The sequence below is a fragment of the Podarcis gaigeae genome (assembly GCF_964106915.1).
Source record: "Podarcis gaigeae genome assembly, chromosome: 8".
In the NCBI taxonomy this organism is placed as follows: Eukaryota; Metazoa; Chordata; class Lepidosauria; order Squamata; family Lacertidae; genus Podarcis; species Podarcis gaigeae.
Window position 1 is genome coordinate 33,007,542 of NC_139684.1, and position 72,089 is coordinate 33,079,630.

At 43.0% G+C, this 72,089-nt stretch overlaps 2 protein-coding genes and 1 long non-coding RNA gene across 7 annotated transcripts in view; 1 reads left to right on the top strand and 2 right to left on the bottom strand.

The window, feature by feature from the left end:
• Window positions 1-1,420: 1,420 nt before the first annotated feature.
• Window positions 1,421-23,684, bottom strand: SIAH1 (siah E3 ubiquitin protein ligase 1). 5 transcript variants are annotated; one of them, XM_083750539.1, is made up of 2 exons: window positions 23,277-23,684; window positions 1,421-3,484 (listed from the first exon to the last, which is right to left on the bottom strand). In XM_083750539.1, the coding sequence occupies exon 2, from the start codon at window positions 3,480-3,482 to the stop codon at window positions 2,634-2,636; it is 849 nt and encodes a 282-aa protein (XP_083606665.1). In that variant the 5' UTR covers window positions 3,483-3,484; window positions 23,277-23,684; the 3' UTR covers window positions 1,421-2,633. The 5 variants fall into 5 exon arrangements, with proteins under 5 accessions (XP_083606665.1, XP_083606663.1, XP_083606662.1 ...); XM_083750537.1 differs by lacking the exon at window positions 23,277-23,684 and adding an exon at window positions 10,205-12,342; XM_083750536.1 differs by lacking the exon at window positions 23,277-23,684 and adding an exon at window positions 10,537-12,315.
• Window positions 23,685-46,644: 22,960 nt separating this feature from the next.
• LOC310849842 lies at window positions 46,645-49,627 on the top strand. Its single transcript, XR_014567125.1, has 2 exons — window positions 46,645-46,741; window positions 49,346-49,627. It is a non-coding gene; the product is annotated as an uncharacterized lncRNA (long non-coding RNA).
• A 1,522-nt stretch (window positions 49,628-51,149) lies between these two features.
• Window positions 51,150-72,089, bottom strand: part of N4BP1 (NEDD4 binding protein 1) — a 27,379-nt gene continuing 6,439 nt past the window's right edge. Inside the window, exons 2-7 of the mRNA XM_083750486.1 lie at window positions 65,063-66,753; window positions 56,833-56,963; window positions 55,841-55,937; window positions 54,693-54,800; window positions 53,324-53,431; window positions 51,150-52,244 (exon numbers count right to left, since the gene is read on the bottom strand). Of these exons, the coding sequence (XP_083606612.1) occupies window positions 51,911-52,244; window positions 53,324-53,431; window positions 54,693-54,800; window positions 55,841-55,937; window positions 56,833-56,963; window positions 65,063-66,753 (2,469 nt within the window). The 3' untranslated portion in view covers window positions 51,150-51,910. The remainder of the gene's footprint in view (window positions 52,245-53,323; window positions 53,432-54,692; window positions 54,801-55,840; window positions 55,938-56,832; window positions 56,964-65,062; window positions 66,754-72,089) is intronic.

Genomic DNA, 72,089 nt, shown 5'->3' on the forward strand with positions numbered 1-72,089 from the left:
TCATTTCATACCTGCTTTGAAGTCAAAACTAATTAGTAGCAGTCAATATCCTGTTAAAGCAAATTGCAATCTATTTAATTCTAGATTACAACTAAATATTTACATATAACATAGCAGCTTTTTTTGGGGGGGGAAATGGGCAGGATCAGCCTTGTATTTACCGTATTTTTTGCACCATAACACTCACTTTTTCCCTTCTAGAAAGTAGGGGGAAATGTCTGTGTGTGTTATGGAGCGAATGCCTGCGGGTGGCGGGGGGGGGGGGTCTGCTGCAGTCATGAGCAGAGGATCCATGGTTCCCCTTCCTTCCCTCCTCCGTGATTACAAAGCATGGATCCACATGGATCCTCAGGATTTTTGCATTGGGCTACTCCAAACTCACTGTCAGATCACATGTCTGTGGCCACAGCATGAACCACAAAAATCATATATCCACTATTTCGTTTAGAATATTTTTTTTTTCTTATTTTCCTCCTCTAAAAACTATGTGTGTGTTATGGTTTGGTGCGTGCTATAGAGCGAAAAATACGGTAAGTACTTTGATAACCAAGGAATTGCATGTGGGAGAGTGACTGGGCTGATTACCAAGGAGAGTGCTTCATTCTTCCTCTACACAAAGTATAGAAATCATTGGGGCTGCCAGAGAAAGGAAATCCCACTGCCACCTCACCTAGCACAGAAAGCTCTACAGCCGTCCTCTGCTAGCCTATGACAGATTAGTAACTCTCCTGAGCTTAGTTACAAGACTGATTCAGCCACAGCAGACATGGAGAAGTACCCTTCATACAGTGTATTCAAACCCTCTCTGCTCCCAGTTCCATATCTGCATTGTGCTGAAGCGTGCCTTGTGGGTCTTGGTGAAATGAGGTTCTTTTTGTGCCTCACTTATCTGCATCCAGCAGCCTTCTAGACCCCCTTCCCACCACAGTGCTATTCCAGCTGTTGAATAGATAGAATATTTCCCATTCTTGCATTGATTCCTGCCTAACCCTTCTATTAAAGGAATTCTTATAGATTACTTTTAATCTTTCACAAGCACTTCCCTCAGGATAACTTTTAAGACATGCAGAGTCTTCAACTGTGTAATCCGCACAAAAATTAAGAGAGCCTTGGCACGGATCCCATTGGCAAAACAAAAGTAAACACAAAAGAAATATCACATTGGTTGACATTTCTGAAAAGTAGATGCAGCACTAAGCCCTGCATGTTGAATCCCAGAAATCCCAATCATTAATGTTCCAGAAAAAAGGTCAGGTCAAAGAATGGCTGCTACTACTACCACCACCACCACCACCACTGAGAACTCCTCTAGGAGCTAGAACAGGCAGCATATCCTTGGACAAAGGAACAAGGAATTCTGAGCAATGGTGCATTCAAGTGAGCTTCTATTCCGTTAAGGCAAAAAATTCACTTTAAAGAGTTTTCAGTTTGCCAGGAATTCTTTTAATGACAGAATTTAAAAAAGACCAAAAACAGCTTATTTCAACTGCCTCATTTAAACAAATGGTCTGTAATTTATAGTTACAAATACTGTATAGACAATGCCTTCTTGTACTGCACAACCAATAAATACAAGAATGACTTCAAAATGTCTAAAGGTCTCTAAAGTCATTTGAAAATGTGCCTGACCTTCCACTTTTTTAAATTAGAACATTCTCAAACAAATCTGCAGTTATGCTTGAACTCAAAATACAATGGCATCTACAATTTAAAAGAAGCCGTTTTAGGAATCAGTTCAATGTTGCCCCTTTTTAGACACTGTTATGTTCACAAAAATAGCTGAATGAACAACAGTATCATTGAATGAACTACTGGAAAGAGACTAAGGACTTCAATCCTTTGCAGAGTTACTCAGGTTTAAGTTCCATATAGGTCCACAGGACTTATCTGTACTATATAACCAGTGGCAGGATTGCACCCCCCTAAAAATTATACCAAACATACAGAAGTATACACTTTACCATAAGTAATTATAAGTATCAGGAAATGGACACCTGTAATTAATCTCAAAGGGTCAAAAAAAAAAAAAGGAAAAAGGAAAAACCTGAATTACATAAAAGAAAAAAAATCATTTATTTAATGAAAAACTAGAAGTTAATAAAAATTAGCAAATACACAGAAAATTTACACAAGAACAGCAGCAATACTATGTAGTGACTTACGCAGTGGGAGGGGAGGAAGAATAGGGGGAAGTAGCGGCCAGAGACTGGACCGCCTTGCATGGCTTGTCAGTCAAAGGAAAAGAATACAAATTAAACACAAAACAGTATCTGTTCCAAACGTACAATCAATCTACAAACAAGTTTAGAATTATTTTACAACACATTTCATTCAATCAGTTCTTAATACAAAAAGATGCCCATTTTGGGTAGAATATATATATATATACACATACACGCATATATATATATTTTCAGTGGTTTACTGCTGACTTATTTTAAATATATTAGTGTTATTACATGCAACTGTTTCCTGTACTTTAACAGCCTTCCTATTAATTTACCTTCATATATGCTAACCTCTCCCTACCAAATTGTTCACATCTGGCAGTCAAAGATGTTTACCTTTGTTCTATGAAACTGAATGCTGTGGGTTGTTTTTAGACACTGGCCTGAAAACGTCAGATCGCGGTTTCAACACATCGAAATCGTCACATTAATGCCTAAATTGCCGTTCTCTGCAAAAAGCTGTGCAATGCTGGTGTCAAAGACTAGACAGTCACTGTTCATGATGGCAGTTGCAATCCCTTCGTGAATTGATCGAGGAGTTGCTTCCCAAGTCAATCGTCGCCTATGACCATTTAGCTCAAGTCGATAAGCAAAATTTTCAGCTTGTTTCCGTGTTCCTATCAGCTGTACAATTGCAAAGAACTGCTGGTGACCATCATATTTCTCCTGTTTCTCCAATACAAGCATGAAGTGAAAGCCAAAACAAGACTGCATCATAACCCAGTCAACGGCACCAGGAAGATTAATGTCTGTAGCAAGGAAAACTATATCTTCTCCCTGTAGCGTCGTTATTGACTTATGCTGGTGCATGAGATGAGGCATGACAGCATCTAGAGAGCCTTGCCACTTACAAGAAGCACCAGGACATGGGCACGAATAAGGCCTGAATTCACAAAGCTCTTCGTGGTCTGCTTTTTCAGTGTGGGGCAAAGTGATTTCGCAGCCAGAGGAGGCATATTTACAAGGAAACAGTACAGAGTTGGCAACCTTTTCCATAGCCAAGTTACGAATTGAACCCAGTGGGCCTCGGCAGGTCGGACAGCATGTGAGCTTGGGACGACAGTTGCTACAAACAAGATGGCCACTTTGGCACTGCAGAATAGGTGGCAGTACATAGTCAAAACAGACAGGACACTCAAAGAGACTAGCCAAGTCATTGTTGGAAGCGGTGGTGCCAGTCAATGCAGGCACCCTCTGTGATGGTGTGCACTTGGAGGTACCCGTGGGAAGCGCTGTAGCAGTTTGACGACTCATTTCTGTAAGAAAGCAAAACAAAATGAGCACATTTGTAAAGCCCCTTCTTTCAAAAGAAAACAATCAAGCCTAATTTTTGTTGGGGGGGGAGGAAGAATCTGACACATTTACTAAATGTAAAAATGGTCTAATCCAGGGTTTCCCAAATTTAGGTCTCCAGTGGTTTCTGAACCATCATCCCTGACCACCGGTCCTGCTAGCTGGGGATGATGGAAGTTGTAGTCCAACAACTGCTGGACATCCAAGTTTAGGAAAGCTTGGTCTAATTCAACAGGGCTTGTAGGTCCATCTAGTCCAGCATTTATTTCTCACAGCTTCCAGAAGGGTAACAAGCACAGCATGAAGACAGCAACCCATCCTATATGCCAACTTCCCCAGAAGCTTAGTATTTACAGTGATACTGCCTCTGATCATAAAAGCTCCACTTAGCTAGACCAATTCTCCATTAAATTTTCCAATCCTTTTTCAAAGCCATCTAAGAGGATGGATGTTGGGGAGGTTTTGCTAAGACTTCCGGGTATAGGGCAGTATATAAATTCAATAAATAATAATAATACAATCACATGTTACTTGAATTGCAATCAATATATAATATATTGGAATATGCATTTTAACCACAATTATTTATTAATAATTTGTAACTAAAGAAATGGATGAGATAGTTGTAAAGGAATACTGCTTAATTAGAGCATCTAATAAGGTGGTTTAGGGTAAATGAGTTTTAATCTATTTTTAACAGCCATCTAAGCCATGGTCAACACCACATCTTGTGGTTGGGAATGCCATACATTAATTTGTTGTGTGAAAAGTGTTTTCTTTTGTCTCCCCTGAAATTAATTTCACCAGGGGACCCAATAAATGCTAAATATTACCACATTTCACAATGTCTGAAAACAGAACCTGATGTGATCTGCATTAAAACAAAAGCCACCATCAAGTTCATGCTCATGTCTGCGTCTAGGTCTCAGTGGAAGCAGTGGAAGTTAAGTGTGTTTAACTGTGTCTGGACTACAGCCAAAGCACCAATGAAATTTAAACAGGGTATTAAAAAGTCTTATGTAGCAACTAGTCATATGGCGTTAATAAGTAGTACAGACACTCAGGTGCTGGTTTTGTATGGAGTAACACAGTCTGTTTGAGTAAGTAGTATCTCGGAGTTAAAATGCTCCTGAAACTCAAATGCCAAGAGAGCTTCTCTACATGTAGGATACATCAAACCTGTGATTGTAGCCACACCCTGAACAATGTATAAAAACATAGAACTGCAGTCACAATCCTTCTGTCATAACAACTGCAAGCAAAACCTGTAAGTGACCAGTAAGCTGGTTTGTTTTACTGCATATATTTACCCCACAAAGAAAAATCCCTGAGGCATGCAACAGTGGGCAACTGCTAATGATCTCAGAGATGAGGTGATTCATTCCACCATCTCAAAAATCAGACTAATTAGTGTCTACTTAAAAACATAAAAGCTTCTCTAGTTAAGTTTTGTGCTATTCAGGAAACCTTATCCTTGATACATTCAAAGTTCTTACTCAATATACTCTGGGCAGCAATTAGCAATTTTGCTTAGCCATTTGCAGCACAGAAATCTCTACCTCACTTAAAGACAAGCAGTAACGTTACAAGGAAAAAGAATGACAAAATTCCTGGTGTATGTATCGACACATACTTTGCATATAGTGTTGTTTTAAAGATAGGAGAGCAACATCTTTTTTAAAAAAAAATAAGCAGACTAAAATAGAAACGTTTTGTACTATTCACACTTCAAGCATGGTAATAGCTTACAATTGGTTTTTCACATTAGTCAAAATATTTTCACAAAGTCTCTAACCATCTGGCTACATTTTTTGTGTGTGGTTGCAATGCTATTACATACCTTAGAGACTATAGCTAACCTTAATAGCCTGCTAAAAGGTTCAATGGGAACTGAGAAGCTTATGGTGCATTTTTAGTGAACAGAGAACTGCAAGTATTTAAATCAATTAATGGTATGGATCAAGCAATTAAAATATTTTGAATAAAAATATGCCACCAATTAATTGATAGGCAGATTCTTTCAAGAATCTAATCACACTTTGTAGGGAGTAATTCCCATTAACACAGTGGGCCTTACTTCTGTGTACACATGCATATAGGCACACTGAGCTAATTATTTTTGCTTACAAAAACATATTGGAACAGACATTTCTTCTATCTCAGACAGTAAGGAATGTCTCTTTGCATATGCTGCCCCCTGTGACACATGTACGCAGCTAAAAACAAAATACCATTTCCTTCGGAATAATTTATTTGTACAGATTACAATTTATGACCAAACCATTTTAAACCTTTTAATCACCTGACAGCGCACACATGTAGATAATCCAATGTGGGAAGAGTCAAATGTTCATTTCGGCATCCCCATCTTCCCATCTTGTAAGCCTTGCAAGGTAATTACCACTACACATATGCTTGGAAGCTGGGCACCAGAACAGGCAAGCTCAGCTACCTCACACATTTGAATACACCACTGAACAATTCACATTCAACTCTGAATGACCATTTAGACATAAGCACATTGCTTCACTTTTTACCAAATTAATCTGCAATGCAATAAATATATCCACTGACAAATACCAGGTTGTCCCAACTATCTTACAGGCCCAATCAGAACCTTCAGTTATCTATGGAACTCATTCCTAGAAGACCGGAGAAATCAACTAGTTTTACTATGGGCCAACTCTCACAACATTTTAATATGAGTAAAATCACAATATCCAACAAGGACCCAGAACCTGCTAATGCTGACAGACTGTTCCCAGATTGCATGGGTGGGGCTTGGCCTGATCTGGGTAGGGATACACTCTCAGTGAAGGAGGCATGTAGCTCATGGGTATTTCTGGCTCCAGTAACATAGCTTGAGGCACAAGTGGCTTCAGTGGTGCGAAATATCTACGCCCCTCTCTTGCCAGATAGGCTAACTTGTTTTGCATATACTTTGGTAACTTCTAGGTTAGATTAGTGCATGAGTCAGCAAAACTAAGGCCCAGAGGCCGGATTTGGCCCAACTGTCTTCTGGATCTGGCCCATGGACGGTCCGGGAATTGCCAAGTGGATTGGGGTGGGGATTCTGGTCGTTCGGGCTGCGCCATTCCCTCCCCTCACAGACACCACGGAGGCGCCTCCTCCCTCCCTCCTCCTGGCTTCTCCCCGCCCTGCCTAGAGGAGGAAGGGGGCTGGGCTTTGTTGAGCCGCGGTTGGCTGAACACCATTTTAAGCAGCCCCTCTCCGGAGCCAGCCCTTTCGCGCCATTCATCGTCCTGCCGTCAGCCCCTGCCGCTTGCAAGGCATAGGTAAGCAGCCACTAGGGCTCATCCAGTGCTGTAGAGGAGGGAGGGCAGTCAGTGGGGAGGGGCTTCCCAAAATATAGTCCAGCCCCCCACAAGGTCTGAGGGACAGTGGACCGACTCCCTGCAGAAAAAAATTGCTGACCGCTGGATTAGTGCAATGTGTTGTGTGGTTGAGTTCCCTCAAATGATTTGGAAACCACAGCTAGTGCAAAATTCAGCTGCCAAATTGCAGGGCAGTTTGAGCATAACATCAATTTTGGCACAACTGCACTGGTGGCCAAGTTTAACTCTGGTTTTGACCTATAAAGGCTTAGGCAGTTCAGTACCCCAATACCTCAATGACCACCTCTCTCCACATGAACTAACCTGGACCCTGCATTCCATCACCTTTCACTGTGTCCCTCTAAGGGAGATGCAGAGTGAAGATACAAAGAATGGGTCTTTTCAGTAGAGACTCCACTTGTAAAATGCTCTCCCCAGGGGGTTATGCCTGGAACTACCACATTGTTTTTATTTGCCCAGGCATTTGACTCTTAAATTGGAAGGTGGTGGTTGTTTTTAGCCAACTTTTGTGCTCATTCTTTTAGTGGGGTAGGTTGGATATGTCCTTTTTATATATTTTTATGAATGAGCATTTAAGGTTCTTGTTTTAGTCTTATTCTTCTGTTTGGTTTTAATGTTTGTTCTTGTACTGCAAGCTGCGTTGCAAAAAGTGACAAGTATAATCATAATATATATATAATCATATATAATTATATAAATATATAATCATAATACTATTTTATGTACAGTTGACTTTTTCTTTTTTTTCATGGTTGATTGTTTTATGTATTCATTGTTGCAACTTATCCTGGGATTTAGGACAAAAGGTATGATATTTTGCTTGAAATTATTTGATATATAAAATCAATCAATAAGACAGGAGCCTATAATATTAACACGGACAACTCATTTTAATTTTTTTTTTAACCCACAACCTCAAAAGATAATCAAATTTACCCTATGCCAGTTCAGAATGTTGCATCTGGGTGGTCCCTCACAACAGAACACCAAAAACACCTGTAGTTTATACTGAATATATTAGTACAAAAGGTTTACGAGTTTTTGCTTACAGTTACTCAGAATGTCTCATCTCTCCTTTTGGCAGGGTTTGCTAGAAGAGAAGCGGCCTTGTTCTGTGAACACTGAAGTCAACACCATAATGCTCTGACTACTAGGCAAGATCTAACTGAAACTGCTGGTTTTACCAAGTGTACTGTGCAAACTTTACCTCCAATTTAAGTTAATATGAGAATTTGTTTTGACTTGTTATATGTTTCATAAGACATCTGTAAACCCCAAACAAAACTCAAATTGTATGAATTTTGTCACAAAAAAAAGCCTGAAAGATTCAAATTATCTCTTTGAGTAGTACCAAATGTACTGCAATTCAATCAATAGAGCCTGTCTCCTTTGTTCTCTAAGAACCAAAGAACTAACAGTTCGGTCATAAAGTATTAGACCTTGATGCACCTTTCTCAATTTCTACTGGGTATACCGTACCTATGTCTGAGTTGTCACTTGTTAAGATCTAAAAGCTTGATTTTAAGAAAACCCCCCTTAATGACCCGTTTTTTAAACTACAGCTGTGCTCACAAGAATACCTTATCACTGTTTGACAGCCAGAGTTAGCCCATCACAGTGTCCACACTTTACTACAGGTAATTTGGTGTTAAATCTGAATTAGTTGTAAGCATCCCTGTGAGACCAGAATTAAAGTGTTGAAGCTACTGACCAACAGTCATGTATTTTCTAAGTACATATGCCTCCTTTGCATTACAAGGGCTTGCATAGTAAACACAACATTTTTGCAGGGTGAAGTAGTGAGCAACCAGAAGAAAATGGAATAGAGGGAGGGAGGGAAAGAACAACATAAACAAAACTGCAACAGAACTGTGTGTACAGATGCTTCTGCAGTGAAATAGTCAATCCTGAAGTCACCAAAGGAACACAACCAGATGTTGGAGTTTGCTGTACTTTTTGATAGCCATCTGAGAGTTTTATTCACCTCTGCTACTCTACTACAATGCACAAGGCTGCTATTTTAAAAAAGAAAAGAAAAAGTAGTAGTGATAGCTATTTTCATCAGCACCAGCTTGGAACGATTGCCCTCGCTCTTGACAAAGTTCTGGCTGCAGGCTTGGACACTATATTGTGATTCAAGGAAGTAAATAAAACCTATTCTACTTTGTCACCATCTCCTTTATTAACACAGGGCAAATAGTGCAAGAGGAAAAAGACATTCAAGTTGACTCTCATTATGTCTATTTTTAAAGCCATGTTAATTGTTCTGCTACATTAATTCCATAGAATAAAAATTAAAGTGAGCAGTGTTCACACCAACTAATTACAGCTGAAGTTACAACCAAGGTCTTTTTCACCCACATAAACCATTACACAAATCTTCAGGAATAACACAGATAAATATGAAGTGGACATATATGCAACAGCCTGGGGTGCTTGGGGTAGAAAGTGGATCTCTACACAACAAAGGAAATCCAGGGTAGCCTGTGAGTCACTAAGTATGTTTTGCACACACCACACACACACACACACACACACACACACGTGTGGGTAAGTGCTGGATCCTGTCCCACCATCATGGAGCCTGCCAGATCCCGCCCAATTCTGCAACAATCTCTAACATCCATAAATTTTATGTGGCTCTTTGATTGCACTAAAGTTTCATATTGTGTCTTGATACCCGCAATACAAAAATCCATGTCAGAATCAGATTATCACATGAGGAGCCCAACTTCTCACTAGTACATCCCCAAATTCCACTGTGCAAAGTATTTCTACAATGTCTGCTCCAGCTGAAAGGAAAAACTCTATAAAAAAGTTCAGGTGCAGGCAAACAAACTAAAATTCCGTACCTTGTTTCCCCAAAATATTTTGATCATGCTGAGTAAACAGAAGCATTTGAATGTTGGATCAAAACTTGGTAGGGGTTCAAGAAGGAAAATGCATTCAAATCCAGCCTCCAAATCTGATTTCCTTAACAGGTGCCTTGGTAATGAAAAGAGGGCAAACACCTGCATGGATTATATGATGAGCATTCTTACAGTATGTTTCCCCCAGTAGTAGTTGGATTTTGAGGGGGAAGGGGAGCTACATTCCAAACGTGTAGTGAATGTAAAGAAAAATAAAACATGGGCAACAAACCTATTTCTGATAGCTCTTTAAGATTACAGGATAAGCTAGTGTACTCATCAAGTGAAAAACTAAATTTGTTTATGATACAGTGCCAAACAAGGAAAATTGACCATTTGCGATATCCCAAGCAACTGCTGGCTTTCACAAATCTCACTGAGGTCCAGCGCCTAACAATGCCAGTGTAAGAAATGCTACCTTTTCTTTTGCTGGTTTTATTTCCTGGCAGGCATGTATCAAGGACTCCTTTCCATGCGTATAAAAAACTGAAGGCGGATTTCCCCGTCATGAGGAGTAGAACAGCTCATTGCGTTTCTCCATAGAAACAAAAACAATCCACAACAGAGGCCCCTCCTGGAAACGCCAAGGCTTAGAGACAGCCGGCGCGAAAACAATACCCAGAAGGGGGCACAAATCCATGCGAGGCAGGCAGCTCCCTGAACAAGGGAAGGGCGTTCCTTTAATGAAAGTTTCCGAAGTAATCCAAAGTGAAAGACGTGCTAGTGTGAAGAAGCTGCAGAAAGTCTCACCAATTAGATCCACTTTGATTAGGAAGCCTCCTAAGATGGAGACCCGAATTTCGACCCCCACCCAACTCCTTTTCTTGCGCGATCTCCGGAGCCCCCGCGAATCTGAACTGGAAACAACTGCGCCCAAACCCAAGAGGGAGGCGCACGGTCGCATCCAAAAGCAGAAGCAGCAACTCCCGAGTTCAGTCCGAAGCCTCGTGTGGCAAAGCTATTGGTCGCCGAAGAAAGCCTGAGCTCACTCTCCGCCAGCTCCTCCTAAAGCCAGTGAGATCGAGGAGGCGGTCTCCTGCTTGGGCCCAGAGAGGGAAGGAGGCTGGGCGGGCAGATCTGCCTCACATGATCAGCCGGACTCCGTTTGCAGCCAGCTAAAGCAAGCATCCGCCAAGGGAGACTGCTTAGCGCAGCAAAGGTCGCGCCGGGAAAAGAAGGCTTGGTCCTTCCTTCGCTACGAAGGGACGATCCTGGTCACTGCTCGCCCGGAAGACGCTCTCGAGGCGGGAGGCAAACGAGCGCCGGCCCATCCACCCCCAGCCCCTCCCTCTCCAGCGATTAAGCTGTCTCCAAAAGCAGCTGACAGAGTTCAATTACTGTCCTTCCTGCACAGCAGGATTAATATGGAGCAAAATTCGAGTGAATGAGTCAAACTTGACAGGCTGGTAGGCAGAGTCAAAACAATGGACTTGAACCATCTAGTAAAACAGTTTACTAAGTATCTGATTTGGATCTGCCCCTTTAACTCTTAAGAATGTTGGTAATTTGCACAGCTGATGTTTTGAAACAAAGGAATCTTGACGTCTACCAAATCATACTATTAGTCTACCTAACTCAATATTGTCTACACACTGCTTGGCAGAACTCTCCGGTTTGATACAGGAATCTTTCCCAGCCCTACTAAGATTCCAGGAACTGAACCCTAGGCATTTTGCATGCAAAGCATATGCTATACCACTGAACTATGGACCTTCCCATAAAAGGTCTTTATATATACCCTGAGTATTTTTTAAAAACTGGGATAGCATGAGCAGGAAACTCCACGGAGATTTAACAGATACCAATAGAGGAATGAGCCTAAACTAAACTGAGGAACTTCTGCTGACAAAATTCCAGTGTCTAGCCTTAACCCAAATTCTATGCCAAGGAAAGGGAGGATAGTGCCTGCAGCCTGGAGACACAGACCATGCAGTCAACAGAGGACAATTACTATGCACAAAATGCCAGGGATAGTACTGACCACAATGCTGCACAGCAATGACACATGGAAGAAACCACTCCAAGCTCAACAGGTTCATCTTTAGGCCTATACTCCTGCCTAGTTAAACACTTTAAGGAATGTATATGATCAACTAATTAAGTCATAAGAAAATTGGCAAACAGCTAACAAATGTGTTAATTGTCTTGCAAGCTCAAGTGCAGCATGGTGAGAATTTGAGGGGCTAGAAGCACATTTCTGGCTAGCAAGCCACTTCAGGCCTTGTTACAAATTGCTAGAGAGCTCTCTACATAGTTTAAAAGGGGGCTGAGGGCTCCCAGCAACCAGCTAATGATCAGGATAGCCACACTCCCTCTCCTTTTAAGGCAATAAAGCTTTAAGTGCCATTTCCTCCTTCAGACCTCCATACTGCTCACTGTGTCTGTCTAGCTCCCAAATTGTGCTACCATTTACTGTTCTGATCACCTATTTCAAGAAGCTGGGCAAGATAATGAAGGACTTCTGCATGTGAAAATTGGCAACTAAAATGATCAGGGGACTGGAGCAACTCATTTACAGTACAAGGAAATGTTATGTTTTGAGATACTGAGCTTCAGAAAAAAAGTGGGGTGTATGTTGGAGGTGTATAAAACGATGCACGGTGTAGAGAAAGTGGGCAGAGATGCTTTTCTTCTTTGCTTCTAATGAGTAGGACTAGAGGATATCTGGTTTTCAAAATTGTGATATATCACTAGCTAAAAATTGTGATATACCAATATATTGTGATGTTGAAATAAGGATGGAACTATGCAAAGACGAACAGGGTAACGTCCAGGCAACTACTACTACTTGTTGCAGAGGTGGCCTGCAGGGCCTCAGGGAGCCAGTGGCAGAAGTGGCAGCAGCCTGTGAGGCCATATCATGGCAGTGGGAGGTGGCGACAGAAGTTGTGGTGGCATGCAAGGCCTTGCCATGGCAATGGGAAGTGGTGGTAGAAGCAGTGGCAGCCTGGCAGCAGTGGTACCAATAATCAGGAACTTGCGAGGCCTCGTGGCAGTGGGAGGCAGCAGCAGCAATGGAGGCGACTTGCGAGGCTATGTTGTGGCAGCATGATGTGGCAGAAGTTGGGGTTGGCCTGCAAGGCTTCATGATGGTGATGGGATGTGATGGCAGAAGCAGTCTGTGAGGCCATGTCACTGAGGTGGGAGGTGGCAGCAGAAGCGGCCTGCCTTGGTGAGGCTTTTAAGGACACTGCCGTTTCTCACCACTGAGAAGCTTTGCAAACCACCACTTTTGTGCCCCTGACACAAGGCCTCATAACCTGCCACCGCTACTACTGAATTGCCATGGCAGTGTTGATTCTGTCACCGCCTGACCACCGCCATCACCTCCCGTTGCTACCACAAGGTCTTGCAGGCTGCTGCTTCTGCTGCCACAGCAACATGACCTCACAGGCCTCCTCCTCCTCCTGCTGGGCAAGGCCTCACAGGCTGCTGGTTATTGTGCCACTAGTGCCAGGCTGGCACCACTTCTTCCGCGACATGACCTTGCAGGCCGCTGCTGCATCTGCCTCCCGCTGCGACATGGCCTTGCAGGCTGCCACCACAAGGCCTTACAGGCTGCTTGTGTTCAAGCAAATGTGAGCAAAAGTCTCCTGCAGGCTTTCCCCACACAAGACAAGGTTTGTTTTTGTTCTTTGTCTTTTTTATCTCGTATTTTTATGTTGTGAATTGCCTTGAGATCTATGGATGAAGGGCAGTAATACAAATTTTACTACTACTACTACTGCTAATAATAATAATAAATGTACGGTAAGTCCTTCTGAATTTAATGCAGCTTGCTCCCAGATAAGTGGTACAGTGGTGCCTCGCTAGACGAAAAGAATTCGTTCCACGATTTTCTTCGTCTAGCGGTTTTTTCGTCTTGCGAAGCAAGCCCATTGACAGCTTAGCGGATTAGCGCTACAGCTGTCAAGCGGCTTCCAGCGATCAGCTGTTAAGCGGCTTATCAGCGGAACAGCTGATAAGCGGCTTAGGGGCTTAGGAAAAGGGCGGAAAAGGCGGAAAAAACCCCACGGGGGGATGCAATATTTTTTCGTCTTGCGAAGCAACCCCATAGGGAAATTCGTTTTGCGAAGCGCCTCCAAAACGGAAAACCCTTTCGTCTAGCGGGTTTTCCGTCTTGCGAGGCGTTCGTCTTGCGGGGCACCACTGTATTGGGATTGCAGACACAATGTATAATTATATAAATAATTCAATTTAATCTTCTACATCAAAGAGGTCAATAGCTGTAGTCATAATGTTTCTATATTAGGAGTTTTGATTATCTTGTTCTTTTAGGATAATTTAAAATTGTGACTGTATGTTTTTTCACCTCTTAGGTATTTAAAAAGTGAACCAAGTATGAGGGACAATAAACTGGGCTTTAATCTTGACAAATTGGAAACATGGTTCCTGTGTCCAAGAAATTTGTCAACTGCTTGTTCTAGCCAGGATTGCACCCCCCCTGATGGAGGGTCTGGAGGGCTTCTTAATCCAGCTTTGTCACTGGAAGTCTGGCTGCCTCAAAGGCTAGAAGTGCCTTTGACTAGCTACACCTGGTATTACAGCTATGGTCATTCCTGGGCTGGGAGAGCTTGGCCATAGTAGTTCAGGCACTGGTGACTTCAAGATTGGATTACTGCAATGCATTCTTTATGTAGGGCTTCTTGGGCTTCTTATAACTGAAAAAAACAACAGTTACTTTAAAGCACTTAGAGGTTTCATAATATCCAAGTGGTAGATACATTTTGTTAAATAAATAAAATAAAAACAACTACATTTAACTACCTTAACTCTGTATCAAAACACAACCGAGGACGTTCAAGAAGATGGAACTAGGAAATGCAAGTATCCACTCACTAATACACACTGGCACACTCTCTCACAATTATTCATGTGCAGGCTTAAAAAAAGAAAAAAATATTTAACAAAATGAAAATAACACCATGGGTGCAGCCAGGATTGGGGGGGGGGGGCAGAACTAACATGATTGGACTATTAGTTAAGTATTTTTATTGTTTTATTTCTATTGATCGGGGGGGTGCCCCCAGGCTACATCCATCTATACCACTAGATAAAAACAATCTTAAGTGCTTCCCCCCACTCTTAAATAGAAGTTAAGCCAATATTTTTAAACCTAGTCCAAATGTATTTGACTTATATATCAACACACTGTAAGTGAAATGGAGAAAATAAGTAAGAAATATTTCCCAAAATAGTAATGATTTCTTTTTAATCCACCTACTATCCAGAAGTCTGTATAATAATAGACCAAGACAGATCTGACTACAATGGGTATGGATTGTTGCAACTCTTAAATTTTAATGCATGTCTTATTTAAGACTATATATCCTACCAATTTTCCTTTCAAAACACTAACCCAGTAATGAAATGTGTTAATGAACCACTGTAGTTTAGTTATTTTTGTATTACACAAACACAAAAGCCTCAGGAGAGATAATTATGGGTTTTCTTGAACTCCTATCAGTCAGGAAACTTCGCATCAAGTTCCAGTTTTCAGTACATGCATTAGATCAAAAAGGAAAGTTGTATCATAATATTCAAATACATAGGGCAATACTTAGCAGATGGGTTTCAAACTCTTGGTGAGTTAGGTACATCCCCTGCATGTGAGGACAAGCTCTGGGTGGAGGAGACAAGACAGGGTGGGAAAACAGAGCGATGTAGACACCATTATCCCACCCCAGGGGAAATGACACAACAGTGCCAGGGCAGGACATGCTATTCCTTCTGTGACTTATGTCACAGTAGTGTTGCTGCATTTTCTCTGGATGCAGCAATGCTCTTCCTGCATAGGCTTGGGCAAAGGCAACATTTTCAAGCCCTGCATATACAAAGTACAAAATAAGCTTGATGCTGTTAGTGAGAGTTACACCTGCATGGTGGCTATAGCAGTGCTTGCAGGACTACAGCCATTGCAAAGAACCTTCAAACTGCAACAGACTGCTAGTAATTTATAGCACAGAAGTGTCCAACCTTTTTGGAAAGCTTGCTATAAATCATGTTCAGAGTACAAGACAGACTTTTTCTAGTGTATACTGCAATGCCTATTTGGATCCCAAGAGCACTGTTTGATTGGTTATACCACTAGCCTATTGAGCCAAAGGTACATGTAGCTGTACAGATGCAGGCAGAAGTTTAGGCCTAGATACGGTATACAGTCAGGACTGTGTGCCTATCAGTGGCACACACCTTACAGTGGTACCTCGGGTTACAGACGCCAGGTTACAGACTCTGCTAACCCAGAAATAGTACCTCGGGTTAAGAACTTTGCTTCAGGATGAGAACAGAAATCGTGTGGCAGCAGGGCGATGGCAGCGGGAGGCTCCATTAGCTAAAGTGGTGTCTCAGGTTAAGAACAGTTTCAGGTTAAGAACAGACCTCCGGAATTAATTAAGTTCTTAACCCGAGGTACCACTGTATTTGCATCCATCTTGGATAGTATCTAATGGTGGCCATATGTCCTCTTTTTCCAGGACACGTCTTCTTTTTCATTTTAGTGATCCATAGTTAAAAGTAGAAGTCGGCAAATATGTCCTCTTTTTTGCTCTTCAAAATATTGCAACCCTAGACCTGGGAAACACATCTTCAAAGTGGAGCACCCAATTTTCACCAATCCGTCCTACCCACTTAAGCCCAACCACACCTAGAAAAACTACTGCACCTTTGAAAAAGTATGGAATACGACACAGATGACACCTATCGAAAAAGCCACGACTGGATATAACATATCTTTACAATATCAAGCATGATGCAGATTTGACACCAATCATGTTAATCTGCAGTCTCTTACCAACTTCTCCACTGAAGACTGTGGTTGGGTTATTAAAAAATTCTCAAAGGCACCTTAATTAAAAATGTAAAATAGTTATTTCAGTTCTTCATTTAAAGGTATGATGCCTTTCAGGAATCCCAAGATGAATCTTAAAAGTCTATTCTAGTTCACTTCAAAACTTAAGATGCAATAAGGGCCCCATATTGTTATACAAGTGCATTGGTATTCTAAGTGAACAAAAAAGAAGATTAAACTAGATTTATGAATAAGAGAACCCATTTAAATATTGCATGTATTTTCTGGAATGCGCCTTTCCTAAAATAAATACATTTTCTGTGAAAAGTTCTTGAAATGCAACATGAAATTCTCAGTACTTGTGCCAAGAGTGTTTACATTAATGCTATTAGTCTAATCTAGTGGCTTACATGATGCAAGAAGTATTTACTTCGCCTTGCATCACAGCTAGAATGACAAACAAACTGACTTAACAGATAATAGAGAGCACAGGGACCCAATTCAAAGAGCTAGTTAGGACTTCTGAAGTCCTAAACAGCTTGGGCCCAGCATGAACCACAACCTCTTAAGGTCAACAAGAAACTCTGAATTATGCAATCTATGTATCAAAACCAAAACCATAAGAGCTAGCAGAAAAGCATTCTCCAAGAGCTTAGAATTCTTCCCACACCGTTCATTCATTCATTCATTCATTCATTCATTTCTATACCACCCTTTCATAAGGTATCAGGACTGTGAATAGTAAAATAAAAGCAATTAAAAGCAATAAGGTAAAGGTAAAGGGACCCCTGACCATTAGGTCCAGTTGTGACCAACTCTGGGGTTGTGGCGCTCATCTTGCTTTATTGGCCGAAGGAGGTGGCGTACAGCTTCCGGGTCATGTGGACAGCATGACTAAGCCGCTTCTGGCGAACCAGAGCAGTGCACGGAAATGCCGTTTACCTTCCCGCCGGAGCAGTACCTATTTATCTACTTGCACTTTGCCGTGCTTTCGAACTGCTAGGTGGGCAGGAGCTGGGACCGGGCAACGGGAGCTCACCCCGTTGCGGGGATTCGAACCGCCGACCTTCTGATCGGCAAGTCCTAGGCTCTGTGGTTTAACCCACAGCGCCACCCGCGTCCCTTATATTAAAAGCAGTACAGATCATTAAAATGACTAGCTACTAATAATAATTTTAAAAAATGGATAGATTTCAAGAGATAAGTGAGCCCAAGTGGTTTCTGGTGTTAGACATATTATGTTCAGTTAAATGCACAGGATTCACAGATTCAACAACTGTAATTTCATTTTTACAGCAGCAAGAAATCATGAAAAACAGTGCTACAATGGTCTGAAAATAACCATCAGGCAGCTTTGCTGTTTTTAAAACTTCATTTAAAGGCCACCTTTTCTTCTCCAAGGAGCTCAAGGTGATTATGTTGTTGTCCCCCTCTTCATACAAACCCCACAACAACCCTGTGAGGTACATTAGTCTGAGAGGCAATAAGTGGCCTAAGGTCAGTGAGCCTCATGACTGAGTGGGGATTTGAACCCTGCTCTTCCAGCTCCTGGTCAGATACTCTATCCACTTCACTACAATGACTACAAGCAACAATTCCCAGGGCTCTTAAATAATTTGGAGGTGGGGTTGTTGGGTTTTTTGTGCTTAGAATGCCATTTTATAAGTGCTCACTTCAATAAAAGTTTTCATCCCAACTGCACTTGTTTCAAAGCAAGTTCCATTACTGTGTGCAACTTCCTCCCATTACGTTTGTTTAGCACTGTGGAATAAAAGCAGGCAATACACATTCTCATATTAGACCCCCAAGAGCACCAGATTACTTGCTTTTAAAGTTGTGCATACATTTTAACATGGGATAGCAAATATTTTCAACGACATTTTCAAGCGCTGAAAATTGTGCTCAAATTCAGTCACACAACTATCCCAATATGGCTCATGTATTTGAATTTCTGCGATCACCATCTATTACATGAATCTATTATTGAAACTATCTGTCCTTAGGTATGATGGTTAACATCAGAAATGAACTTAAGTCAGGACTAAAATCTCAGTGTTCTGAGTGCCTGGTTCCTCAGGTACCTAAAAATCAGAAACATTTTTTTCTTTACCCCTGTGTAAGTAATGCCATGAAACCAAATGATGCTCATGAAAAAATTGGCAGAGGCACTGGGAAATCTACTGCCTGCATGGTCCCTTGTCCATCTAACATAGTTTGATTGCTCCATTAGGATTTTTCAGGCTTTTCTCATTTTAAGCTATGTGAGCAGCAAATGCAACATACACCAAAGAAGCAGGGGAAAAAACAATTAGGAGAAAATATGTAACTTCATGCCATAATCTCCCCAAGAAAAAGCAGGGCTAGTGAGGCAAAATGAATCAAAAGAACTAAAAGGGACTTGCATAAAATATACTTTAAAGTATTTTAAAAGGCAACTATAAGCCTTGAATTGAAAAAGAGCTACTTTAGAAGTAGGGAACCTCTGGCCCATGGGCCAAATCTTTGTCTGTCAGGGATGCAATTTGGCCAGCAAGGCCACTTGCCTCAAACCACATCTGCCTATTATCAGATGAGCAGGGTTCAATCCTGTTGGGTGCTGCTTCACCAGTGTCTTTCCTGTGGTGGCAAAGCAGACTCTTCCCCTCCCAGCAGTGTTAGAAACTCAGATATGTAAGCTAAAAGTCAAATGGCGCATTAACCGTAGGTTATGGTCACCACAATGGAGTTTCTAGGCGCCCTTTTGCAATTAAATAAATATTGCTAAATCAGTGTTTTATAAATGTATAAACAAATAAGATATTTACAACCTATCTGACAGCACTTTGTTAAGAGCTGAAAGTATATTGGGGTGCAGGGGTGCTTCTCACTGGGGACTAATGGGATAGTGCATATTCTGCTTGTTGGAAGCATTTATGCCATCTGCACTCACCTAATCAAATTATTACAGAAAACACCAGAAATCTCCAGTGATCCCAGATAAGTCCTGCCACATAGGTTTTTTTTATCATCACTAGGGGATGTGGGAAACATGTACCACATATTTACTTCTCTCACCTAATATAGCAGTATTCATAGCATCTCTGCATATTGCTCTGAACTACATGAAAGTGTTGATTTGAGTGAAGGTTGTTCGTCACTTTGATGTCAGTTAAAGAAAGTTTTGTAACTAACCCTGTAATAAGACCCACATTAAATACAGTTTTTTTAGGTTACACTATCCTAACCACCTTATGCTAGGCTAGTTCAGTTCTTGATTAGTACAAACAACTAATTTATTGGACTACCAAAAGTTCAGTTTCTCTATAATTTTAGTACAAGAAAAACAGAGGACAGGACTGCTGTTATCTTGCCCTAGGCTTCTGAACTATTTTGTAATCAATGAAAATATTTTATAGCAAATGTGCCAATACTACCACCGGTAACTGCAGTATGGCATTTGGAAGACTTTTTTTTGTTTGTTTCTGGCACATTTCATATTTTTACTCACAGCACCGTTTCACACATGATGACAAATTCCTATTTTCTTAGATAATGATTATTTCAACACAGGAAAGGAACAATATGTCAGTCTTCTTTAAACCCAATTAAGAGATGGGGGGAAATTTAGACACATGAAAAGAAGCAATTAAAATTGTTGTAATGTATGCAGAGTCCATATTTGCTTAGTGATCATCCAATCTTATCTATCTCTAGAACCTTTCTTTTATACTAAATTTATGAAATCATCAACTCTTTCATCACAATGACCCTCACAAATCCAAGCTTTAATTATAGAGGACTAGTTTAGTTCAGTAACTAAGAGTCAGAGACCCAGGTTCAAATCTGACCTCTGCCATGGGATTAAAAAGTGGTCCTAGGCAAACAATTATCTTATAGCTTCAGACCCATATGCAGCATGGGGATAATAATATTGGGACTATACTATCCTGCAATGTTATATTAAGGATTATCAAATAATGTGCCAGGTGTTTTGAACAGGTGAATTAAACTACATGAATGTTTAATATTATTTAGCTATTTCACAAGAAGTCTGCTTATACACAGGTGGCCCAATGCTTTCTGTTTTTCCAACTGTTATTTAACTTCATGAACCAAGTCATCATGCAAGGTTGATGTCACAATACCAAATCAACTATTCCGTACTCAAAAAAGCAGTGATTTAAAAGTAAGCATACAGCATCTATAGGGAGAACATGAAGAACTAGGTCATGGCTCAAACATGTAAAAAACAAACCCACAAACAGCATAGAACCTTGCATTTTAAAGAGTGTTATTACACAATTTTCCACTTCTGTCATATATGATTAAAGCAAATAATGATTTTATTCTTTATTCTGGAAAATACCATATTTCTCTGTATACATCAGGGGTCAGCAAGCTTACCGAACGATGGGCCAGTGCACACTCTGTCTGTCAGATGGGCTGGAGCATGTGTGCACGCAAGCGTGCTCTTCCGGGTCGGAGGAGAGCCCGTGCGCACACGCTATTTCCGGCACTCCTTCGACCCGGATGTGCGCCAGAAATAGCGTGTGCGCACAGGCACCATCAATGCGGAAGTCGGTCCCCGCGCTGTGCCAGTAAGAGCAGGCAGCACCATGAGCCAGATAGACTAGCCCCGTGGGCCGCTACCAGTCCATGGGCCTTAGGTTGCCAACCCCTGGTATACAGCTAGGAAGCCTACACAGGCAATTTTCATGATACATGTATTAAAGATTTTTTTTAAAAAAGGAAACATGAAATTGAAAGTGGCAAGATGTGTTATATATTTCCATACTCCTATCTTTACCACTTGCACACAGTTTCTCTAAGGTCACATTGCGCCTAATTTATCAAGTTTCCACAGTTCAAAACCAGTCTTGAACTTCCCCACACTACACAAGAACAGGAACCACTTCTGCAGTAAAAAATGTACACTAAACAGCCCTTTCCGTATTTTATGTAATGCCTTCACTCTACACAGGTAAAGTAATAACATATCATTATGTACATATAACAATGCATGGTGATGCATTGTAGAACAAAAAAAGGGCGGAGACAAACAAGCAGAAACATATCACAAACTAGGAATTTAAACAGGGAAAATAAGTGTGCAATAAACAGATCAACTAAGATGTAGATACAAGATGAGGAATGTCCCTACCTCTTAAAATCTCTGGTGTAATAAATTGGTAAGGAGAGGTAGGGAGATTAGAAAGTTCAGCAGCAATTACAACTAGGGCTACAAACCTATGCATGCTTAGCTGGGACTAAGTCCTACTGAAAACAATGGGAGTTACTTTGAACACAGTGGATTATGATATTGGGCTGCATCCTAATCACACTTACTGGAGAGTAAGGCATACAGGATATAATGGCAGTTTTAAGTAAACACTTGTACAGCAGATCTTGCATTTTTGTTAGAAAGGAAAGGGGATCAGCATCCCTGCCAATTTTATTTGATGTCAGGAATTGTCCATATAAGGGATGTCAAACATCTGGGGATCAGGGAAGTGGGGGTGGAGAGATGTGATCAGCTCCCATTAAGTTTTGAAAACTAGAGAGAAAGGTAAGAGAGAAAGTGCAGCTTAACCCTCCAGTGTCACACTCATCATTTAACGTTCCAATCCACAATTAACCTGTTTCTCTTTCTTCTTGCTTTCTCCCCACACACCAAAGAACCAGTGTGCTCTACAGACAGAACCCAGTAAGTGAAATGTGTATTTCCAAACACCCAAAAATGGGGAACTATCTTCACTGCTTCTTTTGTCCCAAGTACACCCCTCCCCCGTGCATCATGCCATCTTGTACGGTGGCAAGTGTGGCTAATATCATTACATCTATCTAGCCACCACGTGCATTCCACCTGAAAGACCGTTACAAATTGCACACAAGTTTTGGGCAGCAAACATCATTGGGATCACCATTCCCCCTTTCTCACCCACTACCACTTGTTTCCTTTTAACATCTTGACTGAGGAAGAGCTCTGGGGAACCTGAAAACTCTGCACGTGGCTTTGCACGACCTTTTGGCGTCAGTCCTACTTAGTTACTAGTCCTTATTAGCAACATTAACAGCAGCAGCAACAACAGACTGTGGCTGCCGGCCTTCCTCGGGAGCAAGCGCTACATCTGAAGGCAGCGGGGCTTGCTCCCTAAGCAGCAACACGACTACACCGTGGCTGTCAGACTTCCTCAAGAGTAAGCGCCGCTTCTTGAAAGCTGCGGGGCTTTGCTCCCGAGGAAGCCGCGCCGCACGGGCCGCTCCCCCCCCCCCCCATTCGCACTTTCTCCTCCCCGCCACTGAAGCTGTGACTGTGGAAGACGAGGCTGAGGGCTGCGAGGAGGCCGCCGCCGAAGCCACGCTGTTGTTTCTGGTGCCACCGAGGCCTGCCTCCCCTCCGTACTCAGCACAAAAGGACACCCGAGGCCAAGCAGGCGACGCCGGCCGGCCGCCCAGCCAGCCCCTCTCTTCCACCACAAAGGGAAGAAGACGAGGGAGGCGGAGCGGGGCCTGCGCGCGGCGGGGCCTGGGAATCCGACCAAGCCAGTCAGCCCACCCACCCTCCTCCGGACTCCCCCCACCCGCTCGCACTCAGGCCCGCCGCCGCCGCCACTTCTCCTCAGACTCCCGTTAGGCCGCGGCGAGGCCTGCTCGGGCCCGGCATGAGGCGGCGGCGGCGGCGGCGACACCACACATTCCCTCTCACTCTTTGCCTCCTCACCTGTGGGCGCTGGGCTGGGCGGCGAGCCGCGGCCTGGCTCCCACCCCCGGACGGGCCGCGAGAGGACCGTGTGAGGAGGGCGCTATGAGCTGGCGAAGCGAGCACCGGGAGGGGGGGTGGAATGGAGGGGATTTTTTAAAAAGGGGGTTAAAAGAAGGAGTAAAAGAGGCGGGCGGGCTTATCTCGACGATGGCCGCCAAAACGACACTCACTCACACACACGAAAATAAAACGGAGGAAGAACCAGCCTTGGGAGAAAGCGGGGTGGGGGTGGGGGGAGTTAAATAGGCGGCCGGCCGAGCGACCCCGCGCTCGCTCGCTCGTTCCCTCTACCGCCACCACCAGCGCTAGGCCGGGAGGGGAGCGCGCTCGGCTCTCTTTCTCCAGCGGTTGCGCGCGCACGCGCGCTCGCACACACACCCTACCCTGCCCTCTCCCTCGCGCGTGCGCGCGCACCCCGGCTAAGGGCAGCAGCTGCAGCTCAGAAAGAGAGAGCTGGCTCGCTCTCCTTGCGCACGCGCACGAGACCTCGCCTGACGGAATGAGCGGCGTTAGGTGGAGGGAGGCTAGAATTAGATGGATTTGTGGCGCCGCCTCCTCAGCCTTTGGATGTACAGTACCTCATCCTTCACTGAGGTGAGACAAGATTTAGTCCTCTCACCTAGTTAATCTTGAAATATATGGTTGTTAACTTGGGATCTCCTTTAATAATGATAATAATAATGATAATGTCCTGTGATATTTAAATAACAGGAAATAATAGTAAAGTTTAACCATTTATGGCAAAAATGTTTACAAAATTAACTTCCAAGCTAATTTTAATAAACTTTCAAAATAAATTATTTATTAATTTATTTATTATTATTATTATTTGCTTCCCATGAGGCCTCTGGAAGCGATTTGCAATGTACAGTAATGACGTATGTAGAAGTTACGTATACAGAAACCGCATCTGCATATAAAAACAATTTTAGGGACAACAGCAGCAAATCTAGAAACAATTTATAAGAACGCATACTGACTGAGAAATATTTTTAAAGGCTTTTTGAAAGAGGACTGAAATGATTATTATGTTGGGTTATATTCCATTTTTGCTTGACTCAGAGTAGACCTATTGAAATCAATAAACATGGGTAACATTAAGTCCATTAAATTCAGTGAACCTACTCTGAGTAGTCCTGAGTCGGATTAACATTGGATATGATCCATAATTGTGTGTGTGTGTGTGTGTGTGTGCGCGCGTGTACATACAGTACTTTTTTGATTAAAAATAAAATGTGCTGGTACTTGTATCTTGGTACAAGATACAGCACAAAATGGATGACATGGGCAGTGGAAAAAGAGGTGGTTGCACCAGTGAATACATCCACACACACTGCTATTATATCAGGCTCCAGAACACATCGTATTTCAATGCCTGGACTTTGAAAGTCATCTAATCTTCCTTGCTGTATTATACTGTATTGTTTTAATTAGTGTTTTTATAGTTTTTTGATTTTGTGTGGAGTGCCCTACCTGGGTGGATGGAGCAGCCAAATAATTTCGTTGTCCCCGAGAGGGGCAATGACAATAAAGATATTATTATTATTATTATTATTATTATTATCATCATCATCATCATCATATTTTTGTTTGGGTCACATCTTGGTCTGGGTGTCTAACACTGAACAACAGACCACAACCAACCACGATTTGGCATAATGTGTTGGGTGCTTCATATTATCTTCTTGAGTTAGAATTCCACACCACTTTATTTCTCTTTCTTTCTTTCTTTCTTTCTCTCTCTCTCTCTCTCTCTCACACACACACACACCGACCCACTAATCAGGCAATAACAAAGAACCCACCCACATTATATGGCAGGGATAGAGAACTCGCCACTCTCATAATCACTGAGGGACTACTCCAACTCCCATAATCCATGACTGTTGGTCATACTGGCTGGAATTATAGTCAAACCCCATTGCTGTAATAACTGTGTTTTAAGGGCATGTGTTTGTGTGTGCTGGTCTGGCCTTGCCCAATGGAATATGCCTTCCCAGTGTGCTTCTTAGCCTAAAAATTTTCCCATTCCTGATTTAAATTATCATTTAACCAGAATGAAAATACTGTAATGAAAACATTCAAGTGAACTATCTGTTTTAAGTATTAGATTATCTATTAATTGTTGTAATAAATGACATTTGTTTTGAATTATGGAAATGTTTGATAAATTCTGCTCTTAAATTTAGTAATACTAAATAATGTAAATCAACTCTGATGATTTATAATTTCCTGAGATTGGAGGACAATTACTTTTGCATTCCAGTACATTAGGTGCAGTAAAGAAGATACAGTCATTAATTACCTTGGGTGCCAATTACCTTGTGTGCCATTTCATTAGATAAGGAACTGTTTGCTTATCTGCTAAATCAGTATTCGTGATAATGAATTTATTGTCATTAAATTCTACAATCTAAGCTATATAATTCATTTATTATGTTGATTTCCCATGTACTTAAATATTCTCTTACCTATTGACAGCATTTCTGGAGGTGAGCAATAGCCCCAAGGCTTCGTTTTGCTTCTCTGCCGCCACTTAACAGTTGTTAGATCACTTTCCCAATAGCAGGAATGGGGACATGTGGCCCTCCAAATGTTGTTGGGCTGCAACTCCCATCAGACCCAGCCAGCATGGCCAACGGCCAGAGATGTTGAGATTTATAGTCCAACAACATATGGAGGCACACATTCCCTACCCCTGACAAGTAACTCATGATCTGCAGCCATCTTGTCCAGGAGAGGCTAGTCCAATACATGCATTACATGCCTGCAGGAATGCATCCACACAACAATTTATTCCATTTCTCCTAAAAGGCCTGTTCTCATGTTGCCACCCTCCAGAGAGGGTCAGGACTAGCCTCTTCTGGACAAGATTACATGTATTGGACTAGCCTCTTCTGGACAAGATTACATGTATTGGACTAGCCTCTCCTGGACAAGATGTCAGCAGATCATGGGTTACTTGTCAGGGGTAGGGAATGTGTGCCTCCATATGTTGTTGGATTCAAATTTGAATTCAAATTGTAATAAAATAAAAGCTCAATGTAAGAAGCAATAAAAATATGAATTAAAAGTCAGTAGGAATATTTAATGTGATAAATGTGCCATCTTCAACCATAAATCCACAGATGCTCTGCGGACCACCTGAATGAAACTCACAGACCATTGAAGGTCTGCAAACCAGTTTGGGGACTCCTCTTTTAGACGGCAAAGTGAGATATAAATTATTGGCAGTAAACAATAGCTATAATTGACAATAATCACAACTCTTGTCTTTCCTTCCCTTCTTTTTCCACCCTCTTTCTTCTTCCAATCCAACCCATCATTCTTTCATCCCACCAGTTTATCCAAACTATTGTGTTAGAAATCTGGGTTTTATGCACAAAACCCTGCTCTCCTGTTGGCTATAATACAAATAGCCTGCTCATTTAGCCTATCTGATTTGCATATTCATAATTGGACTAACCTCTATGACTCCTCCAAAACCTCCTGCGAAGCTGTTGTCTTCTCCTTCCGCTATAGCTCACTAGTCACCCTAGTGTAATATGGCTTTGGGCAACAAGTGTAAAACGAGGGGAAATATTTACAAAATTAGGCAATGTTTTAAATGCCCCTGCTTGAGACCAATTGCAAAACCTTTTATCATGAGAGTACAACACTTCAGAAATTGGCAAGAAACAGAGGCCAAATGAATGAGCCTCCTTCCAACTGTGACTGAGATTTGGCAGACATGAGTGGAGGTTCCTCACTCATTCTGAGGTTGAGAATTGTTGGGAAACTAGACAGCAGTGCTCCCAATATTTGATGAAATGCAGCCTGCACTATGGAAAGTAATACCTTACCTTGGACTGCACAGCCATTAATACTCTTAATGCTCCCTGCCATTCATGCTAAGCATCTTTACAATGCTGTTGAATCACTGTGTCTGGGATTCCCAATCATTTATTTTCCCTGAGCTGCATATTCTGAAAGACCACATTCCCAGGACCCTGGAAGTGTTTTTGAGGTAGAGTGGGGTGGCCACTCAAGGCAGTCCACTTAAAATGGAAATGGGTTCTAACTGAAAATATAGTTTATGAATATTATTAGGATACCCTGGTTCCCCTCACAGAACTACAGTTCTCAGAGTCATTTAACAGTCAATCCGTATTCCCAAGGAACTCCGGGAATTATTGTTCTCTGAGAGGAATACAGACCTCCTAACAACCTTAACACCCATAACAAACTACAGTTCTCAGGATTCTTTGGGGAAGCTATGGCAGTTTAAAGTATTATGCTACTGATTTACATGTATAATGCAGATGCAGAGCAAGTCTTGCTGAAGAAAAATCTTGTGCAAAGTCTACTCATTTCTCATTAACCTTTTAGAGTTACTTTGAGAATGTAATAGTGATGGTCCATTATGCATTGGACTTCCAAGAAGCTTTTGACAAAGTCCCACTCTAAAGCTGTCTGAGTACACTTAGGAGTCAAAGGATAAGAGGAACAGTCCTCTGGTTAAGGAGCAGGAAGGAGAGGGGGGAAGGAGTCAGGTGTGTGTATTAACCTAATGCGGCTGATTTTACAGAGCAGTGAGGGGACTGTAAAAAAGACATTAATGGCTGCATCCAGACAGGATTATTGCATTAGTTTTCCTGGTTATAATGCTAGTGCTGTGCCATTTTCTAATGTTCCTTTTACACTTTGCTACCTGCTTCATTATGGAACTGTGGCTTTTTTATTGATGTATCACCATGTCCCCCAAATTTCATTCACATCCTTGACTATGGTGTGACACAGCAGCCAGCGTCATTGGACATGTTGCCGCTGTGTATGCAGATGTGCACTTCTGTTTTCCCTATGGTTCCTCCGTGAAAACTGTATGAAAGAACTGTATGCCAGAATACAACCCCAAATTTCGTCCCAGTGTGTGATCCATGAAAACCTCAGGGAACTAGCATCTTACAAACCTCCCACGATTTTGCGGGTTAATGGGGTTGCAAACAGATTTTGTTCTGGAAGCAATTAGCACAGAAATGAAGGCTAAACTTCCACCACATTCCTGTAGATTTCTAGAAGTAGTGTTTAAGTCACACGAAAGATCACATAAAACATGGAAATTATCAGATAAGGAAACATCAGGAAAATGGAATAAGGTGCTGTCTGAATGCAGGCTGTGTCATGTTGCACATCTGAGTGTCAAAGAAGCATAATGTTCATTGAGATGAATTCCTACAGTGACAATAGTTCATTCAAGGAAGATAATCTTGTTTTAAAAGCCTGCCACCTTACAGTGTCACTTCTGCTTTTAGGCTAAGGAACCTTTTTCAATATGAGGGTTGCATTTCCTTGTTGGCAACCTCCCAAGGGTCCCACGCTAGTGGTAGGCGGTGCCAGAGGCAAAAGTGAACTGAGTAAAATATATGATCTTGTATAGTAAGCTATGCTTCAGCCATGCAAAAATCAGCTTTCCATGCGTGTAGGCACTCACTCACACACATTTCTTCATCCAGGCAAACAAGAAGCATTATCACAGTTCAAAGACATATTCCAGCCAGGCAAAGTACTCAAGGTGGGGCGTGTCCTGGGAAAAGTCTCAAGGGCCTCATAAACATTCCATTCCTGGGCCTATGGTGAGTCATAAGGGCCAGATAACAAAGGCTTGAACACTGCATTCTAGCCCTGGGCTTGAGATTCCCTCCTCCTATTCTACTGTTACGTAACAAACCTTGGAGCCTACAAGCTTCTTTTTCATTGGTGAAGTCACCATAATCATATTATTCTGAGTCTCATGAGATGCATTTGGAAAGGGTTGTCTCCTCTGCGGCAGGATCATTCAAAGAAAGTTAATACAGTGGGATTATGTTAGCTATCCAATTTGGTATGGTAATATTGAGCTTTGCCAGCTGTGTCTCCTTAATTCTATTTATTAAAACCACTGCATTCATGATAGGCTGTGGTGTTCTATTACTTTGTCCTCAGAGAGTTGGTTCTGTGACCAGTGTCCTCCTTAGAAAATAGGAAATATGCTCTCTTGATTTTGAGCCAAAGTGCTCTAGATTTCATCCGTGCAAGGTTAAATATATGCCCCAAAGTAAACACAAAATTAAATACAAAAGTCCCTTAAGCTCTTCTGTTTGAAATAAATCTCAAGCCTCCTGCCCCACCACCACCTTCTTCTTGAAAAACAAAAACAAAAAAAAGTATTATGGAAGATGATCCATTCAGATCTCTGCCTGGAAGAAAATTTATCACTCATCAGCTCATAAAGATACCCTCCTTCCAAAGTATTTTGATCTGTATGTCTGCGTGTATACACATGAGGAAATGACATGACCACAGTGTGCAGTGAGGCAGTCAACTGAAATCCTTTTGTAAGCTCTGTCAGTGCTTTTGGTGGATACTGCTGAAAAGTGAATTTTCTCTATAAACGAGCTAAAGCTGGCGCATTGTCCGGACATCTGCACAGAGTAAAATAAACATCCATTTCAATAATGTATGGAATAAATCCTGCTCGAGCTGGCCTGGAGGGGATAAACAGAAGCATTACACAGCACATCCTCAAGCAAGGGGTGGGGCATGCACATTTCCTGCCAGCCAGATCTGGACACCACCGATTGCATCATGAAGAGAGAACATGCTTTCAATTTATGCCGTGCAGCCCGAGGCACTGTTGCTCCTGTACGAATGCGCCTTGCTGTGTCTGTGAACCAAAAGCCCCAGCTACATCTCAGATAGCCTGCTTTTTCCTATGCCAGTGAGGCTCATTAATAGCAGACTGTAGGACAGTTGGATGCAGTGCTGGCTCAAAGGTGTGCAGGGACTTAGGGTAACCATTTATGCGTTAGCTTCCCCCTACCCACCCAAAGGAAACATACCATAGAGAAAAGAGGGCATGCATTTGCATAAAATCAGCATATGGTAAGGTCTATGTGTAAATTTAGAAATAATGACTGCAGCTCAAATAGAAATGTAGCCTGTCTCACAACAGTGAGGAAGACTTTGACCAGGTAGCACACGTGCCTGCTCAGTCTGCTGTCCAGCTACTCACTGCTCCTGGTTGACAATAAGACTCCTGATCTCCCTTCTTAGGGGTCATTTTATCTTTAAAATGGACATGAACTGGGCAGCCCTTCAAATCAAGGACATCTTCAAACAGAGAACTGCCCTCCTACGCTTCTTCAAACAGTAGATTGTCCTCTATAAATTAGGACATGAGACTACTCTAGAAAATGCTCAATGGGGCCCCTATTGCTCACAAGTCACGACTGTCATCACTGCTCACTGAGTTCTCCATTCCTTCTGGGCATGATCTGCACCATTGCCCAGCAGAAGGCAAGACTGTGAGGCTCCAGTGGTTTAGCCTTAGTATGTTCCCAGTTATGCCAGCCCCTGGTGCTAGGGATGCAAGAAGGCATCGTTTCCCATTCTACCCCATAGTTGCCACATACAGAACAGTTTCTGTTCTGTTGCAGTTCATCTTTCGCCAAAAACTCTATTATTTGATTCACTCTCCACACTGGCAAAATGTAACTTATGATATTCCACCCTATTATTTTCAGTGCTAAGGAAATGCAATGCTATTGGGTGTGTAGAATCAATTAATAACATTTGTGGACTGAAAGCAACAACAGCATCAAATACCAATCTTATTCACTGGATTCATTTCTGTTCTGGGCATGGGATGAATAAGTGCAACATTTTCATTCCTGTTTCCATTTTTGTCTGGATTCTCCAACATCCTTACTTGACGCTGGACCTGATTATGTTTTTCTAGTATATCTTTGACCTATCAGTGCAGGCTAGTAACAGAGAGTAGAGCCCTCTGCAATATATCATGAGGCAGCCAGGGCAGTAACACTTCCAGTGAGATCAAGGATTTTACCAGTATGTACCTAGTTTCCTTTGTGAGTCATTGGGAGGTTTTGCACTTCCAAGATAGGAAGTCAATCTGTTTAAATGCCTGTCTGCTCAGATGTAATTCCTCAGCTGTCATTTTGACAAGCAGATCCTTCAGCTTGAGTCTGCAAATAGCTGATGTCCACCCACCATTCCTTTTATCACCTTTCTGATTATTACAGAAGCTCAGTTTGGAAACCCCTCAGAAGAGTAATGCCTGGAGATGATGGATGTCGAAATCTCCACATTTCTGCCTTGAGCTCTTTGAACCTAGTGGACAAATTTAATTAGTACCCAACTTTGAATTTCCCAACAAGAAAGAAAGAAAGAAAGAAAGAAAGAAAGAAAGAAAGAAAGAAAGAAAGTAAGTTTCTTAACTAGAATTGAATGTCTTCAATTTTATATGCAGGATCCCAAATTTTCTCTGGAATAGCTGTAGAACAACAAAGGGAATAAAGCCCAATGCTGAAGTGACTGTAAATTAAGTCTCACTGTTACTGCATGATTTGTCTTTTCTTTACTTCTAGCCTTTGTGTTAATGAGATGCTCCACAGGGGTAAAAGAAGTAGGGAAGGGAAGGGAAAAGGAAGCAGAGAGCACTTTTGATGAATTAGTAGGGGCGAGGAGTAAATGGATCTGGGAAATGAAAATGTCATCAGGCCACGGCCTTACCCTATTAACCATTGATACAGAGAACTTCTGCCGATTAATTCCCATTGCAAGAGGTATGAGAAGGAGTTTGTACTGGTTGGCAGGCAGGGGAACACGTAGTAAACTACTGAATAAAGTAACTTGCTCACCAGGGCCCAGAAGGGCTCACTTGGAGCCTTCATTACATATCTTAAGGTGTGGTTAACAATAACAATAACAATTATTTATATGCTACCCCTCTGACTGGGTTCCCTATGGTAAGGTTACCAGACGGTCCCCGGATTTACAAATCAGTCCCCATACAAAATCCATTAAAGTTGGAAAGTGTCCCTGGATTCATTGAAAAAAAAATATGGTGACCTTACCTATGGCTTTTAAATGTGTTTGTGGGAAGGGTTTTATTGGTTTGCTATTTTTTAAATGTGTTCCTATTCTATATTTTTATTTTGTGAACCGCCCTGTGATCTTTGGATTAAGGGCAGTATACAAATTTAATAAATAATAATAAATTTTCCAAACACATTCCCTCCAGATGTCTTGGACTACATCACCCCCATACATCAGTCTCTACAATTATATGGTTCTATGAGTTGTAGTCCAGCAACACCTGGAGACCACACATTGTCAATATATATGAGGGTATATGAGTGTATATGTGTGAGTGTCGTGGGCCAGGAGTCAGCTTCACCTGCTGAACAGTAACTTGAAGGCAGAATGACTCCACCTGCAGCTGATCAGCCTTCAAGGACACAAAGGAGAAGGTGCTGATGAGAACTAGGTGGCTTCAGCCTTCTTAAGCAGAGCTTCCAGCAGCAGTCAGATGCTGGTTGCAACACTTGTGGTTCCTGGTTCTATCTTGCTACTTCCTGCTCATTTTGACTCTTGACCCCAAGATCATCGGATTCCCTGACCCCTAGATCGACTGCCACGTGGATTACCCTAGGATTGGACCTGACTTTGGATGTGGATTCTGTCTCCAGGCAAGTTCACCTCAGAGTCTCTTCTGGTTGGCTGACCTCCCACTCCACTGAGCCCTGCACATTGCTCAGCAACAAGACTATGAGTGTGTGTGTGTGTGTGTGTGTGTGTGTGTGTGTGTGTGTGTAAAAACCAGCCCCTCTCCTTTTGGGGACCAGAGGCACATCTGGAAATCCTAAGAAACTGTCATGGACACCACAAAATACCCACTTCCAAAAAGATGCTCAAAAAAACCCACCCCAAAAAAGGAGGGGAACCAAAATTACACAAGGCAAGACATATGTGCCAAAACAAGGTACAGGCAAAAACAGCCCCTCTACCCCAAAAACAATAGGCAGCCCTCCCCAACCAAACCAAGACACAACTCTTAAAATGTGAGAGGAGCAGGGGGCCTTGGCAGCCACAAAGAAAGGCACCGTGGTGCCAAATTAGAGACCACAACTGTAGAGTAAAAGTTGTAATGCAGCAGTACATTTTAGAAGCAATTTTGAGGGTTTTTTGTAGGGGTGGATGAGTACAAACGATCTACCTGCAAAATTCTAGAGTATAGGAAAGTATGCTTATTTTGCCATCTCTAGTGTTCCAGAAAGAGAGACTACACACTGTAGATTAAGTGTTAGAACTAAGACAGTTGCTGCACAAAACTTTGCTATTATTTGCTACAGTGAAAAACTTACCTATACTACCAAGATAGCTGATTGCAGTGGAGGGTGGAGAGAGTGGCAAAAATCCACTATATCTTTATACTCCCAAATTTAAGAGACAAGCACCTGCTACATCTGAGATTGACTTACAAATGCCTGAAGCAAGACAGATGATAAACAATTGTATGTGGGTTTTTTGTTTGTTTTTTATTGACAGCATAAAATTCTAAATTTAAACTGCCAGGTAGGGAGATGTTGCATGGATTTTAAATGATGCTATATCTCACATTTATGAGCAGTCTTTTAATAGAAAAAGTGCCCGTCTGGTGTCTGTGGCTGATAGCAAGCAAGTTAATGCAGCACTTTGGGAGTGCAGAGAATAATGTGGACAAAATGACTCTGTACTTGAAGGCAGATGAGAAGTAATTGTCAGCGATGACTTTGGAAGATAGGAAGCTGCCTTTAAGTGAGTCAGACGGCTGGTCCATTTAGCTCAGTATTGTCTTGAGCAGTACTGGATTTAGGGTGGTGTGGGCACAGAGGACACTGAGCCAAGGGGGCACAAAATAATAATAATATTTTTTAAAGGAATTATTGTGAAAATGAGAAGTATTTTGGGGAAGGGTGCCAAACTTTGTCCTCGCTCAGGGTGCCATATTACCAAAGTCTGCTACTATCTTGAGACACTGGCAATAATTCTCCTGGGTTTCCTACAGAGTCTTTCCAATTCATACCTGGAGATGTCATTTGGGATTGAACCTTGGATTTTTTCTCTACAAAGCATTTGCTCTACTAATGAGGCATGGCTGTGCCTAGGGAAGCTGCCTGATACTGAGGCAGGCCATTCATCCATCTAAACCAGGGGTCAGCAACCTTTTTCAGCCATGGCATGGGCTGGTCCACTCTCCCTCAGACCATATGGTGGGCTGGACTATATTTTTTGTGGTGGGGGGGGGAATGAACAAACTCCTATGCCCCACAAATAACCCAGAAATGCATTTTAAATAAAAGCACACATTCTACTCATGTAAAAACATGATCATTCCCAGACTGTCCCTGGGCCGGACTGAGGCAGCGATTGGGCCGCATCCGGCCCACGGGCCTTAGGTTGCCTACCCCTGATCTAAACTGAGGAGAAGCACATCATCTAGGCCAGTGATAGGGTGCAGCCTGGAGAGAAAGGTTGTGGCCTGGAGAGTGGGCATTGCCTAATGAGATACCTGAGGGTCACATGAAGGGGCCTGGAGTCCCATATTTGGACCTAGCCTTCGGCTCACAACCTCTAGTGTACATATTTTAAAGGAAGGAAGGAAAATGAAATAAGGAACAAGTAAGTCCTATGTTGTCAGCTGTATGGCATCATCTCCTATTTTGAGCTTGGCCACATCTGATAACAAAAATATTACTTGACAAATGGATTAACAGAGAAATTGGTTGACAGAAGTTACATGGTAAGCAGGTGGAGAATCCATGACAGAGCTGCTGCCACTTCCCATGCCCTGCTGGGTCCCACTGCCTAGGGAAGGAGGTTGGGAGCAGTCTTTTCTCCTAAGCCTGATGAGTCATAACTCAATGGTAGAGCACAGACATGGCATATATAAGGTCCCAGGTTCAATCCCCACAATTTCTGGGTAGGGCTGGGAACGTCCTTTGCCCGGAGAGCCACTGCCAGTCAGTATGGACAATGCTGAGCTGGGTGGACAAGTGGTCTGACTCAGTGCAGTTTCCTGTGTCAATATTTAATTACACCCTTTATTCAGAACCGCAAGGACTAGAATAATTTTGAAGGAAGGGCCATCTGCCTTGCATGCAGAGGGTCCTAGGTTCGATCTTTGTCATCTCTAGGTAAGGCTGGTAAGGAATCGTGTCTGAATCCCTGGAAAGCTGCTTCTAGTAGACGGATCAGTGGTTTTACTCATTAGAACGCAGCTTCCTTTGCTCCTAAAGCAGAGGGGGGGGGGAGAAAAGAGTGGAGTCTGAAAGCCTGGACATCCAAGACAAACCTGGTGCAGACCCCGTTTACTCATAGATACTAGGGGAGCAGCTACCATCCTTGAAATGTATGAAGTGGGTGTTGGATAAAGAGAGTTTGGCAGATTAGTTCGCTGGCTTGTATAACCCTTTTGCTCATGCTTGGAATCCCATCTTAGAATAAAGGAAATAGCTACACTCTACTGACTTTCAGATAAGCATAATTGGGACTAATTGGCCTGCCCCAGACTCATTGAGCCCAGACTCTTGGCAGTCTCCATGAAAAGAAGATGAAGGAGGCTGTTGGAAAGCAACTCAACAGCTTTGGCTTCGACTCCTTTGGCTGGGCCTCAGATATAATCTGTAGCCTAAATTTACTTGCTTTTTGTGATCCTTCGTTCTTCCTTGTCCTGCTCTGAGCCTGCTAATTACCCAGAGTTCCTTCCCAATATCATAGAAATATTAGTCCATCTAGCTCAGGATCATCTGCTCTGACTGGTAGTGGCCCTCCATGAATTCAGATAGGGGACACCCCAGCCTTACCTGGATATGTTTCTGAGGATTGAATTTGGGACCTTCTACATGCAAAGCAGATACTCTACCACTGAGTTATAAGCATTCTCCATCCTCTTTGTTGGGTCATACTGGAAGTAGAACATTGACATCCCTACCCATGAACTTGCTAATCCTCTTCTAAAACCATCCAGGTTGGTGGCCATCGCTGCATACTGGGGAAGCAGATTCCATAGTTTAACTATGTCCTATGTGAAGAAGTACTATATTTTGTCTGTCCTAAATCTTCCAACCTTCAGATTCATTAGATGGCCTCAGATTCTAGTATTATGAGAGATAAACGTCTCTCTGTCAACTTTCTTCACACTGTGCATCTATCATGTCCCCACTTACTCACCTTTTTCTAAACTTAAAAGCCCCAAATATCATAACCATTTCTTATAGACAACTTGGTAGTATCCCATGAGTTTCAGAAGGGTACTCACTATGTGAGGATAACTTACAGTGGGTCTGCATTAATACCTGGAAACAGCAGGAGTCACAAGAACTTCAGTATCTGTATTTATGAATCAGTTAAAGGTCTGCATAGATCAGCTAGCGCTTGGTACATGGGTAAGACTAAGAGCTTATCCACACTTCTGCTTGTCCCATGCTTTCTAAGTGTGAGTTTGAGCAGTTTCTCATTTGTCCCACCATTCTCCTCAGGAAAACCCGCTGTTTACCACAGAAATGGGGGGAAAGTAAATCTGCAGAAAAACTGATTGACATTTGTTCCGATTTAGTGATAAACAGTGGGTTTCCCCAGCGGAAAGTGGCAGGACAAATGGAAGTGTGGCCAAGCCCTATGGTTCCAGCTAGTTCCCACTGAGCTACGGAGGGATGTGCAAAATCTCTCAATTTCAATTTTTTTTAGTTTCTCATTTCTTCATTCTTAAGTTCATTTTTCCTGCATTTCCACATCTGTTTGCTTAAAAAAAATAATTGTCATTAGCGTTTTAGTTCAAAGGGTGGTTTAACAACCAATCTCTTTTCCCAAGGAACTCTGAGAATTGCGGTTCTGCAAGAAGGACAGGTGTCTCCAAGCAATTCCTACCACAGCACCTATAATAGACTATGACTCCCAGAATTCTTTGGCAGAAGCCACAGCTGCTTAAAGTGATACCATACAGCTTTAGATGCATAGTGTGAATGTGGCCTGTATGTGGAAGGGGACATTCCCACTGAAACAAAACAAAGGACCTTCTCTGAATTTAGAAAATAGAGTGTTAGGTAGTGAGTATAGCCTGACTTTCTCTCTGACACCCTCGTTTGCTCTATCAACAAAGCCAGCCCAGCCTACTCCCTCAGCAAACAAATCATTATTATTCCATATGTAACCTGACTAATGCCTTAATTTTCCCATAGCAGAATCCTAAAAGGGTTTGATTTCTTCATTTTCCCTATGATGCTTAGTGCTTAGACAAGTGGAGACAGGGGCGTGTCTTAAACAAATCTCTGCAAAGCTAACTGATAGTAATTTTATCTCCAAAGAATAATGCAAATGGAGCAATCTCATAGTCAGGCACCTACAAGATTGTCTTGGCAAGACGCCAGCTTTGACTCACAAATGTTCCTTGGCTAAATTGGATCCAGATGTTTACATGACATAAAATATTAACAAACATCTCCCAGGGGCAGCCAATAGTTATTGAGCTAGTAAATTAATAAACGAAACCAAAAAAAGAAAGAAAAGAAAAATCATTAGGGTGGCACCCAAGTCTTTAGCCAAACATCAGCTTTAGTTTATTTATTTTAATAAAAGAAGGATGTGTTGTTCTAATTTAATTAATTACAGCCATTTAAAAGTAATGTTTGCCTAGGTTATTACTGAAAGGTTATGCAGGATAACATTTAGGAAAGCAACCCTTATCCTGTTTATGTAAGTGATTAAAATTGTACTGCTTGTTCTTTTCTCAAATGTTTCCATGCCCCAGCCCCCACCTCTCATGAAGAAACAGGGTTGAATTAACAATTATATTGAGTATGCGGCAGAGATGAGCCCAACTCATGTGGTTCCTGCCATGGTTAGGTGGAATGTCACTGTTGCAGAGATTGTCTAGAGGCTCATGGAGAAGAATAGCGATGGCTACTAGCCATGATGACTATGCTCTGCCTCAAGGCTCAGAGGCAGTAATACTTCTGAATACTAGTTCCTAGAAACCATAGGAAGGGAGAGTGCTCTTGTGCTCAAGTCTTGCTTGTAGGTTTCCCACTGGCATCAGTTGGCCATAGAATGGTGGTCTAGATGGGTCATTAACCTGATCCAGCAGAGTCTTTTTATGACCTTCTTGTTCCTATCCTATTCTCCGAAGCAAAGCTGAGAATATAGTGGCAGCCAAGTTGGAGAGGGCTGTGGGGAAAGTTAAATTCTAAGCAGTTTGGCTGGAGGCTATATACAGTTCTGTTTATAAAGAGCAAGATCACATCTTTCTTCTTTCTTTAAGTGCTCATGAGTACAGTCGTACCTTGGAAGTTGAACAGAATCCGTTTCGGAAGTCCATTCGACTTCCAAAACATTTGAAAACCAAAGCGCGGCTTCTGATTGGCTGAGAAAGCTCCTGCAGCCAATCATACGCTGCAGAAGCCCGGTCGGATGTTCGGCTTCCAAAGAACGTTCGCAAACCGAAACAGTCACTTCCAGGTTTGCGATGTTCAGGTGCCTAAACCTTCGGGAATTAAGCTGTTTGACTTCCAAGGTATGACTCTTAAGTCAAGCCAGGACTGTTGCTGGGTAGGGTCAGCCTTGGGCTGCTTGCACTCATTTTATTCTAGAATCGATGGAGCCTGAGTCCTTGCTTTTCGTACATAGTCCACACACAATCTAGATCTATTTCATTTCTTCTTGTTGTTATTGTTGGCATCCGTTTATCTCGAGAGACAATTGAGCGTGCCTCCTGGGGTGAATCTTTGCAGAGCTCAAGCCTGGGCAGTGTATATGGAGGTCCTAGGCTGCCCAGTTGTCAAGGCCCCACCTTGGCCTCACTGATGAGGCCTTAGGGACTCTACTCCAGATTTTTTGCTCTATAGGACTCACTTTTTCCCTCCTAAAAAGTAAGGGGAAATGTGTGTGTGTGTTATGGAGCGGATGCAGGCTCCGCAGCTATCCCACAAGCCAGGATAGGAAGAGGGATCGCTGCTTTCGCTGCGCAGCAATCCCTCTTGCTGTTCTGGCTTCTGAGATTCAGATTTTTCTTTTCTTGTTTCCTCCTCCAAAAACTAGGTGCGTCTTATGGTCTGGTGCGTCTTATAGGGCGAGAAATACGTATGTAGGGTTTACTCCTTATCCTTTCCTTCTCCCAAAGATGTACCACAAGGGAGAGGGTACAGATTTTCCCTCAGGGTTTACCCCCAAAGCCTTTCTCACAAACGAGTATAGCTGCATGATGGGAAATGTAGTTCAACAACATCTGGAGGGCCCAAGGTTCCCTATTTCTGGGATAGAGACACTGTAATCCTTTGCTGCCCAATGCTGCTGTGGTTGGTTCTCCTCCTGGGTAAAAACCTTGATCTTTTCCCTCTGTAATTAGCCTCAAACTGGTACATCCAGTTTAGGCAGGTGTTCCATTTGGTTGCCACTTTTGCAATAACCACAGCAATCAGTTTGGGATTCAGCATGACTTTGCATCTTAAAAATACAAGATACAGTGGGCACTATGAGAGTGAGATGTTATTGGGAACTGAGCTTCACTTTTTGTTTCATTTTTGCTTTTGTTTAAGAAAGTGTGTGTCAGCATTAAGTCACACATCAGTGATGGGAGGAGGAAGGCAATAAATCTAAAGTTCATTGGATCATTTGCCGTAATTTCATAAGACAGGAATACAGGAATATGAGGGTGACTGCTTCAGTGTTGCTAATTTGCGTCCTGGGTGTTATCTTTAAAAGCCAGTGCAGGCCTGATTTATATATTAATTTTTTAAACCACCACATTTTAAGCAACACTAGGGGCTCAGCTATACAGCTGCAAATAAAAAGTTTTAAGTGTGTTGCAAAGTGCAACATACAAATGTGACACTAGATGGCAGCAGTGAGCTATGGACAATTCAATGTATTTTTCAAAACTTTTTAAAAACACCATTCTCACAGCATTTTTTAATGTGTGTAGATTCCACCTAGGATAAATAAGAATATTAAACTTTTCCATATATGGTTTTCCTTGATCTTTCTTTGTTTTGGCACTTTTAATTCTTGTTCCCAGCTTTGAGAATCACTGTGCCAAAAGGTGCCAAAAACATCCCTCCACTAGACAAAAAAAACCTCCAAACACCACAAACCAAGCTAACATGAAGCATGCTATAACTATATCCTCACACATTCAGAAATTTCTCCAAAATACCTATGACATAAATGCTTTTCAATTTCAAGCAGAAAGTGGGAGATTAATTTAAGCATTCCCTTATTAAAACTGAAATGTAAATAAAAACAATCATATTTGCCATTGTATTAACCAATTACAGTCATTATAGAGAAAAGTAATTAGGTTCCAATTAATAGAGGAAATATTAAATTGGCTTTTAATGATGCCCCAATTAACGGTTGTTATTGCTGCAATCAAATCAGGATTTTGTGCACTTATTAGTGTACCAGACCTAAGTCTAACAGACCTAAGAAAAGCAATCTCAGTCGTATCCAAATACTGTCCAGGACAAATCAAGTCTTGGACAGTGTCTAGATAAGACTGTGATTGCTTTTCTTAGGTCTCCTAGAGTCACCAACAGTGTTGCCTGAAAGCCATTTCTTCTTCATCATCATCATCATCATTATCACCATCAGTAGTAGTATACCACCCTTCATCTGATGATCACAGGGCAGTTTTTAAGGCCATAGAATGTTAATCAACCAAAAGCCTGGTTATAGAGAAACCTTTCCACCTGGTGCCTAAATATATACAGTGGTACCTTGGGTTAAGAACTTAATTCGTTCTGGAGGTCCATTCTTAACCTGACACTGTTCTAAATCTGAGGTACCACTTTAGTTAATGGGGCCTCCTGCTGCCGCTGCACGATTTCTGTTCTCATCCTGAAGCAAAGTTCTTAAGCCGAGGAATTATTTCTGGGTTAGCAGAGTCTGTAACCTTAAGCATATGTAACCTGAAGCGTATGTAACCCGAGGTACCACTGTATAATGAAGGTGCCAGGCAAGCCCCCCATCCCGTGGAGAGCATTCCCCACCCTATGTAAGCTTTGCTGAGTTCTATGGCCTATTGCAGGTGTGGTGAACCTTTAGCATTCCAAATGTTGCTGAACTACAACTCCCACCATCAGCCCCAACAACACGGCCAATGGCTGGGGATGATGGGAGTTGTAGTTCATCAACATCTGGAGGGACAGATGTTCCAAACACTTAGCTTCTGGCAATAGCAGAGATTCTCAAACTCTGGTCTGTGGACATTGGTGGTCAGCGAGTTCCGTACAGGTGACTTACAGAACCGTCAAGGCACTTGCTAATTGTTTGTTGCTATCTCTGCAGCTACGGGACGTGGGTGGCGCTGTGGGTAAAAGCCTCAGCGCCTAGGGCTTGCCGATCGAAAGGTCGGCGGTTCGAATCCCCGCGGCGGGGTGCGCTCCCGCTGCTAGGTCCCAGCGCCTGCCAACCTAGCAGTTCGAAAGCACCTCCGGGTGCAAGTAGATAAATAGGGACTGCTTTCTAGCGGGAAGGTAAACGGCGTTTCCGTGTGCAGCTCTGGCTCGCCAGAGCAGCGATGTCACGCTGGCCACGTGACCCGGAAGTGTCTCCGGACAGCGCTGGCCCCTGGCCTCTTGAGTGAGATGGGCGCACAACCCCAGAGTCTGTCAAGACTGGCCCCTACGGGCAGGGGTACCTTTACCTTTACCTTTATCTCTGCAGCTAACCTATCAATTCATGCAGTCACTTTTAAGGCCTCTCTGCCAGTGTCCTCTGTTAGCCTGGGAACTTAATGTGGTTGCAAAATAAATTGGCGGGGAGATAAAAAAAAATTGATTGACTGCCAATGCAAAATCACATTCTCTCTACCCAGCATTCTGCAAGTTCCTTTACAAAATACTTGGGGGGGAGGAGGCTCTGTCTGTTTATCTCTTTTCTTGTTGTTTTTTAACCCATCCTATAAAGGCAATATTCAGATCCTAACCATTTGGGGGGACGGGACAAAAAAACCCCATTCCTAATTAACTGGGTTATCTATGCACTCTTTGTGATCTTGACATTTCCCATGATTGCATGGCATGCGGCAAAGCATATCCCAGAAATAGAAATTTCCATTTACTTTCTTCTGTGCTACGCAGGAATATCTTGGCATCAGTTCATAATACATTAGCTTCTCAGTAATGCAATAGCAGAGCTGGCTATCTGGCCTCAGCTAAGGCTATTTCTGAAGCTTATTTGATTTTCTTTTTAGCAATATTATAAATAAAGAAACCATGCAGCTTAACCACTGATAAGCAGATAATCTGCTTGGGCAAGCAACTTGGAATCTTGTTGAAATTGCCTTGTAGCTGAACCTCAGGATCTCAGACTCTTGCTTCACTCCCCACTCCCTAGATTGGGGTAGGGAACCTTTGGACCTCTGACAGGGAGGAGAAATGGGATGAGGAACTCAATCCTGGGGAGGGTTGGTGTGGTTTGGGGGGCACTGATCAGGATGCTAAGGAGGCCTGAGGGATCTGGCAGGGGAAAGTCTTGCATTGGTCATGTTGGACATTCTGGGAGTGGAGGACGAATCGGGTGATGCAGCTGCACCTCTGCCTCCTATCATCAGAGCATTTTGCACCCCCAGGGAGGCACCCGAGGATAGATAGGACAGTGAGCTGATCAACACATCTCTACTTCCAGGTATACAATGCTGGCTGCACCGACTTAAGCAGACCCAACCTACTCACAGGAGGGTTTGTTTGTTTGCTTGCCTGAGGCTCCGGACACCAACCATGTAAATCACTGCATCCACCCTACTCTTCAAAAGATGAGCTCAGGGTGTGTGTCAAGTGTTGGGGACAATATGTTAGATTACGCCTAGCCACATGCCATAGTGCTCTGACTTGCGTACCTTGTAACCTGGTTTATGTTTGAGCTGTGTAGTGAATTCTAGAAAGAAAAGCCTTTGACAGTAATTGAGCTGAGAGTACTGCACCTACAAGCACCTCAGCCTAGCTTAAGGAGCACAGGCCAGGCCACGCTGGACATTTCACCTCTGCCCACTTCCCACCCCTCTGCATGTGCAGCCTGAGGTGACTGCCTAACTCTGCCTAATGGTAGGGCCAGCCCTCTCACTGCCGCTGAACTCAGCAAAAGGGCTTTAATTAAACAACTTAAATGAAAACAAGAGCACCATGTTCCAATAACCACAGTTCCAAAGGCAAAAGAGTATTTATTTGCTTACCCTAAGGTTACCAGACGTCCCCGTTTCCTGGGGACAGTCCCCGGATTTACAAATCAGTCCCCATACAAAATCCATTGAAGTTGAAAAGTGTCCCCGGATTCATTGAAAAAAATCTGGTAACCTTAGCTTACCCTCTTTCGAGTATCATTCTTGGGATAAGCGGGGGGGGGGGGGCGTTTTGTGTGTGTGTGTGTGTGTGTGTGTGTGTGACACCTAGAAGCAGGGGGTGGTTTTGTCCCAGGAAAGATCCTGGTGAGCTTGCATAGGAAAGGCACCATGCCATGTTATGTAAGGGAGATATTCCTAAAGCAGCAGCCCAGGGCCCCATCCCGTAGATTGCATAACAAGTTCAGGGAACGAGCCAAATGTTCTCTCTGATGCAGGAGTGGAATGTTGGTTGGGCGTTTTGACAGCCACCGCTGGCGTTTCTCTTTGGTCTTTTTGGAGTAAACAAGGCTTTCAAGTGCCCTCTGTTAGTTTACACGTGCCAGATGATTGCGGCTGGATGCTTTCCCTCTTCCAATTTCACAGGCTAAATAGAAAAATTAGGAAAACACACGCTTATCCAAAAAAAAGTGGCGGGGATAGAGAATGTAAAGTGGTTGGGGCGTATCGGGCACAGTCTGTAACATTGTGGCTTTAGCACTTAAGACGGGTGGAGAACTTCTGATTTTGGGGCCAAATGTGGTCCTCCAGACCTCACTGTCTGCCCCCCTCAGGACTCCTCCTAGGCCACACCTCTCACCAGCTCTGCTTTCCATCCTCCTTAAGGGTGAAAACCACCAAACAGTAAAAAACAACAACACAATTAATCATTAGTATGATCTCTCTCTCTCTCTCTCTCTCTCTCTCATCTATCTATCTATCATCTATCTATCTATCTATCTATCTATCTATCTATCTATCTATCTATCTATCTATCATCTATCTATCTATCTATCTATCTATCCATCCATCCATCATTACAATAAAAACATCAAAGTACCAGCCCTTTCCTTAAAAACAATCGGTCCCCTCTATCACATCTCTTCTTTATTTTCACCAACTCCATTCGCTGCATCCAGTAGTGTTTGAAAATGGGGGAGCAATTTAAGATAAAACAAAACATAGAGGGTTTTGTTTATCAATAACTTGCATAGGTGGCACCAGGGAAGGCAAGTACCTGCCAAACAATGAGCTCGCCCCTCACTGTTGGACTTCTGTCATTAAAATATACTGTTATTTTTATTTCACAGATCTTAACATGCCCACCTAGAAATAGACTTTGCCTCATCATGTGTGTTCCCCCAGAACTTTTCAGGTGTCATCACTGATAACTGATAAATTGACATTTAAGTGAGTTAGGATTGTGCAGCTGCATTTCATGTTTACTCAATGTTTTAAGGACGATGTTATGTACTGAAGTTCTCACCCTGGGCCAGCAGGGGGATACTGTAGATAGTTTTCACTCAGGTCCACGTCAGTTATTTTAGGCGGGAAACCCTGGGTTGTTGTTGCTACAGTGTTGACAGTCGGCTGCCTATAAAAACAGGCCAGCTGAGCTGTTTGCTGTTCAGTTCTGTCCAGCTTACAAATAAAGAGCTGCTCTGGAGATATCGCTGTGTCGTCTGCTATGTTCGCCCACAACATAACAGACGATTTTAATACAAACAGGAGGCCAAACACCCAACACACAGAGGCATTTGTTGGGGGCTATGCACCCCACTGTGGGTTAAACCACAGAGCCTAGGGCTTGCCGATCAGAAGGTCAGCAGTTTGAATCCCCACAACGGGGTGAGCTCCCGTTGTTCGGTCCCTGCTCCTGCCAACCTAGCAGTTCGATAGCACGAAGTGCAATTAGATAAATAGGTACCACTCTGGCGGGAAGGTAAACAGTGTTTCCGTTCGCCAGAAGCGGCTTAGTCATGCTGGCCACATGACCCGGAAGCTGTACGCCGGCTCCCTCGACCAGTAAAGCGAGATGAGCGCCGCAACCCCAGAGTCGTCCGCGACTGGACCTAATGGTCAAGGGTCCCTTTACCTTTATGCACCCCAGCAGGGCCCACCAGGGCTGATGCCTGGTTTGTCCTCCCAAGCACCTGCTGCTGCTTGACTCCCAGAGGCTGCATTGCTGCAGCTTCCAACCTCCTCTTAATGCTTGTGTGAGAACTTAAGAAGAGCCTGTTAGATCAGGCCAGTGGCTCATCCATTCCAGCATCCTGTTTTCATAGCAGCCAGTCGAGTGCCACTGTGGAACCCACAAGCAGGATCCGAGTACAAAAGCACTCTCCCTATTTGTATTTCCCAGCAATTGGCATTCAGAAGCATGTAACCTCTAGCCGTGGAAGTAGAACGTAGCCATTGTGGCTATTAGCCATTGATAGCCTTTTCTTAATGTTTGCCTGTGCCATCACCAGGGCACCAAAGTGGCAACAGGCAGGCTGCCCAGGCTACCACCTTCTGAAATATCTGTAACCAGGCCTGACAATCTGGCTAATGCTTAGTTTAAACTAAAAAGAAAGCAGCATTGTCGAGGGTTTATCTCCACCTACTGGTGGAAGGTTACACCTGTTTTTCCAAACCCTTCTGTGGTAGGATTTCCAAAGCACGCCTTGTTTCTTGACTGGCTGAGGCACCCTGCAAGTTCACAGCATCTATCTTGATAAAACACTTCCTTTCACACAGGCATGGAGAGGGTCAGGTCTGTCAAACTGGCCCTTGGAGCTGTCCTTAGGGCGCTTTCCCTCCCCAGCCTTGCTACACACCTTCAGTTTCCCTAAAGAGAGCAAAAGAGTGTGGAGTCCAGAACCAAGATGCTATGGAATGGATTGTATGGGAAGAATTAGGTCATGGGTTGGCATTGTGCAAGGAAATGACTGTTATTTGCTTGCTTGCTGCTTTTTTATATTTTTTTTAGAGACAGAATAAAGGTAAAGGTAAAGGTACCCCTGCCCGTACGGGCCAGTCTTGCCAGACTCTAGGGTTGTGTGCTCATCTCACTCTATAGGCCGGGAGCCAGCGCTGTCCGCAGACACTTCCGGGTCACGTGGCCAGCGTGACAAGCTGCATCTGGCGAGCCAGCGCAGCACACGGAACGTTGTTTACCTTCCCGCTGGTAAGCGGTCCCTATTTATCTACTTGCACCCGAGGGTGCTTTCGAACTGCTAGGTTGGCAGGCGCTGGGACTGAACGACGGGAACGCACCCCCGCCGCGGGGATTGGAACCGCCGACCATGCAATCGGCAAGTCCTACGCGCCGAGGTTTTACCCACAGCACCACCCACGTTATTTGCTTGCTTGCTGCTTTTTTATCTTTCTTTAGAGACAGAATAAGTTTACATAAAAAGAGGAGAGGGAGAGACAGAGAGACCAGCCTTACAAACAGGCTTACAAACAGGAAGAGAAGTGGAGGGAAAAGGTAAAGGAAGCTGTGGCTCAGTATTTTACAGCTGGAACAAAGCACTGAGCTATAAGCATTTAAAGCTGAGCTTGCCTTAGATAAAGGTAAAGGTACCCCGACTGTTATGTCCAGTCGTGACCGACTCTGGGGTTGCGGCGCTCATCTCGCTTTATTGGCCGAGGGAGCCGGAGTACAGCTTCCAGATCATGTGGCCAGCATGACTAAGCCGTTGGAGCAGTACCTATTTATCTACGTGCACTTTGATGTGCTTTCGAACTGCTACATGGGCAGGAGCTGGGACTGAACAATGGGAGCTCACCCCGTCGCGGGGATTCGAACTGCCGACCTTCTGATCGGCAAGCCCTAGGCTCTGTGGCTTAGACCACAGCGCCACCCGTGTCTCGAGCTTCTCTTAGGAACACAGAAAACAGCCTTACACCATCAGATAATTGATCACTCTAGCTCAGCCTTGTCAACACTTTGAAGACGCTCAAACTCAGGACGAAAGGGAGAAATGTGCTAAGAGGAAGGCACATTTGGCAAACGCTCACCGTGATCAACTCCTGCCTGGAAACCCATGTCCTTACTGTGGAAGGACGTGTGGATCCATAATTTGGCCTCCACTCACTTATGGACTCACTGTTAAGATTGTTTCATGGAAGACAAACTTCCTCAGCTATGAGTGATCGCCAAAGAAGTAGCAGCAGCAGTTTTCCAGGGTTTGAGGTGTGAGTCCTTCCTAACCCTGTCATGCATTGAACCTGGGACCTTCTGCATGCACCTACCACTGAGTATGGCCCTTCCATCCAGTCCCCTTTGGTACTTGCATTTTAAATAGCCTCCTCTGGCTGCTCTGCCTTCCCTGTTCTGCAGTATATCCTTGTTGGGGGACACACTGCTTTGCTCTGCTATTGGACTGAGGCTTCACTAAGCAAAGCTTTTAGTTACGTTTGTTTGGGGTTGTACAGATGTCTTTCTTTCATCACTTCGTCCTATAACTGAATTACATGCTAAAATGACTCTGGGATAAGGGAATCAGTGGAAATTGTTGCTTCAGATTGATGGTCCACTACTGACAGAGCACTCATGATGCAATATAAGCAGCATACAAGCAGTATCACTTGGAACACCATGCCAATATTCTTCATATCCAATGAGGAAGATGCCACATAAACATAGCTAGACTCAAGTGACATCATTACCAGGCTACAGTATTATTTTTGCAGGCCTGGTTTCCAGCAGCTTGAGCTGCTAACCAATCAAGACAGAGTGCTTGGAACAAAGCCAGCTGAGTCAATTAGCTTAACCAAAGACCTGGACTTAAGCTGCTCTGTAAATCATCTTGTTCAAGTTTCACAAAATAATGCAGCCCCTTTGTGGTTGCAAGATGCCGGGCCAAGCTTTCAATAGATGAGGTTCATTACCAAAGCACAACAGTGCAGGAATGCATGTATGAAGAAAGAGGAAACTCGAAGAAGAAGAAGAAGAAGAAGAAGAAGAAGAAGAAGAAGAAGAAGAAGAGTAGTAGTTTGGATTTGATATCCCGCCTTTCACTCTCCTTCAGGAATCTCAAAGCGGCTAACATTCTCCTTTCCTTCCTCCCCCACAACAAACATTCTGTGAGGTGAGTGGGGCTGAGAGACTTCAAAGAAGTGTGACTGGCCAGCAGCTGCATGTGGAGGAGCGGAGATGCGAACCCGGTTCCCCAGACTACCGCTCTTAACCACTACACCACACTAGCTCTGCGTTCTCCTTGAGCTGACCTGCCTGAATTCACTGCACTACTTGCTTGGCCCTTAAAGCTCTTCCCTTTCCCTTGCGTATCTTTGAGATGAACTCACAGCACCTCCCAGAATTGTGCTTTCCAACTGCCACCATCTTCTTCCTCTTCTTATGTTTTTGCAGCAATCTTGGTTGAAACTCTTTCATAAGATATTTCCTGTTTTGTTTGCTCAAGTATTTTGACCATTTTCATTCAGAGGATCTAGAGCGGATGAAGTCCTGGAATGTCAAAACCAGTATTGTTGCCATCAACAAAAGTTGAGGCGAGGGTGGAGGAAGGCAGGCCTCTAAATTCCTTCCTAGTAGCAATGACAAGATGCCCATTTCCATACTCCATTTCACTGGCTGCTCAGGGGTGCATGAATAGGGTTGCAAGACCTCCAGGGCTGACATAAAGTCTCTAGGCTTGCCAGGTCCCCTCAAGGCAGCAGAGGGAGGACTTGTGCCTTGCAAGCACCATCCTGGCAGGAGCTGTTCACAAATTATTGCATTGACTCTCTCGTGAGTCTTCCTACCTCCAGTCTCCCAATTAACCTGTCTCCAGGGCTCAGTGGTGGGAGTGCAGGGGAAGGATCACGAGGTAACACTCCCCACGACACCCACAAAGGACATCCCAAAGTCTCAGGGTTGGGCACTGAAATCTCAGGGTCTGGGGTGCTCCTGACCTGGAAGCCCCAACAAGAAGAGGAGTGTACAGAGTTCTGTAAGCACAGCACAGTTGGAAATGAAAGATAACAATCTCATTGGTAGGATGGATACAGTTCTTGTGTAGCAGTTTGTGTTGGGTTATGAGCAAAATAGGAAATAAAACAGCTGGCCTTTCCTCACTTGTATTTTCAGACCAACTACCAGAAAGAGGGAAAATATGGGTTCTTTCCCCCTCTGGTATGTTCCGGTCACCAGCTCTGGAGAAGTTGTACTGAAATGGCCACTGCAGGATAGCAGCAAGCCATTGTGAGAAATGGAAGTAACCTGCCTTGATCGGAGCAGCACTCCCAGGGTCCGAGAAGCATTTCCCCCACAGGAAGGCCACCACAGCACCCTTATGTTGCGAGCCGACCCCTCAAGCCTGGTGCAGGCCTTTCATGGTGTAAGGAATAAAGCCCCGTTACTGAGAAATCATGCAGATTGTAATTTGTTTGATCTTCTGCTAAATTCACCATTCTTGCAGCATATGTTTCAAAGGGCTATTTTGCTGGTGTTATTTGTGAGTTAGAGAGATAGGCATAGGTTGCACCATAGCTCCCCAGCACACTTCCAGTGAACTTGGTTACCACTAACACTTTTTAGGGTTCTGGCAAAGTATGGTGGATTTGGGGACCTTGGCCTTACGCAATACACACAGGGTCTTAAGCAAAAGCACATAGTACTGTATCACTTAACACAGATTTGTTATTCCTTAGACAAGGGTAGCAAATGTGGAAGGTATGTTGGACTACTACTCCCATCATGCCTAATCATGGGGTCTGAAGGCACAGCAGCCACCACTTTGCTGTCAGTGTCTGGATGGGTGACTGCCTGAGAACCACATGTATACCCTGTTGGGTCCCATGATGGAAATAAGGCAGGATATGAATGTAAGAAAGAAAAACCTGAAGGGCATCATGCTGCCCATCACTGCCTTAAGGTATGCTGAATATACATTCTATTTGTAAATTTAAAGCATCAGTGGCAGTTCTAGTAAACAGTCAGCCCATTCCTGCTGTGAATAGCCCCTGTTGACAGCTCACCCCTTAATGACTTTATTTCACGGACCATTAAAGATCAGCTCTTGTATTTCACCATTAGCTGGAGCTTCTTAATTAAATGACTCAATAGCTGTCACACACTCCACAGAATCTCCATGCAGAAGCTTTTGCATTCAGCCCTCAGAAAATTCCAACAAACATTTGTGTTATCTTAACATATTCAGCATGGCTGTTTCTGCAAATTCTTCTTGCTCAGTGGAGGGAAGGTGGGTAAATAAACAGAAGCAGCTGGTAGACATGACTGTGGTTAAACAGACCGGTTTATCACTCTTTCAAGCGGAGGGGAATTCCTGCAAAGCCAAGAACACTTGTCAAGAGGCTTGTTTGACAACTGTTGGTGTGCTAAAATGGGGTGGGGGAGCAAGGGAACTGTTCCCTTGACAATTACTCGTGCCATCTTCCTTCCTCTCCCTTAAGTAGAATTGAAGGTGGTGCTCTTTAACAGTGCAAGGCAAAGTTGGTGCCACTCCAAGTTTACTTTGCTCTTTGCATTCCTAAACATGCTTCTACTACTGGAAGCATGTGTGCACAACTACCCATTCTATGAAAGATGCTGAGATGTATTTTAAAGGCAGGTTCTCCAACCCTGCTGTAGATGACCTGCTTTTTCAGTGAGGGCCCATTCCAAGGTGGTCGTACACGTGTCTTTCTTTCCCCGCTTTTCCAGCCGTGAGGTCACAGATATATTCTCTCAGATCAAGCCAAAGATGTGGTTGCATATTGTACCCCAAACACACTAAATCAGTGTTCAAATGGTACCATGTGAACCCAAGCGTTGAAGCACCTTGTAGCTTCTCACAAAGGAAGGAGGAGCACTCGGCTTGAGCAGAGCCACCTTCAAAAGCTTCCTACCGGTACAAATGCTCTACAACAACTTCATTGATATCAAGTGGTAATGCCATAAAACAATTTGTTTTTATTGCCCACTATAAGAAGCTGGGAAGAAATGTTTCCTTCCAATGTTTTTTCCCCAAACTGAGAAACAACACATATTGTAATAAAAGCTAGCAAACTAAATTGGACTACAATAGTTTTCAGGAAGTGACAAAATTCTAACATGTTCTTCCTGAGCATTCTCCAAAAGCTCCATTGGCACAGCTACCCCCATTAGCCTGTATTTGGACTGTGTGATATTGTAAAAAATCAGCCAATAGCAAGCCAAGGGCTTGCATGCAGTAGTCAGGAAAGTATTTTGCCTTAAGATGGAGACCTCCAGCACTTGCATGACCAGGATATATGAAATGGCCATAATTTGCTCACTGAAAATTCACCTCTGTCTATTAAATCAGGCAATGAGAGAAGAAATAATGCCCATTAAGAAACCTGCAATTATGAATTCAATTTTAAGCAGAACTTAGATCTGCGGTCAGATCTACTTATTTCCCAAATAACTTGAAGTTTTGTAAACAATTTTCAAGCCAGTCAGAAATAAAGACTTGTTTTCTTTTTTTAAAAAAAATGCATCAATACAATTTTGTAAAAGCAACATAACTTAGATGAATAAAAAAGGGGGATCAGTGAATCATCCAAATATTAACAATTTTTTTATACAAAAGGATTAAGTTTTGACTATTCACAGATGGCCTAACATCAGCTCATATGCATCTTTACATTAACAATCCAAACTGCAGAATCCAAAGCTTTGCGGTTGTGGGCATCAGCCCAAATCAAGCACCATCGCAGACAGGGCATTCATGTCCCTCATGTGGGGATGCTGGGCAAGTATCTCTTCTATCTTCTCCCTCTGCTCGGACGTAGGGAAGATTTTTCTCAAGGCTTCTCTTAAGTGGATTGTTTCTGCAGTAGATCTTGGATGCGGGGGGAGGGCTGGGTTAGCATGAGGTGCTGGTGGAAACATAGTCAAGGCAGGTACAGCACCAGGTAACGGGCTCTTTGGCAACTGTCCACTACTATCAGTTGGCATCAGGAAATGCGATGTCCCAAAAGGAGGTGGGCCGCCACTTCCATGGCCATGTTGGGGTGGAACACCTCTGGAGAACAAAAACAACATTTGGTGTCAGAGCCTTCAAACTAGGAAGGCAAGAGAACAACCATCTCCCATGTTTCCATGGGGTCTAAAAAGAAAGATGCTCTAAAACAGGCATAGGCAAACATGGCCCTCCAGATGTTTTGGGACTACAACTCCCAAGATCCCTAGCTAGCAGGACCAGTGGTCAGGGATGATGGGAATTGTAGTCTCAAAACATCTGGAGGGCCGAGGTTGAGGAAGCCTGATTTAAGGTTTAAATTTGTTAAAGAACTCTGGATGACACAGTAATTTATTTTGCTTTCAGTAGAAAGTAACACTGATTTGACATTTCATGTTGTCTCTTTCCACATTTGTCATTAATAATAATAATAATAATCATCATCATCATCATCATCTTGATATGGCTGGTGATAAGGGAAGATGCACACATTTAATCATAATAAAATATTCCTCTACATTTGATGGACTTTTACAAGTCACCAATATAATTACAGAACTTTCTAACCTTGAAGTGCCATAGCATAGAAACAGCAGTTCAGATTAGACCTTGCTTTGCTTATGTATTCAACATTTTATGCAAGTCATTTTTACCTGACCTTTAAACACAATAAAGCACAATAAAGCTTTACATGATAAAGTACAAAGAACTGAGCCCCTCCCAGATGCAGACCGGACACAGGTAACAAAGCACTTTCCATGTGCCCACCGCAACCAAGCAGCAGATCTTCTAACAGCTGATGCAGCAGACCAGCTATTCATGAAAGTGCCTCACAGCTCCAACTGCAGTGTGTCCAATGTCGTCATGTGACCCACCACAATCTAACATCAAAGGATGTTACCAGAACACTTGCCTTCCTTTTCTCGGTGTTACAATCCAATGTTATACAAACGAACTTGGCATCACCACACAGAGATAGCTGTGGTAACTGATGACAAGCAATTCCTCCTGCAAAACCACTGCTTCTTCCTATCTAAGGTCTTATGTGGTGTGATTTACATCTCATGACCTTCTCAGTCACACGAAGGGCTTTGATTCAATGGTGGCATCTGTTTTCCCTTAAGCCCCACAGGGTACTCTACCTGAAACGGGTTTCCTCCTGAAGGAAACGTTCTATTCCTGGTCCATTTCGTCCCAGAGGATCATCGGGAACCATGAAGAAGTCTCCAACGAAAGTGTACGGCAGCAGCCTGCAACACCAAAACAGGCAGTGAGGAAAAGCAGTAGGAAGGAAAGCAACATTCAGATTTATAGACAGAAGTAATCTCAACATTCACACACTATACAAACATACAGCTGGTATTGTTTGGGGGGGGAGGGCTGTCTGGCAGGATACTATCAAATCATGAAACAGTCCTAAACCTGATGAGACCAGAGGTTTACCTAGTTATCCATTCTTTACCCTTCCCTAATCTGATGCTCTCCGTACAACCAGAATCCAAGCACATAAGCCCTAACCACCATTGCTAATAAGGATGATGGGAGTTGTAGCCTAACAACATCTGGAGGGCACCGAGTTGGGGAAGGCTGCTATACTCTAACTGGCAGCAATTCTCCAGGATCCTGAGCAGAGGTCTTCCCCAGCTATAGTATCAAAGATCCTTTTAACTGCAGAGACACACAGGGGATTGAGCCTGGGACGTTCTTCATACAACATGTGCACTTTACTAGTGAACTTCAATGCTTGTAGGCAGCACAAATTCAGCGGGCGGAATCCAGCCTAACAGAAATCCACTGCAGTTCCAATCCTAGGAGAGCTTTAGTTCAAACACTGCTTTGTTGAATTGGGTCCTTTCCCAATCACCTGTTCCACATTGTATTGCAATGATATATGGTAATGATGCCATTCACAGTCTCAGAATCTAAAAACCCGCAAGAAGTTTCAACAGAGTGATTTCAGGAGTTTGCCTGTGAGGCGCTGGGGACACATGATGGCCAAGCTTCCCTCTGCTCTATCCGGAAGTGGCTCACTAAATATGAGCTCTCTCAGGTTATAAAGCTGGTGAATGTGTGCTGATGGGATTTTGCCACCAGGGCATTCATGTTCCAGCCATGGTAGAGAGCTGACTGGCAATTCAATTGCCCTGTGCCCCAAATCCAAAAACAAACCTGAGAAAGAAAGATGCAGAATTGGATAGGGAACACCAACCACCTCAACATAAAACGGGAGCAGGGAACCTGTAGTTCTCAGGGTGTGGCCACACTACAACTCCCATCACCCCGGACCACTGACCGTGCTTGCTGAGGATAATGGGTGTTGGAAGTCTGGAGCCCAGGAACATCTATAGGGCTACAAGGTTCCCCATCTCTGGCAAAATCAATAAGACTATCTAAATTAAGTGATTAAGCCAAAGCAACTTTTATCACCCCCCCCCCACTAAATATTGTAACCGATCACTTGTCCACCTGCCCACTGCACATTTTTGTAACTGAACAAAATTAACACATTACCTCTTTTGAATAATCTCCCTCCAGGATGTGGACTCATCCACAAATTCTCTGAGATTATCATTGGTGACAATAACTCCTCCAGTCTTTTCAGCAAGATGTAGCAAAAACCTACAACAACATTTGTTGGGAGAATCAGCATCCTTGCACTGAATAAGTTTCTGGGCAACAAAGCAGCCATGTGGTACTGTGGATCAAGTAATCCTGGTTTTGTGACCCGCTGGAAGTCACACAGGAAAGCAGCTGCTGTGCTTCCTAGGTGGCTGATGATTTGGCCACCTTACTAAAGCTAAACAGGTCTGGGTATGGTCAGGGCCTGGATGGGAAATGAGGATGATGATATTATTACTACTATTATTATTAAAGTGCTGCAGACCATATATTGTTCTGGGGATGCCTAAATCTAAGCTGGCCAGCATACAAAAGAACCAAGCGTCTGTTGTTTCACAGAAAGCTTGGGACTAAACGATATGCAAAGTAGATCTTTGGATCCTGTTCCAGGCATTATATCCATTAGGAAAATTGGGCTATAGGTTTATAATTAAATTCATTATTAATTCTTAAATTAAGGCAAGATAACAATGAATGTGTTCCAGAAAAGGTTTCTAAATAATGCAAATGCATCATGTATGAAATAACTCAAACATTAAAAAAATAAAATAAAGAGGGTGATCAGCAACATTTTGTACCAACTTAGAACTGGACACACACAGGGACAGTGCTCAGTCTGCAGAACAACAGGGCAAGTCTACACTACACAGTTTCCCTTGATGGTGAGCTGAATCAGATGTGCATGAATGACGTGTGGCTGTTCAACACTTCAGCTTGGTCTGCATATGCAGGAAAAAGAGGTAACAAAACTGTGAGATGGTTAAGTGGATTGGAGAAGGGACCACAGCTCAGTGGCAGAGCCCACTCTTAGTATGAAGAAGTCGCTAGAATAGCTTCTTCATACATTCACATTCAGAACCTGGAGACTTATATTAAGTGGAACACATCTCACAAAGGTATGCTATCTTAAAAGCAACACAGAATAATATGTTAACAGGACAAAACAGATGCGTATCCCATTTCCCAACTCAATAAATGGCTCCTCTTGAGAAGAACTAGGAGTCGCATAACTGTCCATCAGGTACACAAACTCTTTTTACCTGTCATCATGAGATGCAATCCTGGCTCCAAATACAACCCTTGCAGGGGTGAGCGCCAAAATACCAACATCCTGGAGCTGGGTTAAGAAATGCTGTTCTATTAAAAAGAAAATAAAAAAGAACACATTGAAAAGAACTGAGTTTAGAAAGAACAGATGTTTTGTGCAGGATTTTATTTTGGCAGAAAATTAACTATTGCAATGCACTATTATATTAAGTGAATCAGAGCATTCAAAGAGTGCCCATTATACTAACTTTTACAAAGGTCTGTTTTGTTATCCCTGAGCTGGGGATGGGGGGGAGGGGAGGGGAGGGGGGAGAGAGAGACAGAGAGAGGAAGGAAGGAAGGAAGGAAGGGAGAAAAAGAGACTGAAAGAACAGCAAGCTCTTGGAGCTCCTCACTAAAATGGTATAGCCCCATTCATTCATTTGTACAACCTCCCCAGAATCCAGTTTTTTGGTCATGCTCATATAGGACAGAATGTTAGGAAGATGTGCCATTTTATATATAAAGGGTAAAGGAACCCCTGACCATTAGGTCCAGTTGTGGCCGACTCTGGGGTTGCGCACTCATCTCGCTCTATAGGCTGAGGGAGCCGGTGTTTGTCCGCAGACAGCTTCGGGATCATGTGGCCAGCATGACTAAGCCACTTCTGGCGAACCAGAGCAGCACATGGAAATGCCGTTTACCTTCCCGCCGGAGCGGTACCTATTTATCTACTTGCACTGTGCTTTCAAAATGCTAGGTTGGCAGCAACAGGGACCGAACAACAGGAGCTCACCCCACCGCGGGGATTCGAACTGCCGACCTTCTGATCGGCAAGCCCTGGGCTCTGTGTCCCTTTTTATTTTATATATAAAATTAAACAAATCCAAATTGTTTACTAGGTACCAGCTTACTTCCAGTAGTGTCATTTTGTAAATAAAAATTGAACACAGGAGATGGGAATTGTGAAACTTCAAAGCAACCACAATCCCATTAAATCTTTTACCTGTGATGTTAGAATCTCTCCTTGTTCGCCACTGTGGGACAAACACAGTGATCTTTCTGTGGCCACGTTTCCAAAAGTGATCAACAGCAATTGCAATTCCCCGACATGAGAAGATCTTCTGTAGACCATGGCTGCAGAAAGGAAAGAAAGGAGCAGAGTAATGTTTGCTAATCATCAGAGTCTGCTTTACAAGAAATCAACAGCTAAACATACAAGATGAAAAAGCATGTAAAGATAAGAAGTGAACTGTTTGTACAAATCAAATGATGCAGTCCACCAACGGTACTCCTCACTGGTTTTTTTTGGGGGGGGGGGGTAGCCAATCTAAAGGTTTATAGAATTTGGATGCTGGAAGGCCATTATATCAAAGTCATTTATATCGAAGTCAGTTGGGAAACATTAAGTAGAAAAATTATGTAGGACCGCCCCTCCCCCGGGCACCATGTCTTGCTTCTCCATGTTCAGTCAGGAAGGCTTCCCATGCAATTAAGGATAACCATCTTCCAAGGTCCTTGATCACGCCAGAAACCCCCATGAGTAGAAAAGGCTCCCTGCTGCAGCAGCTACATGGGAAAGCTCAAAAGAGCCATGGAAAACTGCCCCCTTTTCTACTTGTCTTGCCCCTTAATAATTTTTCTCCTCCCCTTGTTTGTCCTGCTGCCGCTAACCTGTGACAGAGAAACATTTAGGCTTATGTAACCAGTCATGTTTGTGCAGGAACTCCCTTGGCAAAGCTAATACTATGCTATGCCGCTCAGTGATATATAAAAACAGAGTTGTTTTCTCTTGTATTGTCTTACTTCAAGGTTTTTAAAGCAGGGTTCCCACAGGCCCATTGGTGTCTCATTCCCACCATCTTATTTACTTTCCTTGTGGCACACCAAAACTGAACAACTTACTTGAAACAGCAACCCCTTCTGACCCCATAGAGAAAACATTCTCCCTCCCATGGGGCCAAACAGCAGTCAGAGAAGTTGCTCTGGAGGTGGAAAACTGTCCAAAACCACCCCCTACACACACCAACTTTGCATTAGAGATTGCAGCCTGAGCAGCAGTGTTTTTTAAGGGAGTTTTACAAGGAAAAAAAACCCCACGTGACTATTATCTTGTAGTTTTAGCCTTATAGTAATCACAACATTTCAAGATCTCTAAGAGGGTTGTAATAACTCTTTGTTAAAATGTTTATTGCACACTCATGTCCTTGCAACAGAAGAGGGACTGCAAGCTTAGTAACTGGGAGGAACAAAATAAACCAGCTGTACGTGCTTCACTTTTGTTAGTTCTGTTTATTTAGACTTCCTTCCTGGTATGCTTCAAAGCTAGTTACAATCTCGAGGCTCAGCACGCAACAAGGGGCAGATTAGGTGAGAGAAAGAGAAGCTTGCCCAAGGCCAGGTCAAGATATAGAGAAAGAAACGGCAAAACAGGCCCCATGTTGTACTAAATGTGGGCTTTGGAACTGGGAAGGCTGAAGGCCATTATACCAAACTAAGGTTGCATACGCTCCATCCACATGCCCACTTCCTTGGTCTCATTGGGGGAAGTCATGTGCTGGAAATGTCCAGTGTGGATGCAGTCTAAGAAAACAGGGCACTGAAGCTTCAGAGTTGCTGTCGTGTGCACTTTGCAGCAATATATGAACTGTCTTGCTAGACAATCCAAAGAAGAACACCTGCCACCACCTATTTCTTTTATTTCCTCTTTCCTCCTTGGGAAAAAGCCCTGGAAGATTTGCTCAGGTATAATTTCCAAACCCTGCACCAGGACACACTTGTGCAATGGGAGAAATTATGTGAGCCCAAACGATCAAACCACAGAGGAGGCTGCCTTCGGAAACTCTGGAAGAGACAGTACTTCAGGCCTGACCCCTTACAAATCAACATTCCACTGCAAAGGTGCATTTAACCACATCTCTGTCCTGGATGTAGCAAAATGAGCCAATCAATGCAGAGTTGCAATAGAAATATCTGTCCTCAGACAAAGCTGCCTGTTGCTTCTCAGCAGGAGTTGCAATTCAGGTGGGTTGGAGAATTGGCAAAGTATGATGGGCAAGGATGACTGGATGAAGCGTCATGACTGACATACCAACACACAATATTTTAATCATGACTTTTTGGAACAGAATTTTCTACACTTTACCAGCCTGGAGCCTATCCCTCTACATTCAAAGACCATAAGGGCAAGCAATGCTTGAGCAGTTCAAGTCCAATCTAGTTCAGCTTTCCGGGACCTGCAGTGGCCAATCAGATGCCCCATGAAGTCCACAGGAGAATGAGGCAATGTTGCTCCACGGCAAGTGATAATCAGTGGCCCTTTTAACCTGAAAGTAACTTCTAGCTATAATTATCTCAAGGATTAATACCAAGTTCATTCAACAAGTGTGGGCCCATATATAGCCAAAATAGCATGACTCTCTGCAAAGAGATTCAGCAGACTTGGGGGAGCACCAAGGTCTGCGGAAGTACACCCAAATAAAGTTTTTATTATTATATTTCTAAAGCAGGAATCTGAAGAACAGTCCACCAAGAACCAAGCATGATCGGGGACATGGAATGTGGACTCTGTGTTGAGAGGTGAAAAGGAGAAAATAAGGGAGATGGCATGCTGACACCCTGACACTACATTGCAACGTTTTGTCGCAGATCCTATTTGTTTGGCTACCAGCCACTGACTTCTCTATACAATATCCTGAGTTACAGGAGGGGTCCATCAGATGGGTGTTTATTCTATTTATGTGCATATGGGAGAAGGATAAATAAACAGAAATTGAGGGTGCAAATAATCACCTCACTACATACAGAAATAGTTACAGGTAGGTGGCCATGTTGGTCTGCCGTAGTCGAAACTAACTAAATATAATATAATATAATATAATATAATATAATATAATATAATATAATATAATATATTCCTTCCAGTAGCACCTTAGAAAAGCTCATACCAATATACCAATAACAAACTTAGTTGGTCTCTAAGGTGCTACTGGAAGGAATTTATTATTATTACTATTATTATTATTATTATTTTATATATAGATGTAGAATTTTGGAAAAAATAAATCATGAGCTAATGGCAGAGGCAAAACCACACCATAACTTTGCTTGGTTTACACATTGCATGATATCCACCCTTCAGTGATCATTGCAAAAGTCTCAAAATACCCAATGAAGGCCACACACTTCCTTTAATAAGTTCACAGTTAAAACATGATGCATAGTATTATTACACAGTGTCAACTATTTGCATACCCTTCCCCATTAGTCCCAGTCTGGGCAAAAACTGGAATTTAAGATGAATCATATTTGTGACTTTCATTTTACATCACTATTTTCTGAGCTTTGTGAAGAACTAAGAAATTGTTCACATCAGCGGATTTTTAATGCACCCCTCCCCCTTTGTAATAGCAGTTTATTCTGGAGTCCAGTGATTTCACAATAGTGCATTTTCCACACCCCCATATTACAGGCTGCCCCCTCCCTGCAATATCACAACTGAAAATTGCTCCCCCTGTTCAGCTTAAAAAGCAGTATGGTGAGGCACTACAGCCTTGGCAACATGTGCTGAGAGCACACAGGCTACCTTATTTAGTCCAAGAGTGGCCAGCAAACTCTAACTCCCCTCAGCCCCAGCCAGCATGGCCAAGGATTGTGGGAGCTGGAATCCAACAACATTGGGAGAGCCCCATATTGACTACACTAACTTGGCTCTTTAGCTTTTTGTATAGTGAACTTGGTGGTGTTAATATCCCATCAACTATTCCACACCATACTGACAAATTTACACTTATCAGTATGCTCCTGTGCACAATTCAGGGAGATGGCCTTATCTTTGTAGGGAATGAAGAAGAGCACCATGGATGTAATCCCTGAGAAACCTGGCCTTTCAGGGATAACCCAGGCCCTGCCTGAATATTCGCCTTTCAACTATGGGTATACTCTCTCCATTGATCTCAATGAAGCTACTCAATCGTTGATGAGTCTCATCCCTGCAATACAACCATGGCCACTACCCAGCAGTTTTGTGGAGGGGCAGGGCCATGGCCCCATTTGCAGCCCTGCACAGCAGCAAGCCGGGGGGGGGGGGGTGAGGTAGAGGGGGAGAAGAAAAGGATGATTGCTGCTACAATCAAGAGCTGGCATAGCAGTCAGGCCTGATGCCCCAATGCACTGGTAGCGTGACTGGCATCATATTCAACAGACCCTGGGCCAGACCAGCCTTTTCTTCATCCAAACACTTCCACTGGCTGCCACCAGCCCTTTCGCCTGCCTCTTTGGTGGGCTGAAAGGGAAGCTCCACATCATTGGCAGTGGACAGTTTGATTGGCTGGGCAGAAGGACATGTCCACCCAAGCCACTGGCCCTGCTCTCAGATACAGCCCTATGGCTCCAAACCTCTTCTCTGGTCCTGAAAACATGGAGGCAAAAGTCTACCCAATTACACACTAACAAGTAAATTTGTTCTAGCCGATTACTACAAGGGCCTTGGAATAACAGGGAAGTATTGATTCCTTCCTTTTCCTTTTACAAACTCTAGTCTATATTGGTATTTAATACAGATTTAAACATATTGGGCTACCTGTATTTAGGTTTCATCTGTTCTACAATACCTCCCCTCTCTGGCTTCCTCAGCATGTTTCTAACTACAGACCTGAGGCATACTATGGGCATCTTCCTAATGTGGAGATCATCCAGAGAGGCCCTGATCCAAAGGCCTAACATAGATGATACGTGCAACGAAACCCCAACCACTGCTTCCCCTACAGTAGGATAAATCTACAGCATCATCTTCATCACAAAAGCAGAGCAGCAGAGACAAGTGTGCTAGCTTTGCTCCCCCCATTGCTGTTCCAGGTGCTTTCCATGAGATGGAGGGTGAGCTTCTGAAATGCAAAGCCTACTCTTCTCAATGAGAGGCCAGAGAAATCCCCACTTCAGAACTTCATCCTCCACCTGGTGAAGGGCAATTAGAGTAGCCAATGGGGAGGCAGAGCCAACACATTAGTCTCCAATGTGTATTTATTGTACTTGGATGTAGAATGCCTGAAAAGGGCTCTTGCCACTTGAAAATTCATTTAGAAGAATACGATTTGTATTTCTTCTCAGAGAGGAAGAAAACTCCCAGAAAATGTTTTTCTTTCAATGGGAGAGGGATTTGCAAAAGAAAAAAAAATAACGGGAATAGGGTACTTAATTTCTCCTCTCTCTCGTGTTCCAAGCATTTGCTTGGTTCTCTCTAAATGAATCCCTGGAATGAAGAAACAAGTCTCTGGAAGTTCTCTGGAATGAGGAAAGGCAGCTTGAGTTGGGAAAACAATTTGGAGTTGAAGGTATGGACAGGATTCAGGATGTACACCCAGAATTTCTCTACTCAAAATTTCCCTTCCCTAGGAAATTCAGCAATCAGGGCGGTTTTTTTTGGTTACACATATATTCATGCAATGGGTAGTTCCACCCTGAAGGCCACTGCCTTCAGGGGTGAGGTTGACATCTAGTGAGGTCACAGTGAACTCATGTAACACCTTCCTTCTGAAATTACCTGCCTGTTAGTCTGGATGTAAAAGGTCTGTTGTGGTTTTCTGGAGTAGTCAATACTTCTCTCTTTCTCTCAGGAAGCTTTTGGGCTGCAAGTTAGCAGCTAGATCTGATCTCTGTTAAGATGCTCACAGATTCTTAACTTGGGAATTACTGCATGGCTTAGTTTTAATTTTAACTCTGTAATTTCACTGAAAGATGATGCAGGGATCCTACAGTTAAAAAGGAGCTCCTTGGAGAGGAAGGGCGGGATATAAATACAATAAATGATAATAATTCTGCTGCATCATTTCCTTGTGCCAACACAATCAAAAGAAATAGGTTTGCCCAACAGTAAGTGTGGTGTTGTGTAACATCTTTTTGTTTCAATAGCCAATGGCTTGGGTCAAAATTTGGAGCAACTGTTATAGTGAACCTAAAAGAGGCTCTCCAATGTTAACCAAAGATTATTTACATTCTGTGTTTTGGTAGGTAAGCAAATCCCCACTGCTATGATTTATGAACAAAACAAAACTGCCCTGCAATAACCTGTTCTAAAGTCAGTTACAGAAAAGTGGCATACAGTAGAAGAGAAAATTAGGTCTTACAAGTGCTGCAATATTCTGATTAAATTAGACCAGGAATGTGTCCCGATTAGTTAAGTAGCAGCTTCTGCATGTATTCATATAACTAGGATAATATGGAAGTTTATACCATCATCAATTTGCTAGTCTTTAGGGAGCTACAAGACTCTTTAAAAACAACAACAACGTATATTATTGAACACAAGAACTGTACTTATAAAAAACTGCCAACCATAAACAAAAGAAGTAGTCCCACATTTCCACTGAACAAAATGGAATGGCTCTAAGGTGGCGTCCATGACACATGCTTGCATCATCTATACATGCACTGTGTTTTAGAGTTATTATTTTTTTACTAGCTGAACAGAAATTGAATCCACCAATCAACTAAAACCCATCTAATTAATATGTCTTTAACTGGGTAACAACCCTAGTTTTAAGAGGGAGGGGCAAGTGTGTACATGATCTTGATTTATTATTATAGACTATTGTTGGCATTGCTTGGTGGAGTACTTAGTTTTACTTCATGCCTTTAGTTCAATACTACAGTTAAGAGGAAAGAAGGCTCCATACTACAAAAGAAGCTGCTACAGGATGGCATGCGTTGAGGTGGAGACAGCATTTTCTTTCTCTGCAGTAAAACTAGAACTCAAGGTCATGAAATGCAAGCGAATGACAGTAGACTCAGCAATTCAAGGTCAAAGAGCCCTAAGAGCAGCAGAGGGTATCTGCCACACCCCAAGACCAACAGTGCCCACTCTTTCATTCACACAGCAATCCTCACTTTGCACAGGACAACTAGAAAGGTGAGAAGACTGAGGGAGAATTTTCTGCCTCGTCTTGTTTAACTGTTGGCAACTGAAAGCATCTTGCTCAAGGTCCCCCCAAAATTTTGAACCCGGCAATGTGGAGAAGGGCTCTCAATTGTAAGACAGCCCTTATCATATGGGGCCTTAAATAAATGTAACATGTAAAAAACCCAAAAGAAATCGAGCTCCAAAATGCTGGCCACAAACATTTCAGGTTTTCCCAGCCATGTCTAAAATGCCTCCGATAACCCTTCCTCTTCACACTTTTCACAAAAGACAAATAGTCTGACAATTTATATTTACCCTGCTACTGGATTCCACCCTTCCTACAAGGAACTCTTCATGCAGGTAAGGCTGAGAGATGGTGACTTTTCAGAGGTTAATCAGAAAGCTTCAGAAATATGAACACGTATCACAAATATGACAGAGCCCATGAAGCATAGCAACAATGAATGTAAGCTGTTTGCTTGGAAGTCCCCAGCGCAAATCTTGTTTCAAAGGTGAACTTACTGGGTGGCCTCAGCAACCTACTCACACCCTCACCTGAGCTGTGACTAATAAAATTATGACCTTCCTTATAGTGCTGTTGTAAGGATGATTAAGCTAACATATATGAAGCACAAGGAACAATCTCAATCGTTATGTAGCTTTCATTCACACAAGTGGGATGATTTGAACCTGCAGTATATTTCTCAGTGAAGCTTAAGCACGCATGATGGTTCTGAAAAGAGGCAAGTCCAAAACAGGGTAAAGAACTGGCTGAGGACACATAACTCAAGCACCATAAAGAAAGCACGAGTGAGAACTGAAGTGCATGTCTTAAGAGTGTGCTACAGCTGGCTTGCTCAGAAATCAAACAGGATATTCCAGACTGGCACATGCTGAGGGAACTTTTGGTTATATTGCAAATGCTTTTCTGGTTAAGAAATTCATGTCTGGCCATCTCATTAGCCAATCTTCATTTAACTATTGGAGTACAAAACAAGAGGTTTTCTTTACTTTAGATATCTGGATATTATTCATTGCTACAGAACATTTAAATGGTCCAACATGTCAAAAGGGGAGAGAATATAGTCTGATCTAAATTTCCCACACCTCTCACCAGGAAAAGCTATGCGTTCATATTTTGCACAATTTGTATACGGTGTCTGTTTAATAATGTGTGGTTTGCTATGCCTAATAAAGGATCTTGATAAAATCCTGGTAAAATCTGCTTCCCCACCCCACCCTGGCTCTAAATACATGCACTTTTTTGTAATTCGGCCCCCCTCCCACACCTGGTTTCACTGTGAAATGCTACTGAAACCCAACAGTCATCAATACTCACGCAATTGCAACATTGCTGCCATCTATTACTATGTACTTTAAGTGGTCTCTCCCTGGCTCATTTTTCAATTCCAACTTGTATGGTGTTTTCAAAGATTCTTTAAACCTCTGAATTCCAGTGACTGAAGGGTCAGCATGATGACTGTATGACCCTCCTTTTCTCCTTTCTGAGGAAGGGGCAGTCATTTGCAGATGCTCTAGGAGATGATTTGTTTTTGGGTGTGGGAACTGCCTGGCTCCAAGCTGCAAAGGATTACATCGTCCATGCTGATCATGCTTCTCAGATGAGGGGTCTGGACATGCCTGAAGAACCATAGTTTCTTTCTCAATTGGTGGGTGTGGAGTCTCCGAGCCACCCCTTGCTACCAAGCCGGGCTCTTTCGGTTTCCTGCCTTTCACTACCCTTTGCATACTATCACAAGCATTCACATGACCGTCACTTTCTATATCATTTGTTTGGGAAATACGAGACTGTTCATAATAATAGTTTGAGACTGCTTTACTGCAGCCTTTGTATTGTGGATTTTGGCTTCCAGAAAGAGGAGTCTGGTTTTCACTGTTTGATATATGCGGTTTGCCTTCAACTTTGCACTGTGCTCGTGGAGCAGAGGTCATGTTTTGTTCTGCATTCTTTGGCTGCTTTAATTTCAGACCTCGGTCCTGCTGGCCTTTGCTGCTAGAGCTACCTTTATCTTTCTCTGCCCAAGTCCCAGCAGTCCAATGTAGGTCATCAACCTGGTCTTTCTCTTCAGGGACCTTTTTGCTCTCTCTTTCAATTTCTTCCAAAAGCAGTAGAGGCTCAGCCAACTGTCCGAGGTCTCCAATCACCTTCTCCACAATCTGTTGTGAGTAGCCCATGCTTTTGAAGAAGTTCACCAAAATGTTGTATTCCATTTCCTCACTTATCTCATCACCTTCTTTAGTGTTCAAACCCGGACCATCCATCTCGCTGCTTTCATCAGTGACCAGATCAACCACTACTACATTGTTTTCTAAAGAAAACTGTTTCTTTGGTAGCCTTTCCTCAGCATCTGATGACCTCCTTTTACATGACTGCCTCTCTTTGCATGCAGATGTCTCTAAGGAATTCAGTCCATTTATAGGTAAGAAATGTCTTTCTGGAGCATCAGGGAAGAGAGTGTCCATTTGCTTTGCTAACTCAGTGACTGGGGTACCTGCATTGTTTCTTGCTTCCTCGTGACCTGTTCTGCAGTCATTGTTCATTGCAGACCGTTTCTGTATTTCATTGGGAAGAAGTTCTGGAGTCCCATCAAAATTGGCAGGGTCCACATTTTTACCTTCTGCTTTCTGGCTTTCGCTCTGTGCAAGGCTAAGTAGTTCTCTCTTCAGTGAGCTTGGTAAGATCAACAAGTCCATTGTATATTTATCCGCATGGGCTTCAACAAGTTGTTTAAACTGTTTTTTCACTTCTGACTCTCTGCTGTTCAGCAGACTTGTGTTGTTTCTGAAGAGACTCACAAACTGTTGAACGTGGCTTCTGGCCATGACAACAGGTTCAGCACCACCCTTAATGTTCAGGGTCCCTATCTCCACAACAGTAATATCAGCACAGGTCCCCTGAATAAGGCAGTTCAAGAAGAGGCTCTGGGCTCCTACAAAAATACAGTGCATGTCTTTGGGATAATGCTCCCTCTCTTCTAATTCAGGTTCACAAATTCCTTTAATATATTCCTACAAAAAAAGGAAAGAAAAATTAGAGAAACTGGCATCTTTTAATTCAGAAAGCTACTCGCAACACAATTCACTTCCCTCACTCCTTGAAATGAACATCACTCAAAGCAAATCTGTCAATCAAGGATCTGAAGGGTCACCTAATATACTGGAATCACTGGCAGTCACCTCCTGGTTATATACACGTATGCACCATCACCATTTTATTTTATTTGTTATTTAAAGATAAGAAAGGGAGAAAAAATGAAGTAGGCAAGCAGAAATTCAGAAACTGGAAGTGTGTCCTGGATCTAAAAGGTTGACAGCTCCTGTTCTAAGGTTAACTTCACCACATTGGTTAGAACAAGCCTGTCAGAGATGAGGATTGAACTCAAAGGATGCACTTCCTCCAAACCTAATTATAATCACCCACCAACAGGTGAATTTCAGGGTCCCAATGTGTACACATGTACCATATTTTTCACTCTATAGGACGCACTTTTTCCCCCCCAAAATTGAGGGGAAATTTGTGTGCATCCTATGGAGTGAATGCAGGCTCCTTGGCCTCAGCGACAGCAATGCTAAGCCTCTGAAGGGCAGAGGGAGCACTCCCTCCGTGCTCCAAAGCCTTCGCGTTGCTTTCGCTGAAGCCTGGAGAGCGAGAGGCGTCAGTGTGCACCGACCCCTCTCGCTCTCCAGGCTTCAGGGATAGCTGCACGCAACCCCTCCGGGAGCGAGAGGCTGCACGGGGCTATGGCTTCTTAGCCTCGCGCAGCCTCTCTCGGCAAGGAGAGGTTGTGCGGGGCTAAAGAGGAAGCCAAAACAGCGAGCGGGATCCATCCCGCTGGCTGCCTTGGCTTGTGACATAGCCGCACGCAGCCTATACACTGCTCTTTGAGGCGGGGGGGGGGGGAAATAAGATTTTTTTTCTTGATTTCCCCCCCCCCCAAAAAAAACTAGGTGTGCCCTATGGAGTGAAAAATACGGTAATTCCTGACTGTGACATGCAACAGCAGCCTTGCAAGGGCCTTCCCTCTTGCTTATTATTATGCACCAGCTTCCTGGCCCTGAAGATGGATGGGTTTACACATTTTTACGAAATGATGCAGGGGTGCCTTAGGCCACACTGGAACCCTTAAAAGGGCCTTTATTTTGGGTCAACCCTGTTTCGCCACCAGCAAATAGAAAAGGGCCAGAAAAGCAGAAACTGCTCAACAACAGCAATGACGCTGCCAGGTTTTGCCACCAATTTAAGAACAGCAACATTACACAATGAGCCAGCTGGGGTCTTGTGAATAAGAATTTGTTACTGGCACAATGAACGTTCAGTTATTTCCCCATCTTTTTGCTCTGCACAGGAGCTACTGCTGGGCCTGAGGAACATGAATTATTTTCCAAGGCTCTCTGAAACCTGTGCTCCAGCTCCCTGGAGGGTACAGTGAACTACAGCACCACAGCAACTTGGTGCCTTCATGCTGTAGAAGTCTTCTCACACTAAAGCACCTGCAGAGACACCAAAACAAACTGCAGAGGAATCTGGGTCACACTGTTCACATTGGGAAATTGCGAGGCCTTGAACACTCTGAGAACTGTACAAGGCTGCACACTGCATGGAAAGACTGATAATGCGAGACAAGTTGTATTTACGGAAGCTTGTATATCATTACAGATCTCTGTTAATAACATTTTCTCATGGTCCACTCCTACACTTTGATCTAACCCCCAGCCCCCCAAAAACCCATGACAAATGGTAAGCTGAGAGAAAAAGTGACTAACCAATGAGTTTCCTGAGTGAGTAGAGATTTGAAACCATGTCCCCCTTTAGCACTGGCTAAGAATGTATTTATCATCTGAAGAAACCATACTTTTATATGTTAACAAACAAGCTAATTTTATGGCAAACCAAGTTATGCATTTAAGTTCCTGAAAGTAACAAAGTGACTTTCCATTTGTAAAGTGTGCTGAAAAAGAAAAGTTTTGCATATTTTCCCATTTCCTCCAAAAGTTTCATGCCCCCTCCCCTGAAAAAAAAAAACCCCAATTCCCATCAAGCCTTCAAAATTCTTGGAAATTTTACATTGCTACTGATAGCCTTATCCTCCAAGAATATATCTCATCCCCCCCAATTTACAGCTGTTCAGCTCTGAAATCACTTACTCTTTTAGAACATTACACAACCTGCAAGATATGAACTACTCATTGAGAAATCCCCATGACCTTTTTGGCCTTCCTGAAACAGGTGGAAAACAGGTATTCTCATTCTATGTCCACTTTTCAAGAGAGCTTTTCCTCTTTCTTAAAAAAGCAGCCCTGTCGTGACCACTTTATTGAGGAAGGTGCAAGAGACTTATTAAAACAAACCAACCAAAAAACCCAAGGGCATTTCCATTCAGGAACCGAACTTTCTTTGCACATGCAATCTCCAAGAGTACATACCCTACCCAACAGAAGCATAGGAAGCTGCCTTATATCAAGTCAAACTATAGGCCTGTCTGTTAGTAGTTAATACTCACTAGTACTGTGGCTTTCCATAGTTTCCAATAGGAGTCTTTTCCAGTCCTATCAGTAGATGCCAGGGACTGAACCTGGAAAAACATGTGCTCTGCCACTGAGCCAAGACCCTCAGCCTCTACAGAACTCCTAAATCTAAAATATGAACATGTTTAGAAGAAGCCTATGTAAGAATCATTCTCCCTCCCTCTCCCAAAGAAGTCCAATGACATGTTACCAAATATGCTATTTTCTCCTTGTCACACCTATCCCTAGTTTGCAACTATGGGTCCTAGGGGAGCGAGAGAGAAGAAGAAGACAAGCATGCCCTAGTACCATTTCAACATAACAGTATATTTCAGATTATGAGAACAAAAAGTTTAATATAAACTCCAGAAATAAAGTCCAGCAGCATATATTGAAATCATGAGCACATACTATTGTATTGTATTGTATTGTATTGTATTGTACTGCATTCAGACAGAGTTGTACAGGGTGAGTCTTTTAAAAGAGGCTTCATGGAACATGTGTACAGCCATACCTCGGGTTACACATGCTTCAGGTTGTGTTTTTTTTGGGTTATGGACTGCTGAAACCCGGAAGTACTGGAACGCGTTACTTCTGGGTTTCGGCAGTCGCGCACACTGAAGGTTGCGAATGTGCATCCCGCACGGATCATGTTCGCAACCCGAGCGTCCACTGTACTCTGTATCCATCTTTTAAAGGACCTATCCTGTACTTCTCATACTAATATCCCCAACACAAATTTTAACAGCTTTGAAGAGGTTACTTATAAACAATGGAAACAATACAAATTGCAACATTATGGTTTTACCCCTTAAAAAAATAAAGCATGGTATATTTCTTAGTAATAAACCCACAATTGGGCAGCTGCTTGAGGCAAAAAGAAAAGATCCCGTGCTCTTTTGCATTGCTGTTCTTGTGCCTACATCCAAGAGAGTACTGAGAAGGGAAACCAGAAATGCGTGTTTTACTGTAAGGTAACTTGCACACAGAAATGTGTGTGTCACTGCAATGCATCATACAAACAACTGTATTTGATGACTGTCTATTCAGATACAGATAGGTAGCCGTGTTGGTCTCATACCAAGAACTGACTTAGTTGGTCTTTAAGGTGCTACTGGAAGGAATTTTTTTTGTTTTGTCTATTCAGAAACTTTGTTTGGTTCAGAATGCTGTGGTGAGGTCATAAATGAGTTTTTGCCAGATGATCATGATATGCTGGCATTTCAGGATCTTTCACAAGCCCCCAATTCATTTCTGGATGCAATTCAGAAAGTTGCTTTTTAAACATACAGTCATACCTTGGAAGTCGAACAGCCTAGTTCTTGAACATTCTGGCTCCGGAACGATCAAAACCCGGAAGTGACTGTTCTGGTTTTCGAATGTTCTTTCGGAAGCAGAACGTCTGATGGGGCTTCTGCAACTGCGCTTTGGTTTTCAAACATTTTGGAAATTGAACAGACTTCCGGAACGGCTTCCGTTCGACTTCCAAGGTACGGCTGTATAAAGTTTTAAGTGGCTGAGGTATCTGAAGGACAGTATCCTTGCATGAATCTGTTGGGCTTAAAACTTAATTCGTCTGAGTGCTCTAGTGCCTCTGCCTTTGGGTACCAGGTTGGTGCATATGGATAGAAAGAGGACCCTTTTTTGCAACAATATCTCATTTTCAGAATACCCTGTAAATAACCTTCCTAACTATATTCAACTGTGCCAACGAAACCTAATCACCCTGTGAGCAAAATATGTCAGGGAGACTGTCATGGCCATCTTCACAGCTGCTGTTCCACCATCTCCCTTCTGTCACAGACACCATTACAACCAACTTCCCTGTGAACATGAGGAGGAGCCGCCAGCAAGGCAACTGTCAGCACCTCCACCTCTTCAGATGGCCTATTTAAATACCACACACAAGTTTTACTGCTCTTAAATGTATGCCACTGCTCTTAATTTATCTTAGGTTGGGATTGCCAAATGGTGCCTGCGGGCACCATGCATCCTCGAGTACTTTCCTGGTGCCCACAAAACCTCAGTGCCTGCTGCATTCACCAGCCTCTTTATGATGAGGTGGCAAGGCGCCTTTCCTTCAAAGCAGAAAAAGGTGCCAGAGGAAGTAGGGTAAGCAGTACTATTTGCCACTTCCTCTTTTAGCTCTGTGTGCTTCTCAAGGCTCAGACAGGCACCTGAGAAACTGAGCAGAAAGGGGAGTGACTGAAAGGATAAGAGGGAAATAGAAGCTGAAGGAAAAAGGGAATAATCAGGGAGGAGTGGAATGCTTGCTGGATTCAAAAGGGAGAGTGCAAGAATAATAACATAGTGCCGGAGAGAAAGAAATGTGACTCGGAGAGAAAGGAGGGGGTGAATCCAGATCTAGTAAAACAGATTACCGTATATTGAAATTACATCATTTTTTTCACAGTCCCCTCACTCCACTCCAAATCACAGATCTCATTAACTGAACCATAAAAGTCGCAGATCCAGTTCTTTTCAGTTCTGTCATGGTGCTTCCTCATAATTTTACAAGGAATTCTCTCAAACCACAGGTCACCTCTGTGTTTATATATGCATTTTTTAGTTTGCCATTGGTTTGTTGTCATCTTCTCTAAAAACCATGACGATACACGTTGTAGTGGTGCTAGCAAGCAGTGAATCTGTGGGGGGATTTTTTACAGTGTAGTCTACTAATGTGAGTTTTAATTTGATGGTGGTGAGGGCCCTGTGTAAAATCATGCATATTCAAGTGAAAATGTTTTAATTCTACTGGATCCAGCTTTTACCCAACCTCCATGGAAACACAAATAATTTATATATTCATTCGAGTGGGGGTGGGAGAAGCTATCACAGCA

Bases quoted from the DNA above. Each gene is read 5' to 3' on its own strand.
- SIAH1 (XM_083750536.1), bottom strand. From the start codon at position 10,690: ATGCGACCGTGCGCCTCCCTCTTGGGTTTGGGCGCAGTTGTTTCCAGT. The intron at 3,485-10,536 runs GTGAGACTTTCT...GCTTTCTTACAG, and splicing joins AATCAAAGTGGATCTAATTG to AAATGAGTCGTCAAACTGCT.